General features: G+C 44.1%; 3 protein-coding genes, 2 long non-coding RNA genes and 1 pseudogene across 13 annotated transcripts in view; 3 read left to right on the forward strand and 3 right to left on the reverse strand.

The window, feature by feature from the left end:
* LOC103721515 overlaps window positions 1-222 on the forward strand; it is a 10,115-nt gene extending 9,893 nt beyond the window's left edge. For all 9 annotated transcript variants that reach the window (XR_005514543.1, XR_606323.3, XR_005514549.1 and 6 more), the window contains one exon: window positions 1-222. This exon is cut by the window's left edge and continues 207 nt beyond it. This is a non-coding gene — a long non-coding RNA (uncharacterized LOC103721515).
* Window positions 223-3,749: 3,527 nt separating this feature from the next.
* LOC103721514 lies at window positions 3,750-6,255 on the reverse strand (annotated as a pseudogene).
* Window positions 6,256-18,982: 12,727 nt separating this feature from the next.
* Window positions 18,983-22,939, reverse strand: LOC103721513. Its single transcript, XM_008811763.3, has 2 exons — window positions 22,632-22,939; window positions 18,983-19,672 (listed from the first exon to the last, which is right to left on the reverse strand). The coding sequence occupies exons 1-2, from the start codon at window positions 22,829-22,831 to the stop codon at window positions 19,552-19,554; spliced, it is 321 nt and encodes a 106-aa protein (XP_008809985.2). The 5' UTR covers window positions 22,832-22,939; the 3' UTR covers window positions 18,983-19,551.
* A 25,431-nt stretch (window positions 22,940-48,370) lies between these two features.
* Window positions 48,371-49,169, reverse strand: LOC113463688. Its single transcript, XR_003388413.2, has 2 exons — window positions 48,947-49,169; window positions 48,371-48,744 (listed from the first exon to the last, which is right to left on the reverse strand). It is a non-coding gene; the product is annotated as an uncharacterized LOC113463688 (long non-coding RNA).
* A 5,386-nt stretch (window positions 49,170-54,555) lies between these two features.
* On the forward strand, window positions 54,556-56,474 carry LOC120112946 (ras-related protein Rab-5C-like). The gene is made up of 2 exons (XM_039133162.1): window positions 54,556-54,697; window positions 56,305-56,474. The coding sequence occupies exons 1-2, from the start codon at window positions 54,556-54,558 to the stop codon at window positions 56,472-56,474; spliced, it is 312 nt and encodes a 103-aa protein (XP_038989090.1).
* Window positions 56,475-70,493: 14,019 nt separating this feature from the next.
* Window positions 70,494-71,530, forward strand: LOC103721512 (wound-induced protein 1-like). Its single transcript, XM_008811762.4, has one exon. The coding sequence runs from the start codon at window positions 70,868-70,870 to the stop codon at window positions 71,189-71,191; it is 324 nt and encodes a 107-aa protein (XP_008809984.2). The 5' UTR covers window positions 70,494-70,867; the 3' UTR covers window positions 71,192-71,530.
* Window positions 71,531-72,089: the final 559 nt, after the last annotated feature.

Below are 72,089 nucleotides of genomic sequence, written 5' to 3' on the forward strand. Positions count from 1 at the left end.
AATGTGCAGCGGGCTTATGGTGGTGAGAATATGGACTGCATCTTGATGAAATAATGATATTTGTGATGATGCATGTCTTTTGAAAACTAAAAGTTATGATTATATGCAATTTATTGTTTTGTTATACGGAACAAAGAAGAAATTACCTTGTCCTTGTACAGTAGAATTTCAAAGCCCATAATTTTTCTTGACGCTTCGTATGCATTTCTCCTGTAAATATAATTTTCGTTGTTTAATGACCAAGAACTTCCATGGAATGTGAACTATGTGCCAGGATAATCACAAGAGATAAATCATGTAGAACATTTATGATATAGGATAACTAGGTTTAGCTTAGATGTTTGGCACCCTTCTTCTTAGGAGAGAGGTCTTTGATTCATCGTCAACTAATAGGAAGTCCAAGGAGTCCTCAGTCCTCTTATATTTTTCATCTTCACCCCGAAAAAAATACGGCCTTTTTATTTTCATAAATATTTTTCTGATAAAAATTTATAATTATTCATATATTCTGTTGGTATTTAAGTTTTAAGGGAACGTTATACCACTTCATCACAACATATGCGGAACTACTACTGTTGCATAAAGCTGGTAATGCAATTGGAGACTTGAGAATAGATCTCCTAGATTTTTTTTCTAACTTATTTGGTAAGGATTTCGGTCGTAGCTCACCGAGAAGCCACTGGAGATGACCTGTGAGAGCGTTTCTATCATACTTTGATCTTGATATTCTCCGGAATCTAATCTCCCACCATTATTTCAGGGAAAAATCCATGTAGCTCATTATTCTTCTTTCCATTTTCCTTTTTTTTTTTGTTAGGAAGTCGTAGTTCATATTGTCAAGACCACATGATAATTCGTCACTAAAAAATTATCACTTGGTGATGTTTCACAAAAATGGTATGGTCTTAATAGTGATGGAAATGTCTTACATAAACATGTATTCTTGTTGAGAACAGTGAGTGTTATCTTTATCCATGCTATTTAACAATGCATGATGCTAGTGATGATGGCTGTCTCTATGTCCACGGAAAACCACCAACATCAGCGCCATGTACGTTCCCTCTTCTGCAATCCCATCCCCATCAAACATTATTGTAAATCCTATCTTTGCGTACCTAAAAGCTACATATTACATTCACCTCAGGACCCTCTCCACGTTTCTTGGCATCATGTACCACTTCGCTCTCAGGTTATAAGCAAGGTATCATTTCTTTAAACCCTTTCTCACCCTGAGAAAGAAGTGGCTTCTTCACGGGAACCAGCAGCTGAGAAATATGCATCCATTTGGACCAGTCCGTGGGGCACATTGCTAGGCTAACTCGATGGAATACCGAAGCCAAGCAAACCTTGGGCTTGATTCCTATATAATTGGTTTGGTTAAGAAAGAACTATGGTCCTTGATTATTAAAGTATACCGTAGCAGGAACGATGCAACTTATTTAAGGTAGCAGATCAATCAATGAACTGATTGTGTTGATGAAATTTAGTCCCCTACCTAGAATTGGATTTAAATTTATTAGAGGAAAGCTATGGAAGCACACTCTAAAAATCTATGTCTATATGTTTAAAAATCTATATATGGTTAGTTTGCATATTAAATTTTAACAATCCATTGGATACGTAATATTCCTACATTTTGAACCCTTTTGGCTAGGGGGCCATCATGTGAACTTGGCATGATCCAAAATTCATGGCAATAAGTAGAACCTACATGATCTTGAGCTGGTCAACCAGTGCTACTCCAGTTCAGGTTATATTGCGAGTCATTAATTAGTTTGGCCTCTCTTGGCCTTGCCTTTGGGATGAGTCCTAGCTTTGAACTGAACCTTTGGTTTGAACTTGTAGACGAATCTTCCAACTTGGGGACTAGACCATTTGCCATTGGTGGCATGGAAAGGCGCTCCACACGAAAAAGAAAAGAAAGTGAGCAAGACGCCAAGCAAAGACCTTGACGCCCGTGCCTGAGTGAAAAGTGCACCGGAAAAGAACGGGAACTGAGTCGATCTATTCCATGGCGAAGCATCCGAAGCATAACTGCACACTCACACGATCTTTGCCGAGAGATAGTGCATGCGAGGAGTCCCCAGGAAGGGTTTATGACTAAAAGGATGGGCATTCAAAAAGCAGAAGGAGAGCGTAGAAGTACTTCATTCCACCGGGAGGAAAAAGGTACGAAATCCGAAAGCAGTAGAGCTAGCATGGAGAAATGCACCCCAAAATAGTCAGGCGTGGGGAATATGATATCCACCCCGACTGTTTTAGGGAAGAGACGACTGTATTGATGATATCATCTCTTCTATCTCCCCTTCTTTAATGGCAGAGGGTCTCTACTACCAAAATAATAATAATAATAATTTAGTCTGTCTATAATACTCGTGTTTTCTCACGAACGGCCGATCATAATGCCAATATAAGTTGATGATACAATATATAAGCTCTTATTAGTTGTTTAAGTAACTCCTTTTGACGATTCTCTACACAAGCATCCATAATTTGACCTTTCATCTACCACGAGTCTTTGTCTACATTTTTAATTTCCCTTCTTCGTAAGTTGGGCAAGGAAAATTTATTCAAATCATGAGTTGCGGTGAATATGGGACTCCAACCCAAGTCACCGGTGTTGAATGAACTAGTCGACACCCTCAACGCTGTTGGATTTAATAAATAAAATATTTATTTATTTTTTCAAAATAGTGATCCAAAATTTAATTATGTTATATTTTTGAATGGACACATCTCTTGTTGTTCTCTTTTTAGAGGTGCTTTAAGAGACATTTCTTGAATAATAAAACAAAGAGACATCTCTTGGATGATAAATCAAAAGGATGCATTTGCTGGTGGATATATATACATCAGAAGATACATATCTTAATTTAAACTCAAAAGAAATATCTCTTGAACTGGTAGTTATGCTTAGAAGACATACATCCTTTTATTAAAGGAATGCAATATATCCAAGGGACAAATTTATTAAGCGAAGGGATGCAATCCTTCGAGAAACTTATTCACTCACAGCTTCTCATATCTACAAATGTGGCATGGGTCATTTGGTCCCATAATATCGAGATCTAAAAATGAGTGCGAGAGATTTAAGAGTATATTACCACCTTGGTGAGATTTAAGAAGCCTGTGTAAATTAAGAATGCATACTTATTGGACTTACTGTATGCAATTGGGCGTGCATAAAGAGAATTCTATGAAGTATTTTTTTCTCTATATATTTTCTTGAAGTTTTTTGGCATTGCATTCTATTTGGTATAACGTTTATAGGGTTTGTCAAGGATCCTATTTGAATGCACATTAGAAGACTGGTGAATCGTTGTATCTTGGAAGTAGACATCATTTGGCCATACCCTGAAGAAAGCGCTTTCCATAAAATGCTTCAAAGCTGCAGGTTCTATTAACCTTCTATTTCCTTTGTTTGTTGTGATTGCCATAGGAATTCTAGAATATTTTTGTCCAACACTCTACATCTACTTTGGATTGTTGATTGAGCAGTAGATTTTTTGCACCACCATATCACTCTATTTTGCAGAGCATCTCCCACAGTTTAATCACTGCCACTTTACATAATTGAATTGTTTCACAAGCCTTCAAAATTCTGCTTTCATGGGAATCAAGTTATAGAAGATTTGCCATTGTTGACGACTTGTACGACAAGCAGTAATGCTTGAGCCTTATTCATGCTTTACACGTTGTGCTGTATTCAGCTGTAGTGATGAAATATTCTAAAGAATTGAGAGATGTTCTAGATGAAAAAGCAAATTATACATTTTTAGTGATTCTACTGGAACAAGGTGTGTACTTATTAGTTCAGAGTCTTGTTATTTCAAATAGAATAACAAGGCATATTTCATACTCTTCGGAAACCTTCTAATTATAATTATACATAGAATAATCTACCTTCATTAAAGAGCTTCTGCAGCCCATAACAAAATGCTATAGGAAATTTAGGATCTAAAGATCAAAGCTTGCGCCGGGAGGTCTTCTATAATTACTCTGGCTCGCTGCTTTCAGAGCAACTCTTGATGGCTTGCAGCACTGCTTGTTTTACCACTTGCGCATCCAGACTTTTGATTTGATTCTGCAAATTAAATTAAAATAAAATCAAACCTTAGTGACTGAATTTAACTGAGCTATTTATATCAATATGAAATAAACAAAACAAACAAGAAGGGCCACCTCATCCCAAGCCACAATTTTAGGGACCGCTTTCCTTGTGCAAAGGCTGGGGACAGAGAAGGGTCCCAACAGTTCACTCTATGATTCACATGCTATACATTATCTGGGTTTCATGATTGTCTAAGTGCATGTGATGTACATGCCCTGTGAACCACTCATATATCTTTGATGTACCGTCATCAGTGTAATAATGGATACTCTTGGATATCGTACAACATGTCCCATGGAGCTGAGAAGATACTATGTCCTATGCTCGCATGCATTCTATGCATGAAGTACTAATTTTGCTGTCTTCTCATGTATCTAATACATATAACCATACTTGAATCAAAGGCAAGTTCATAATTAAAGCTAACCCCAAATGATTGGAATTCTGTATCTTGTTAAAAATAATTTACCACAAATTAATGTTCAAGTAACAAGTGTATGAGATATCTCCAAAAAAAAAAGAGAGCAAATATTTATGTAAAATACCAGTATGTGTGCATGCATTGAAATAGATAACTGATGCACTTATTTATCCACTTTATACCCTTGATCTTCAGGAAAAGACATTTTCTCATCAACTAGATGGCTTATTTGTCTACTGTGCTGAAACAGTTGCATTCTAATGGAATTATATATAACTGTGTCATTCTTTCTCATCTTACTTCTCCTCCAACTGCCTCTAGACGGAACATGTCAGTGCAAGAAGCCCTAGCTTCCATCACATCGAGGCCCAGCTCCTCAAAGGCTTCCAGAATAGAGACAAGCAATCCTGGGCATCTCTTCTCTGAGAACACATTGATAAGGAAACCCTTTTTAGGGTTTCAACTGTGACCTGTCAAGACATAGATGGAAGCAGTGAAGAGTATGTGAAGCAGCTAGCTACTACGTAGCTTTTAGGTCTGTAGAGAGCACTAGAACAGATTGCATTAGAAAACAGCACCCAGACTTACCATAGGCAAAGGGTTTTCTTCAACAACATTCCGCGCGCATGCAAGCTCTTGATTCAGTCTTTCAACTTTCTGCTTCAACTCCGCAATGTATTTCGATGCATCTATTATTATTGATGTTTTACTCAGCTGCCAGAAAGAGAAGCGAACATGAAATCATACTCCGCCCTTATAGGTACAAGCTGTGTGGGTTCTATTAGTAGTTTCTAATACTATTTTATAAATGAAGAAGTTTCATGCGGTAATTTACCAAAGAATTATTTTCTCTAAATATTCAGGTCTATAGCAAGATGGTTGTACGCAGGTCAATACATGGAAATAATTTCTGTGGGGTCGAATGCTTGTTAAAGAGTGCTGACTAGGACAAGAATGTCTTCGGAATTTTAGTGTAAACTTGCGGCGAGTATATTCTATCTTATTAAAGTCTGCTGCTTAGCTACATATCATCACCATTTTTGGCCCTTTAATGAGTTTAGGAAAGATACCACTAGCCATCATACAGTGTGGGGAAGTTTTAGCAACAATCGGAATAACGTTATAGGATGCAACAATAGAGAAAACAAATCAGTGTTGATTTAGTAAATGAAACTACCACATGAAATTATTTGGAAAGAGTGGGTGATAACAGTACGGTATGTGTTAGCTGATGAGATTTAGTATTTTCACGGGAGCATGAGGTTAGAAACTGAAAGTTTATTGTAAGAGGTGATAGAATATATAGATGGCGAGCAAGCAACCGAAGAACTAGATGATGATACAAATGCAAACCTTGAAAAAAGAAAAGAACATTGGAAGATTTCACAATGAGTTTCTAAATACATATATATGAACCAAATTGTAGGTGACACACATATCCCTACAGTGCTAACTAAAGGGACAAGAGGAGAATGAGCGCACAGCAATGGAAGCTAAAGAGCTTAGAAATTTAGGCAAATTACTGCACGAGAGTTTGTAATCGAGCGAAGGAGCTGCAGCTTGTCATGCAGAGAAGCTCTCTTCTGCTCCCTGGAGACCATGGCTCTCTCTCTCTCTCTCTCTCTGTGTGTGTGTGTGTGTGTGTGTGTAAAGCTGTTGGGGAACTGGAGGATCGCTTAAGGAGAGGAAGGAGCCCTCAAATCTATATGGTCTCCTGATTGCCACCCACATGAGCTGCCTCAGTTTCCTCAAATAAATAATAGATTATATGTGCCGAGGAAATACCCAGAATAGCCTTCAGCTTTCGAAAAATATACTCCTGCAGTGCCCCTAGTACTCCCTACCTTGCTAAGAAAAATAATATAGGCGACTTAATCTTTGGTTAGTTTGGGATTGGGTGTTGTTATTTAATCACGTCTTAAAAATGTTAATTATCATAGAATTAAATTAATATAACATTTTAAGAAAGAAACTAAATTCTGTTCTAGTTCACATAAAGAGAAAAAAAGTGGTCTAATGGAATTAAATCTTGATCACGTACCTCAAATTCTTTTGTCTCATTATGTCTTTTCACTTAAGAAGACATATTAATTGTGTTTGCCCTTCTTTATATTGCAACATTTTATTAACATGATAGTTCTTCTCCCCACCCTCATCACTTGAGTAGCCTTACATAGGATATTTGTATCAGCTTAGTGCTAGCTAGATCCAAAAGCATAAACCAACCCTTACATTTTAAAATGCCCCCAAACATTCTTTTGCTCTGACGAAACAACAAGGAGAGCATGAAACATAAGGCCCCCATTACATGGTACCTTGGGTAACTGGTAGCTTATTTAAACACTGCTACTCGGAGACTCTGGGTTGCATTTTTGGTAGGGACTTTTGCGATATGTGTGGTGGGTGACCCAACAGTGGATCGTACGAAGGTAAATTCTTCTTTCGTATGGATGATACGTCCAATTTTTGCTGCCCAATGGTCACTACTTGGATCACACCCTCAGACAAGCTTAAAATTTGTAGTTAGATCAGACTCCCTGCTGAGCTGATGGACTAATATACCCACAAACCAGTATGTATTTTTTTTTTTTGCTCGTTTTTATGCATGTTGATATGTGGTTGAATTGGTCTACCGCTGAACTAATGGATCTGATCCAACTAATAATTTTTTCAGACAAACAACCTTCCTCACAAGTCTACGTCACGAACCCCTCCACTGATTCCTTGATATATATAAAAACCTAGAGACCTTAATAGGTTAAATTACTACCACCACTGCAAATGACAACGGAGGCAATTATTGTGGCCATGATAACACCCCACCACATTACTTGGGGAAAAAAAGAGAGAAAAGACTGTGAGGCTTGTTATTATATATACGAGTGCAAGGGGAAGAAGAAGGGATATATTTACCAAAAAAAAAGAAAAAGAAGAAGGGATAGAGGGGGTGGGGTATAAAACGAGGGGAGAGAGAGAGAGAGGTGGCCTGGAATCTGCTCGTGATCGGGGCGCCATCGAAAGCCGCGAGCGATGGCGTCAAGGGATGGTTGTTTGCGCGTTGGGAATGTACGGGAGAGGGGAAGGGGTTGTGGGGTTTGCGAGTGTGTTTTTGTTGGGTGTGAGTTGTGAATGCCTCCAAATACCCCTCACGGGGGGGATTTCGCCATCACCTCCTTGTCCAATTCATCTCCACCTCCTCGGTCCACGCGTGTCCCTCGTTCCCACCCCATGCTGGTCGCTGCTCTCGGAGATGAGGATGGGAAGGGGTGATAAAGGAAATAATTATCAGCTTTGATATACACATTGGTTGAATTGGATGCGATTTTGAAGAACGCCACAAAAATTTTGCAAGGAACGATGTCATTATCTAGCATTTCTTTTATTTACAAGCTAACATGCAACAATGTGGCTTCAAGCAGTTGAGATTTGAATAATGACTTCCAATGAATTGTGGTTTAGGTCCATTCTATATATATCATGCTATTCGTCCACAATCATTTTAGATTTCATGTCTCATGCGCTTTGCGCATCCCATGTACAAATACATGACATACAACCACACTCATCTAAATATTGAAAGATGTATTTTTGCAGGAGAACCTAAATTCATCTAATGCTTGACGGTGCAAATTTTCGAAGAGTAGCAATCTCTTAAGGATTTAGCGCCCCTAAGGCGCACTTTCTTAATAAGGTTTACTGTACTATGTTTCGACATGATAGAAGGAGAACGCAAGCTAGTTAAGTTTCAAAAATTTTTAATTAAAAGCTAGGATAGAAAGGCTCCTTATCATAGTTATATAAGGTCAAATTAAGATATCATAATCTACCTCCCTAATTAGATTAACCATGCCTACTTTTTAAGGGGCTAATGGAGGTCAACAAGCAATAAGCTATGTTAGTAGGTTACTCGGCTGCTGCTGCTAAAGACTAGGGGTAGGAAGAGGAAGAGAGAGAGAGAGAGAGAGACCCCATCATCACCCTACTTGAATATCGCCAATTATAGCCAACATTTTCATGAAACAACCTAGGACCTACTTCATTCTTGAGCAACCCTCATGAACACCTGCAGAGGAATTGACGCAAGCAACATCATCCATGTTAGGTGCACCATCACAAACATGGGACTCCTGGCGTGGATATCGACAGAAAATTGATGGAAATCTTAGCATGAGCTCAAGAACAAGCATCTCTGGCTAATTTAATTTGACGGAGAATATATCATGACAAAAATATAGCATTCCACAAAAGAAAAGAAATCTATCTTTCTTGCCGATAAGAATGAGTTAATTAATCAGCAAGTTAAAATGATATGCACAGTAACATATCAGTGGGACCCTCCGAAAGTACGTAAACCGTATGCTAAGCACCACCTTATTGGACCCTAAAATATGGCTCTTGTCTTTAACGGTCACAAGACTGGAAGGAGGCCTCTGCAAAGGCTCTCGTGACCTTTTGGAAGCACCCTTCTATTACCGACCGCTCGTGAGGGGCTGCATTCCTTCTTGAAGTGGGTTTGTGCGTGGTTGGGTGCTTGATTTGGGCTTTTTCCGTGTCCCCGTCTGTCTGAAACCCACCACTTACCCTAATGCCTCCTCCGGCCTTGTCCGCATGCCACATGGACAAACCACGTACCAACCTAATCACATGTGTGCACCTCTTTCTCTCTCCTTCATCTCTAATCATCAAAACCCAACAATCTTACCATGCAAGCACCCTTGCCCTGGCTTTGTCTCTTGCCTTGCCCTTGCTGCGCTGGCCTTCGTTAGGGTTAGGGTTTCATCATCCGGACCTTACCTTTCATCAAAATGGAATGCCTCTATTTGTTCCTTTGCTTTTGGGTGTCATTTGTGTTTGATCGATCTAGCATGATAGGGTGAGTAATGATTTTATCCCATTGGATATTTTTGGAAAAATGTTCAGCAACTTGATGTCGCACCGGTGATCAATCGATTTTAAGAAACATGGTTAGAATCATTTATAAAATTCTTCAATTGCATTGCAAAACGAGTGGAGAGTGATTTCATAGCTAATTGGATGATACCTTTTTGACATGCATCTCCAAGTAGAAAATGGCATGCTACAATATTTTGGTTAAATGGTGGACCAAATCCAATTGGATTGACTTTTCTACAGGAATATCAAAATACACCCAAAACAGAGAATATTTTGAATTCAAACCAATGATAACTGTTTCTCGTATATTTGACCTAGTTCAATCGTTAACTTAAGTTTTTTATGAAAATTCTAAAAAAAAAATAAAAAATAGGCGGGATGGTTCTCCATTATTGTTGTAGTTAATTGCTGATTGCTGAGCTTTGTCATCCAAAAGGATTTTACGAGCCAGTCATCATACAATATGTGACTTGGATCGTTCGAAACCATTTTCAGTAGGACCACCATGAATGACAGAAACCAGCGTGAAATGATAATACATCAATTCATACCAATTTTTTTTGATATTCATCTTGTTTATGACACCATAATCTTGCGCAATGTGATTTGATTAAAGAAATATTGCATTATCCTTTTAATGTTGAGCATGACCTCGTCCTTATGAAAATGATAATTCTGTTTTATGCTATATCATATAATGGTGCGAGAAATTATTAATTAGGATTTTGTTATCACATAGCTATATGCACTTGCATATAAGATTCACCTTATTTTACTTTTGTTTCTTTAAATGTTAAGTTGTAATCCAATTCATTCAGTTTTCTATCACATGCAACCATACAAAAAGGACACAAAATAAGCGGATAGGCCAAAAGATGCCTCACGCGGAGAACATATCAGTACATCTACCAAAACTTGGCACTGTGTTTGGCTACATCCTCTCTCTTTTCTCTTGCAATGACTGGATCCAGTTGTGTCAATAGCTATCTTTTGAAATAATGCATATTTCCCTCAGCCCCATTCAGCAGAACTACAGTCAAGAGATGTGCTAGCTGTTGGAATTGGTGGAGGCAGTGCTTAAAGATTTCCTTCTCGTCCCAACACCCCCTCCCCCCTTCCAAATGGTCAGTTTTCGTCTTCCTATCAATCACCCAAACGAATGAACCAAAACAGTTTGAAAGAGAAATAACATAAGATAGAAGTGTCAAGGCACATAATTTCAAGAAGTTAGGAACATGGCCATGAAGCCAGCGAGTAGGTTTGAAATGATGAACAGCATCACTTAATTTGGGTCCAGTAACAGATTGCTAAACCTTCTTATCGAAAAAGAAAGAAAGAAATTAAGAAAGAAAACAAAAGAAACCACATGAATAAATTTGCAAAAGTTTAGAGTTTTCTAGTGTCATGCTGCTGGAAATAGTAAAGTCGAATTATATATGCTGTTGTCACTTTGGATCTATGCTCGATTAATTCAAGGGTGATTCAAAAGCCATTGGGTGATTTATATCTTTATTATTATATTATATTATAAATATAATATTATATTACATTATATCATAATATACTGATATGCTATGTTATATAATATTATATTACTATATTATAATAATATTATATTATATTACAATAATATTATATTATATCATATATTTATATATTAATATATATTATATTTTGTTATGCTCTGTTATATAATACTATTCAATGTCTTTTATGAACATTTTGTCATATCAAAAATACTTTCTCAGTTTATTTACCAAACACATATTAAAGGTTCACAATACTTTAGAAATGTAGTTACCAAACAGTAAATAGTTTTTTTATATAAACTCTACTTCAAAAAGCTCTACTTCTGAAAGCTTTACTTTCGAAAGCTCTACTGCCAACAATTTTGCCAAACATGGCATCTATCATTCTGTGGTGGTCCTAGACCAGTGTTTTGATGACTACACTCCAAAGGTTGTGATGTGCTAGTTGCAACGAGAGAGATTTAGTGCCTCTAGATATATATATTTAGTTATAGGGTAAATTAGATAATGGTTCTAAAAAAGTTAACTCTGAGATATCCAGATACCAATTTCAAAGATTTAGTCTGCTGTGTTAGCTCAAACATAATTACTAAATTGAAGCCTTTAGTGCGTCATTATTAGAATGTTAGGAGTTTTGGTATCAGATAATGCATTATATAACCCCAGTCCTCTCACACGCATGCATGTGTAGAAGCATGTAATTAGAAAAGATTTTGGTTAATGATCATGGTTGTTTGCTAGGAAATAGGAGTCTAATGTTATAGTATACTTAATTGGGAAAGAAAGGTGTGCAGGAGAACTCTTGTGGCATACTGGCATTGCAAATAGCGCCATTAATAAGAAATTATATTCTACACCGCATATACCACGTAGCAGTGCACCATGCCAATCATCTTATCTCCTTTCTCAGGGGCCTTGTTCATCCCACGCTCATCCTAATGATTGACCTACAGAAAGGAGATAAGCTGATTGGTATTGCATACAGCCATATCGACATAGTGTAGGGTATAATTTGTCCATCATCTATATATGGACCATTTTAGCGGCAGAAAATAATATCTTACTTTCTTCTTGATCGTCAGAATACGAAGGAATCATATCTTACATCCCATGCACCGGCCGATAAGCTGCCCCATCCCAATCTTCTCATCTTCTTTCTATAGGCTCCCATGTATCCATCTATGGTGATTGGCCTATGGGAAAGAGACGATAAGATGCATGGCATGGTGTACGGCAAACAGTGTAGTATATAATTTGCCTGCAACTGGGAGAATGTGTTACTGGGCTGCAGGCGTTCTGTCCTTCCTTGCTATATTTTTTCCCCTCGTATAATGGAGAACAGAGACAGAACAAAGAGGCGGGATAGCTTCGTCAAAAAAAAAACAAAGAGCCGTGATAGCGCCATCGACATGTTTGCCAGGCGATGCCCAGTTTGGCTGACGTGTATTTTGACAACCTCTCGTGACTCCTCCCTGTTCATAATTGTTCTTTTATTGGATGGCAAGAACAACTCCCCATACCCACGTAAAGACTGATCTTTTACATCAAAAATTAAAAAAAAAAATTGTAAAGAGTGACCTTTTGTCTTATTTTTGTTGCAAACGGTTGGTTGCAAAATTTACCTCGGGTTCTTTAAGCATCCCGAGGAGTTGATGAGGATCTCTTTCTCTTGGAATGAGGTGGCTTTTTTTAAAGAAAAATAGAATTTATCTTTTCTTGTAATACTCGCAAAAAAAAATCCACATTAATGTAAAATTAATGTTGTCTAATATTTATATTTATGTATAACCAAAGACTTCGGTTCCAATTCAGCTCTGTTTGTAAAACTCTCTGCGGTCTCCGAAGATCTTTTCCTTGCCACACCGCTAGATAACATCCTCTTAAATAAAGACAAGCAAAATGCATATCCAAAACACATGAAGGGAGAAAAGAAGGGGTTAAAACACTTGGAAAGAAGAGAGGGATGCACAATTACGAGACTGTCGGTTTGGACTTTGAATGGATTTTGCTGTATAGAAGTTCTGTCAATATTCCATGACGTGGAATCCTAGTTTTCAAGATTTTCATTTGAAATTTGAATTGTGCAATTCTCTATCTACTGTTATCTTGATAATATGTAGAAATAGCACTTAATTCTAACTCAACTTATATTATGAGAGAAACAAAAGAGATACACCTGCTATAATTGCTGGTGTCTCTTATCAGATTACATGGACAAGGGAAAAAGATGTTTCGTTTCATTTGGGGTTCAGCCATGCATGGGTGCCTGTCAAATGCATCATGGCAGGGATGCCAGAGAATGATCTCATGCTTTAACAGCTGCAGGGTTTTATAATGTTTCTTTAACTATTATTGGTGTTCCTGGTAACATCATGCCACAGGTGCAATGTTTCAGAAAGACTACATGTGACATCTAACGAAACATGTAAAAAGATACAAAAAATTCACTCCCTAGTGGTAGTAATTTATATAGCCTTTGTACTTAATTGATGTTAATTACTTCAAGCTGGTAGGATTCACAATCGATGCATCCCACTTTTCCTATAGAACACATGCATAAGAAATATGAGGCCAAATCTCATTCAGATTACCTAGGTGGTCGGTTTCATCTCCTCAACAATTGGCACTTACCTAGAATATACTAAATTCCTATAGTCAAGGATATCGAACAATTGGATGCTTTGATTTTTTTTGTTTTTTGTAATATAAATGAAGAATGACAAATGGAATTGCACAACAATACTGACAGGATTTATGATGAAGCATCATCTTGTTAATTAGAATGACAATTAGTAAAAAATTGTTTGAAGGTAACATCCTTAATTAAAGATACGACAATAGCTTGAGCTTGATATATATTGGTGACCCGTCACCTAACAACTTAAGCTTCTGAGTCTACTAATCAGTTAACACATTATTGGTACCTCTCTTTTAAGTGTTTACTCTCGAAGGAGATCCGGGGTTCAGATCCTAGTTATTTCTTAAAAACTTTAATAATATTAGAGTATAGGTTGTTAGAGATCATAAGTTTGAACCTACTCCGCCTCAGTTATTTATGTAATTTATTCAGCTGACTCAATTCTCTAACAATTTAAACTTTAATTTCCAAGTCAACAAGTTAATATAGATCTTCAATCCGGCTATTCTCTTTCGATAGTTAGAAACCATTACAGACCATTTAATTATTGAGCTTTTACTTAAAAGATATATCAAAAAAATTTGCACTACTTGACAATTATTTACGGCCATTACTACTATATATATGTCTATTATTAAGCCTGCCCAACAATTCCTCTCAAAAAATTTGAAGTTATATAATTATCTAGTAGTGTATTTTCCCTGTGGCAGATTCCATGCGACCCTGCCTGCTCTCGTGCAGTAACTAGTCTCATGGCATACTCACGCATCATATGCTGGTATGGTATGCAACATGAAGGGTAAGTCCTACGGTGAAGTTTTCTCTGATTATGCTCTACTGGGCAGTGATAATGTCATCACGGATTCAGAAGGGGTGAAGTCATCTCTTGAGGTTATGGAAGAGTGTGAAGTGACGGTATCAAAAAAAAAAGTCCATCCTTAATGTGAGTACTCTACAATTTGTTAAGAGATTTATGGTCTATAAGATTGCGCATGACTTTCGTCCTATGCCCCTTCAGATTCTCTATACTCTCTCTTCTGATAATAGTACATTGCCACAAGAAGCAGAACTCTGTATTTCTCAAAGCAACTAGGAGGAGATTCTTTAATCAGAAAAAAAGTTAGTTTAGATATAGAATACCTATTTAGAAGTTCTTGCAATTCAATTATGTATTGATGGAATCATTAAAAATTTGATCTCGGAAAAAAAAAAGGAAAAAATATACGAGGAGATGTATGGAGGCCACGCACTGCATGTGCTTTGGCACTCGGGCCCCATGGCCAGCCCCTACCATGCATGCAAGCCAATCGCATGCATGGAACAAAGGAGGCTACGTATCGGAGGAGCATGGATAAACTGCACCCCCTGTGGACCGCCCTCCAGGATTCTCGTGATCCACTACCAATGGTCACGTGAGTTGGGGACTTTGGAAAGTACATTCACATGCAATCGTGACAATAGAAACAAAAGCTAATGAAAGTATGAAGCGGTCGATAAGCTGCCAGGTCGTACGTAAGGAAGGGATGGGATGGAAAAATATCTTCCGGGGGTAAAATATGTAAAGGTGGGATGGAGGTGAAAAGGAGAACAGCAAGGACAAGGAATCTCAGTTGGGTACAAGCGTACACGGGTGCATGAAAGCACAGCAAGTTTTGTTTTGTTTTGTTTTGTTTTTATTCCGCTATAATAAATGAATCCTATAATTTTAATATAAATATAAAAAAATAATAAATTATAAATTATAAAATGCCTTAGATAGTTCTATTTCATCGATATAGAATTTTTTTTAAAATAGTTTGCTATAGATAAAGCTACCTAATATGTAGCTTCATTAGCAAAGTATTATAAATTTTTGCTTTGGTAAAACAGTATAGCGAGAAAAACAAAAATAATAATATTTTAATTTTAAAATTAAAATTAAAATTCAAATTCAACTGCCATAATTATAATCGAGATTCATACGGATAAAATTACCAAAAAAAGTCAAATTAGATGTTTCATTTTTTATGAAAAATATCAAAAATTCTGGAAACTAAGATTGTAAGGATGCTCACTCTTTGCGTGCGAACATCTTGCCGATCATTCTTATATCTTTTATCACATTTAATAGCTGGAGGAGATTTTTGTCATTTCAACTTTTAACTCGTCATAAAGAAAGCAAAATTAATAAAAATTATAATGAGTTGCATTCTAAATATATTCCCCCCAACTTGTCTCCTCGGCCCTCTTTATGCATCCACACTTTTTTTTTAAAAAAAAAAATAAATTTCCACTTTTCTTTTCTTTTCAAAAAAATAAATTTTTAATCTAAAATTGTAGTCTGCATTAGATTCAAGATTCTTTTATATATAGGGCTAAAAATGGGCTCAGACCGAGCTATGAGCTAGACTCAAAAAATTTCAGGTTCCGTTCGGATTTATTTACATAGCCTTTTTTTTTTTTTTTTGGAGCAAACTCAAGTATACTATTGGTTTGGCTTAGGCTAGGCCTGAGCCTGAGCCTGGATAAGGCCCGATTTAGAACCTGGCTTGGTTCAAAATGGATTGATCAGGTTGCCAGGCCTCCATCAAGTCCACCAGCCCCCTGGCCCGAAGTCTGAAAAAAACAAGCCAGCCTCGAGTGAGGGGTGTGGCCCAACCTAGCCCAATCCATTTCTGCACTACTTATATATAAAGTTTCAACATTTCAATTTCTATTTGTCACATTTTGTCTTGTGTGCGTGTTTTTGTGAATTAATGTTCTACCTCGTTTCATTAATTGTTTTTTGGCGGTAATAATTTTCTAAATTTTCTAAGCATTAGCTCTAGGCTGAGTTTTCCCACATTGAGAACCGGCGGTTTGACGGACATCTCAGTGATACTGTTGCGATGTTCCGCAAGAACATTGTAAGTCAGGATTTCCGCGGTCCCCGCAACGCAGAGGTCTGACCCTCTCGGGTTCCGAAACCGGAGAGGTCAGGTCTATTAATCATGGCGGTTCGTATGTTTTACGACGGCCGTGATTGACCGTATCTCACGAGGTAACAGGCACTCCTACCAGTTTAATCAGGCGGTTCAGAATAATTTGAACTTAGATATCCCTGACCATATCGTCCACCGCATCACCATTAGGTTCACCGAGCTAACGCTGTAGCTAGAAATCGGTGCGGTACAAAATTAGTTGATGGCGTCGGTAAAAGCCCGGACCATCCATCAATCGACCACCGAGTCCCACGTTAGACTGATGTTTTGAAATAAAAATGCTGATAAGGCCCTGGGATTGGTTGATGTCCATGTCAACCCACGCTAGGTCCCTTATCTACCAATTACTGACTGCCACATAGGACTGTGGACCCTTAGCAGGGAAATGGAGCGGGGCTCCGGAGCAGGACTCGGAGGAAAAATATTAACGGGCATAAGGCCAAGCTCTTTTACTCCTGGTGGCAGTGTAACATGAGTATAGAACCAGTTCCTTTTCTTGTTCTCTTTAGTTGGCTACTTGTTTTTAGGAACACCAAGGTGGAATGAATAGATAGGATACGCAATACATGTAGGAAAATTTAGATCTATGTGAAGTATGTAGAGGGTGAATAAAATTTGGAGTTAAGATTAATGTATTATAATTTTTGACTTTGCAATGGTATTGCTCCTGAAATTTGGTAGGTGGTGGGATAAAAAAATTGATGATTATGTAGATAAAATCATAAAAGGTTCTTACTTTTATCCCTAGCAATCAAATTACAATGAAATCCTCGTTGCTTGCTTGCATGCTCATGATTTTATGATGCAGGATATTCATAGATTAGTGTGTTAGTCATGTTTCTTTGCTATACTGTTAGTACGTTAGTTCCATGTTTCCACAGTTAAACATTGTTGATGGAAAGATGCAGCACTTGTTTGATGAGGATGGTAGCTAGGTATGGCCACTGCATGCTGTGGGCACTGCCATACATAAGTCATTGAAGCTATCATTGAACAGACAAAACGTCTTCAGCATTCCAGTGCTGTGTATCTAAATCGTACCATTTCTGATTTTGCTGAGGCATTAGCGTCCAAGCTACCCGGCGATCTCAAGGTATATATGTATCTTCTGAGGCTATATAGGTGTGCGGTTCATAATATTAAGTTTCCACCTACCATCATTTTTATCCGTTATGGTGTAAAGACTTGCGTCTTGCTTAGTATTATAATACCTTCTGCATGGCATTGATCTTTTTTATCGTAGGGTGTATTGGTATGGCCTCCATATTAAATAGGTGTTCATTTATTATATAGTTTTGGTGCTGCAATTTTAGCTTGGTAATGAGTAGGAAATGCATTCCTGAGTGACGGAGAGTGGGTGGAGTAGTTGACTAGCAGCAAGTTACTTGCCTGCCGTCTATAAAAGCATCAAGAAAGTTGGGGGACTCGAAGCTGATGAAGTCCAGTCAGTATTTGCACGCACTGATGAAGCCCATGATGTTGTGCACGACAAAGTCACGGCAAAGGTGAGCTCTTTTAGCATTTCAACGCCTTTGGTAACTTTCTTTTCTTCTGTGGCAGATGATTATTGCTGCACAGACAAAAACTCTTCGTCCATGATATCTCTATAATTTTGCTAGCCATAGAGGTCACGTAAATTGTTCCAAGCGAGCCATGTATTCCATGAGACAAACAGAGCAGCTGACTGAATCGCCTCATTTATTGCTCGACACATCGAAAAAGTCAGCTAGACATCTGTATCACAGATACCCTCACCTCTGTACTGTTCACTTTCTTCTGATTTGGCAGAATGTACCCACATTAAAATGATATGAAATACCGTCTTTACCAAAAAAAAAAAAAATAATAATAATGGAGTTGAACAAATACAAGCCAATGTTTGGACAACTTTCTTAGGATCTAATCCTGCATTTGATAATTGATATCTTGCTGCATGCCTAAAGTTTTCCTCCTTTGTTTAGATAGTGATAGAACAGCCTAGTTTGTACATTCAGAAGTTCATCCCGCAAGCTTCTTCATCTAGTAATGAGATGTTTTGTAGTTCTTACAGTGAAAGAAGCAGTCACATATGAGTGTTGGTGATCATAGCATCTTCTTCATCTTGCTAAAGGCGGGACAAAATTATAGGTTCTGAAAATGGGTGGTTGCGTATAGATTACTTCAGTTCAGTGCACTAGCTAGCTCCTGGAATGCTTCAATATCCTTGATACTCTTTAAATGGATTTGATTCATATATCCGGAAATATCTTCAAAGCCTACAATGTTTTCGACTGCAGGGTAAAACTTGAAATATCTTCTTTACAGCAGATTTGTTAGGTTGACCGGTATCTTGTGCAACATCATCAGGGTATCCCACCGATGATTGTTCCCTAAGGGAAACCTCTCATTAACGAACTAAAAATAAATAAAACAAAATAATTAAAACAACACTGTTTGAAAAGCCTCTTTAAATTGATCGATGTGCCTTACAAACAGAAGATTTTTCTGCAGCCTAAAATTCGCCATCTCAATACCACATCCATACCAGTGCCACACTAGCCCTATATCGGTATGGTACAACATAGATTTTCTTTTTTTACCGTATTGATAAACTCGGTACACCTCTCCTACCAAAGAATACCAGTACCAAATTAGTACAGTATGATACATCACATGCCGCTCGATTCGAGCTGGTACAACGAACCATACTGCAGCCTAAATCTCGTTGTCAGAGAATTATAAGTTGATGCAATTACAGCTTCACTTCTAAGCTATATAACCACTACACTGATCTGAAGTTAGGATGCATGGTCCGAAGTGCCTAATTACAGAATGGGAAAGAAAAACTTTTCTTGTAATGATAGGTATCAAGCAATCTCTGACTAGTGTTTCTAATTTCTCAGATATGGGTGTACGGGTCGGCCAAAGGTGGCTTTCATGGGAATGTGTTCAGTATAACGCCGCCTCTCTGCTTCACGAAGGAAGACTGGTATATGCTAAATTGCTTTGCTGCATTGCTGTTAAGTTTTTTCCTTCAGTGATAGATCCACTGACTTAAACTTACTTCCACAACATCTGATTGCTTCTTGCAGACTTCTTTGTTGATGTAATGGATATTGCACCGTCAAAGCTGTGAATCCTCTGCTCCCAGTACCACATAAAATTGATAAAATTTGTATCAGCTGTGCATAGTGCTAGCTATTGTAATATAAATTTCTTAACATTAATTGTCAAATGGGGTCTCATATATCATGAAGTATGCATAATGTGAGCTAATATCTCACGAGATGATTAAGACACATCATTTGATTCTGTCTTTGGCTTGTTTGCAAAATAAACAGTGCCTTCCAGTGTCACAATATGATAGAACTAACATCGTGTTAAGCTTGAAATACATTATTGACTCATCTCGTATTGACTTAAGCTTCTGAAATCCTATGGCTGTCTTAGTAGCAGAGGTTTACATAAGACTAAATGCTTTTGTAAAAAAGAGGTTGAAAGGTTACAGGAGATTTTTCTATGGCTTTTACTTTTTTCAACAATATCATCCACAAAAGACATGTTCAACACCCACCCTTTTTTCCCACTCATGAGCGCTGCTTGTGATCTATACCATAGGTACACTAACACGATTCAGTTTCCTCAGAGTGGTCATGTAGCCTTTGGTTTTTCAAGGGCTACATGGGAAATTTTCAAAAGAAAAGTATTCTCCATTTTGACGAAAAAAAATCAAAAAAAGGAAGGTTTATTCAGGAAAAGCTAATAGAGATATTTGATGAATTATTCAAAAATCATGCTATCATATATACATAATATGGAGAGAAGATCATCATAAACAAAATTCTATGCATAAGTTACTATATATATTACTTGTTGCTTTTAGGATTCGGGCATCTATTGCAAAATCTAAATATAATATAGCACTACCTAATCTGCTCGGTTCCAAATCGCTTTATGACCCCTAGAACCCTGCAAATCTTTTTCAATGAAGGGCTATATCATCTCTCAACATATGTTTTCAAAATCTTTATCTTTTCTGACTCTCGAGCAGGTTTCCTGTGTCCTCCGTTATCAAGAAAAGCTCGAGTCTTATCCTCATTTTTTATCTGATTCAACTGTTGCTACTTCTTTGTTCAACATTACCTGGTCAGCTTCCCACCTATCAATTCCCTACATCGCGCTTCATCTTACATGCTAAGTGTTAATATCTTTGTTCTTTGTGTTTTTCAAAATCCATGATAAGATCATTCGATGTCCAACTGCTCCAAACATTTCGATTTGAACAAAACCACAGATCTTGCTAACATGTGATTTTTTTACCTTGACAATCATAATCACATGTCATGAACTAAAAAAACCCCAAAGCACAAGTATAGAGACCTCAATAAACTGAAAGATAACGAAATAGAGGCATTCACAATGAATTTATCTAAAATGTGGTTGAACGATGATGAAATATAGGATATATGACAAGAATACGTACAACTTATTTCGAACAAAGGATAAACTTTTTAAATTCAAAATTAAAGAATAGAATTTAATAACGGACCACCCTATGAAGTTGTGTAAGGTCTGACCAATATAATTTTATTGAAGAGATACCTGAAGGTGGCCGTGTGTTTGTGCCAAAGAAGGTTGGCTATTGAGGTTGCTTTCTTGATCACATAGTTGATAAGAAATTTTAAGAAAAATAGAATCCTTCCTTGATATATTGACAAGCAGCTAATATATCACATGCCAAGATGAGTACCTCGTAAATGAGATGATGAAAAGGCCTGTTCTTGGATGGAATAATTAAAATAATTCTTGTTTAGATAATTATGTAGATAAATATTGATAATTGGTTACTTAATGATATGTTCATTGTAATTACAACCTAGCAATCATTGCTTATAGCCAACATTCTCACTGGGACATGCATCAAAAAAAGGTTAGATATAGCACTGATTTATCCACAAAAAGTCATATACAGTTTCTAATTTCTATTTTTTTCATCCTTCTATATTTGGGATGCAATATTTTGGTTTTGATTTTTTATGAGAGACACAAAATAGCTCTATAAGAACGGATCAATTTGCAAAGTGATTAATATTCACAGTACTTTTGCCAAACAATGTAATCACGAAAAACTGTTAGATATTCTTTACATATGACAATGATAATTTATAAAATTGGCTATTAATGTATTCCATACTTTCTTTTTCCCTGTCATAAAAATACAAGAATGTCATAATATTATAAAAATTTTACTTGTGCAACCTGATGAAACAACTCATGAATCTAATTGTGCGAAACCAACACTTCTAATTGTTCTAGAGAAATATCTAAGAACTTGAAAACGAAAAATGCAGCAAAACTCAATGATTTAAGAGCCAGGACAGCATTAATTAATTTAACTCACATTGATCACAGTAACTGGTTACAAGCTAATTCATTCCTCAAACTTGCAACAAATAATTAAATAAACAAATAACTGAAAAAATCACCTACTTAATGATTAAATCCTAGTATCAGCATACTTAACATAAATTTATCTTTCATTTCATAGCTTACAGTGCTTTGCTAGAATAATGTACCCAAGAAAACAATATCTGATCAAGAACAATGCCAAAATTCATATCATAACCAATTCCTAGTCCAAAAACTCCCTGATCACCAAAACATACTACACCCGGACGACCAAGATCCAAATCCCACCACCAGACTGATCGAGCATCCAACATCTGTCAAACACTGAAACGAAAACCCACCCAGATGCCATAACTATAAAAAATTGTTCTCATTTCCTTCAAATAACACCATGCAAATATTTTGTTCATGAAAAAAAAATAAACAAACGCATAGAAGAAACACCAGCCACCAAGACATACGTGCTAGTTTCACACGCAACCGAAAAAAATAAATAACACAAACGCATTGAGGAGAAGCCTAATTAGAGACACATCTGCCATCATTCTAAAATATCAAAACTCCACACCTTTTCACACAACTTGATATGTCCAAGACATGAACACAGTGCAACTCAGAGGGGACAAATGAGTTAAAGAGATAACAGTTCTGGCGTCAAGACTTTGACTAGATTTTGGCCTACCTATCATACCTGGTCGCCACTGATGACATGGGGGAATACGTGGTCGGAACCGGCACCGGCCGCCGGAAAAGCAGTCCTGAAAACCTGAGCGCCGTCGAGAGGACCGATATGAACTCCATGGCCATCTTTCCCATCTCTTGGAACCGGCAGATGCTCTTCCTCATGATCACACCCAACACTACAGAGATCACAGCCTCCCAGCTTCCCATCTCCTGTCCCTCTCTGCTTCTTTTCTCAGTTCTCTTTTGAGAAAGCGATCAAACTGAGAACGGAGCTGGATGTTACGGGTAACCGGTTAAAATACAAATTTATTGAGGATCTAGTGATCTAATCTCTTGTTTTAAAATAAAGTTGTGTTATTATAAGACGTTGACGTTACGGCTTGTGTGATAAGACCGAAATACCCACCATCCAGATCGGCTGCGTAGACCAAAATATCCGACCGAGTCGGCGGTTCACGTCCACGCGTCAAACCGACCGAAGTTAGCATTTTGGTTTGGCTAAAGTTCGATAACGGTGCAAACATAAAACTTGGGCCCAATTTGACCTAGATATATATTGTTTTTAATTCTGATAATAAAAGTTTTCTCCTTAGAGTTATCATATCACATGATGAGATGGGATTAATATGATTCACGAGAATATTACAATTGTAATATTAACTATTTATCTCTATAAATCATGTGACATGTCAATTATTGAAAGAAAATCTCTTTATATTCATGTTGAAAATATTGGCATATTTGGATGCCAGATAAAGACCAAATATGACTTATAGCAATTCAAAAATAAATTAGATATTATCCAAAATAGTAGAATTAATCGGACACGAGTAGATTTTGTCTGGTTAAATATATTGAATGGATTAGTTGAATGTGAACTCAAATCCTAATTAATAATTGTTATGGGGGAATTGAGCCGCCATGCCCCACGTGATCGGCACGCGTATCCAGGAAAGCTACAGCTGCCCTATGATCCAGCACTCCGACCCCGAGTCGGACCTCCTCGGCTCCGCAGCCCGACCCCGGGTCGGCTGCCCTATGATCCAGCACTCCGACCCCGAGTCGGACCTCCTCGGCTCCGCAGCCCGACCCCGGGTCGGCTGCCCTATGATCCAGCACTCCGACCCCGAGTCGGACCTCCTCGGCTCCGCAGCCCGACCCCGGGTCGGCTGCCCTATGATCCAGCATTCCGACCCCGAATCGGAGATCTTTTGATAACGACAGGCTATTCTCCAGAGGCACGCCGCGGCCTCCTGCTCCACTACTCCCTGCAACGGCTGTACCCGATGCTGCCCACGATCTCCTGTATCGACCGTACAAAGCGGAGCTCCACTACGCCCTGCCATGACCGTACCCGGCGCTGCTCCACGACGCCCCGTAACGGCCATGTCAGTGGCCATTCTATCGTGCCCCACGACGACAAACCCCCCTGAGAGACCTCCCAGCCAGGCATATATGCGGCTGGGGGGAGAAGGGGGGGGGTAAGCAATACCTCCCAGAGCACTCTCTCCCACTTGGGATTATCATCTCTCCTCCTCCAATCTCCTCTGACTTGACCGTCGGAGGGCCATCACCACCCTGGTGGTGGTGCAAGGCTTGTTTGCAGGTTCCTTGGCGGAAGGTGGAGCGCAACCAGCACCAACCAAGACAACTCAGGCGGAACCCCGTTCACACCGTCGTGTCAATCGTTCTCGGTTTGGACCACCAGCAACAGTTGGCGCTAGAAGGAGGGCACCGAATCTCAGAACGATCGTAATGGCACGGCGAGGTGGTCGCGGAGCTTCCAATGCTTCCGGTCGCGGAGCCTCTCGCGCCTCTGGCCGGGAGGCTGCTGCGTCCCCAACACACTCTCAGCAGCATTCCACCGCTTCTCCTCCCATTCAGACGGTCGAACCTGCTCAGTTCGACCAGCTAGCCCAGCAGGTTCGCACCCTCGCGGAGGCAGTGCAGAATCTGCAGGGTGTGATCTCTCGGGTGCCGCAGCGGGCTCAGGAGCCGCTGCTCCCCGAGCACTCGCCTCTTCCTCACAACCCGCGCTCCTTCCTCTCCCATGGAGAGGAGCGCCGGCGCGGGGAGGATTCTCGAGTGCGGTCCATTCTGCCAGGACCTTCTCATCGGAGCTGCGCGGGGTACGAGAGGCGGACCCGGGCGCGTTCTCAGACACCCCAGTCCTCGAGGGGCCCGCACTCCAGTCGGTCCCCCTCGCGCCGCTCCTTGTCTCCCACCCACCGGTCGCGCTCCCTGGACCGGCGGGTGGACGATCTCCACAGACAGCTCCAGGTCCTGAAGGGCCACTCCAAAGATCCCTTCGCCGACTTGGAAATCTCCTCCCAGCCGGCGCTTGCCTCAAGGATCCTGCGAACCCTAAACCCGCCGGGGTTCAAAATGCCGGCGATCGAACCCTACGACGGGGCGGCGGACCCACGGGACCACGTGGAGAGTTTCAGGACTCTTATGCTCCTCCATGGAGCATCGGATCCTCTCCTCTGCAAGGCCTTCCCGGCGACCCTCCGCGGCCCGGCAAGGGCGTGGTTCGCCGGCCTGGAGGCTAATTCCATCCAGTCCTTCCACCAGTTCACCCGTCTCTTCATCAGCCATTTCGCCGTCAGTAGCCGGCGAAGACTGGTCTCCGACTCCCTCTTCGATGTCCGGCAGAACGAGGGAGAGAGCCTGCGGGATTATCTCACCCGCTTCAACAAGGCAACACTGGAGGTCCGGAATTTGAGCCAGGAGGTGGCTCTCTCAGCCCTGAAGCGAGGCTTCCGGAAGGGCAGACTCACCTTCTCCCTGGACAAACGTCTGCCGCGGAGCTTCCCGGAGCTGTTGTCTCGGGCAAACCAGTATGCAGACGCCGAGGAGGCAGCCTCCCACCGGAACAAGGAGGCCGCCGAAGCCCCTCTAAAGCCCGGGAAGAAAAGGCGAAAAGAGGCACCCCAGAGGAGGAGCCCGACGCCTCAACGCCGGCGCAGAAGCCCGTCACCAGCAAGGAACCACGGCGCCACACGCCCTCGTTCTCCGCACCGACGCTTCAACCGGTACACCCCACTCCTGGCCCCCCGGGCCCAGATCCTCATGGAGGTCAAGGGGCGGGAGGACCTCCCGGTCCCGAGGCAGATGAAGAAGATCCCTGGGAGGAAGCCTTCTCGGGCGTACTGTGAGTACCACCGAGACCACGGCCACGATACCGAAGACTGCTTCCAGCTTCAGGACGAGATCGAGGCTCTCATTCGCCGAGGACGTCTCGGTCGATATGTAAACGACCGACGTCCCCCCGCAGACCCGCGTCCAGCCGACCCGGCCCCTCAGGAGCCTCGGGAGCAGAATCGACCCGTTGCGGGAGTGATCCACACCATCACTGGGGGCTGCTCTCGGCCCGTGAGGAACGCAGGGGGCTCGGCGGAAGTATCAGGAGTGGCCGTCGCAAAGAGGCAGCGGGTCGGAAATGTAATCACTTTTTGTGATGAAGATGTAAAGGGGGTTCAGACTCCCCACGATGACGCCATGGTGATCTCTCTCACTATGGCGGACTATGATGTAAGGCGCGTTCTTGTGGATAGTGGAAGCTCAGCTGATATTTTGTATTACGAGGCCTTCCAAAAGATGGGCTTTTCCCGACAATTGTTGCACAAAACATCCACCCCCCTCATAGGATTCACTGGAGACGCTATCTCGGCCGAAGGTGTCATCGAGCTGCCTGTGACTGCGGGCATTGCACCCGCAGAAGCCACGGTGCGGCTCGGGTTCTTGGTCGTCCGTGTCCCCTCGGCCTACAACGCTATCCTCGGACGACCCGGACTGAACGCCCTTCGCGCGGTGGTTTCTACCTACCATTTGCTCATGCGGTTCCCCACAGCGGCCGGGATTGGAGAGGTCCGAGGTGACCAGCCGACCGCACGGCAGTGTTTCCTAGCAACTCTCAAAGGGAAGAAGCCCATGGAGGCCCTAAGCGTCGAGTCACTTGACGCCAGAGACGAAGTGGCCTTGCGGCACGGGGAGCCGGCCGAGGGCGTAATCGAAGTTCCCCTCGAAGAAGGCCGCCCGGACCGCACGGTCCGGGTCGGTGCCAACCTCGACTTGGAAGCTCGGCTCCGGTTAGTGGAATTCCTCCGAGCCAATGCAGATGTGTTTGCCTGGTCGGCGGCCGATGTACCTGGGATCGACCCGGAGGTCGTTTCTCACGCCCTCAACGTCGACCCGACCCACCGACCGGTAAAGCAAAAGAAGAGACACTGTGCCCCGGATCGGATCAGGGTGGTCGACCAGGAGGTAGACAAACTCTTGGAGGCAGGTTTCATAAGAGAGGTGAGCTACCCCGAGTGGCTGGCAAACGTCGTACTTGTCCGGAAGGCGAGCGGGAAGTGGAGGATGTGCGTCGACTACACCGACCTGAACAAGGCGTGCCCCAAGGATAGCTTTCCGCTTCCACGGATAGACCAACTGGTCGACGCGACTTCCGGATATCAGCTACTGTCTTTTATGGACGCCTTCTCCGGCTACAACCAAATAATGATGGCTCCACAGGACGAGGAGAAAACTGCCTTCATAACAGACCGGGGGCTGTACTGTTACAAGGTAATGCCCTTCGGTCTGAAGAACGCTGGCGCCACTTACCAGCGCCTCGTCAATAAAATCTTCAAGGAGCAGATCGGCCGGAATATGGAGGTGTACGTGGACGATATGCTGGTAAAAAGCCGCCATGCAGACCAGCACATTGCAGATCTGGAGGAGACTTTCACCACCTTGCGAAAGTTTCGCATGAAGCTAAACCCAGCGAAGTGCGCTTTTGGTGCTTCGGCCGGGAGGTTCCTCGGTTTCATTGTCAACCAGCGCGGGATCGAGGCCAACCCGGACAAGATCAAAGCCATCCAAGATATGTCCCCTCCGACCAAAGTGAAGGAGGTTCAGGAGCTCGCTGGAAGGGTCGCCGCGCTCGGACGATTTGTGGCAAAGTCGGCCGAACGCTGCCAACCATTCTTCAAGGTGTTGAAGCGCCCAAAAGACTTCCTCTGGACGGCCGAATGCCATGCGGCGTTCGACCAGCTCAAGGAGTACATGGCGTCTCCTCCCCTGCTGTCCAAGCCGCAAGAAGGGGAGATGCTCTACCTTTACCTGGCGGTCTCCCCAACCGCAGTCAGCGCAGTACTGGTTCGGGAAGAGGCAAGACTTCAGAAGCCTGTATACTACATCAGCCGAGTCCTCCGGGATGCCGAGACGCGGTACACGAAGACTGAGAAGATCGCCTTCGCGCTGCTGACTGCGACCAGGAGGCTTCGCCCCTATTTCCAGGCTCATTCTGTCACTCTTTTGACCGATCAACCACTGCGGCAGATTCTCAGCAATCCAGAGAATGCGGGACGGCTGGTGAAGTGGGCAGTAGAACTTGGTGAGTTCGACATCCGCTACCAGCCCCGACCAGCCATCAAGGCCCAGGTACTCGCGGACTTTCTCGCTGAGTGCACTGTGCAGGAGGCGGAACCTAAGCCGCCGGAGACACCCAGCCTCGATCTCCCGATCTGGACGCTCCACATTGACGGATCGTCGAACCCTGAAGGTGGAGGGGCTGGGCTGGTCCTCACCAATCCCGATGGAGTGATAGCCGAGTATGCCTTGAGGTTCGGATTTCCAGTGACCAACAATGAGGCGGAGTACGAGGCCCTAGTCGCGGGACTCAAACTCGCCAAGGAGCTCGGCATCCGGCGTCTGAAAGTCTTCACCGACTCCCAGCTGGTGGTCGGGCAGGTTCGAGGGGAGTTCGAGGCGCGGAGCCCGACCATGCAGAGCTACGTCCGGAAGGTGCAAACACTCATTCCCGACCTCGGCAGTGTTGACATTCAGCAGGTCCCGAGGAGCGAAAATGCCAGGGCCGACAGGTTGTCCCGCCTAGTGGACGCAGACGCGCACAACTTGTCGAGGGCAATCTACCTGGAGACCCTGGATGCCCCGAGCATTGACGGGGCTGGAGCGGTGATGGCAATTGATCCGGAGCCGTCTTGGATGGACCCGCTCGTCGCCTACCTCGCCGAAGGAATCCTCCCTGAAGACGAAGATCAGGCCCGGCGGCTTGTAAAGAAGTCCGCCCACTACGTACTTTATGAAGGGAGGCTGTATCGGACCTCGTTTACCGCCCCCCTCTTAAGGTGCCTCCGCCCCGCGGAAGCGGCCTACGCCCTCGGCGAAGTCCACGAAGGCATCTGCGGATCGCACTTGGGGGCTAGGTCCTTGGCGCATAAGATCATGAGGCAAGGCTACTATTGGCCGACCTTGATGGAGGACTCGAAGGACCACGTGCGGAAATGCGACGCCTGCCAGCGCCACGCCAACGTCCAGAGAGTCCCCTCTGTCCCCTTGGCGCCAATCACCGCGCCCTGGCCCTTCGCACAATGGGGAATGGATATCCTCGGACCATTCCCCGTCGCTTCGGCCCAGCGGAAATTTTTGATTGTCGCCATCGACTACTTCACCAAGTGGGTGGAGGCAGAGCCACTGGCCACCATCACGGAGGCACAAGTCCGGAAGTTCGTGAAGAAGAACATCATTGTCCGATTTGGAGTACCTCGGGTCCTCATCTCGGATAACGGTCGACAGTTTGATAACAAGCACTTCCGGGACTTCTGCGAGGAATTCGGGATCGAGCATCGGTTCACATCCGTGTCGCATCCCCAAACCAACGGCGAGGCCGAGGTCACAAATCGGACAATCCTCCAAGGTATCAAAGCGCGGATCGGCCGGACGGGGCAAGCTTGGGTCGAGGAACTCGAGAATGTCCTTTGGGCGTATCGGACCACACAACGGACTCCTACTGGAGAGACGCCTTTCAGCCTAACCTATGGCACGGAAGCCGTTGCCCCCGTGGAGCTCGGACTCCCCTCGCCTCGGGTGGCCGCGCACCGACCCGAGGCCAATTCAGAGCAACTCCGAGGGAACTTGGATCTCTTGGAAGAGGCAAGGGAAATGGCTCAGGTACGGATGGCAATGTATCAGCAGAGGGTGGCCCGGTATTACAACTCCAAAGTCCGACCGAAGCTTTTCAGAATTGGAGATCTGGTGCTGAGGCGAGCTAAGGCATCTCAACCTACGGAAGGTGGGAAGCTAGCGCCAAATTGGGAAGGCCCGTATAAAGTTCGTTGGGTAAACCGACCTGGCTCCTACCAGTTGGAAGCCCTAGATGGCCGAGAAATTCCAAGGGGCTGGAATTCCGCTAACCTGCGGATGTATTACCAGTAGAACAACAAGGCCAGAAAGACAATTTAAAAAGGTGCAATACTTTTCATTTCAATAATTTCTGGTTACAGTGGCGTGCTCGTATGATTACAAGGAATTCCCAGAGGGGAATTAGGGAGTAAAGAAAGTAAAGAAGAGGTGGGGACCCAAACCCTCAACCCAGGGCGGCTGCAGTCCCACCAGAAGTGGGTGCTTCTAACCGGAGGCGCCATCCAGCACCTCACCAAAAAGAGGAGGAGCCGCCGCAGAAGAAGCTCCCGCTGCCCCCAGGGGAACGCCGCCTCCAAAGGATATTCCCATCTTCCCCAGTGGTAGGAAAGAGAAGGGATTCGAGGGGGAAGAGTATATGGAGGCGCGGTCCCGGATTGAGCGTCCGGCGCAGAGCTCAACCGGGAGGCTGAACTTCAAGGAGGGGAGATGTGATCCCGGATGAAACGCCTAGAGCGGAGTTCCGCCGGGGAGACCCTCCTTGTTGATCCCAGATGAAACGGCTAGTTGGCTGAAGTTGTAAGGGGAGCGCCTCCCCTTTCCTTCGACAGGAGTCTCTCAGTCATATGCCAAGGAGGAGGTCCGCGATCCATGGCAACCTGCAGCTCCGGCTTAGCAAATTCCATCGTACCTGCACCTGTATTTATAGCCAAGCTGCGGCCCCCTGGTAGTTCCGATACGGGTGGCTCCAATAAATGCAGGCGCACTGAATCCGGAGCCGTTCCGGCTCCCGAGGCGTATCTCCCCGCGATTTCCTAAGCGTCATTCTCCTTAAATCGCATTCTTTGTGCAGGACGATCCGGGTGACGTATACCCCTAGGTCCACGTGTCTCCGCTCGCGCCCAGGCCGCATCCTCCTCGAAGAACCCGCGTATCGCGGCCGCTCAACTAACACTCCTCACCAGCAGCAACTGGCGATCCGATTTCCCAGGTAACGCATTAATTAGCGTTTAATACCCTTCTCGTGTTCCCCCCAGGCAACGCTTGGAGGAGAGGAGAAACACGGTCGCGGCTGGGCACAGAGAAACCCCGATGGGCGGCGAGCGACAAGTGGCCGACCAACGAGTGGAATGTCCCGAGGCTCGGCCCTCGGATGCCTGGCTAACCCGATGATCATCCCGGGAGCAGACTAGCCGGAAGCCCCGACCGGTCGCCTCGGCTTGCGCCAGCCTAGGCCGACCAACGAGTGGAATCTCCCGAGGCTCGGCCCTCGGATGCCTGGCTAACCCGATGATCATCCCGGGAGCAGACTAGCCGGAAGCCCCGACCGGTCGCCTCGGCTTGCGCCAGCCTAGGCCGACCAACGAGTGGAATCTCCCGAGGCTCGGCCCTCGGATGCCTGGCTAACCCGATGATCATCCCGGGAGCAGACTAGCCGGAAGCCCCGACCGGTCGCCTCGGCTTGCGCCAGCCTAGGCCGACCAACGAGTGGAATCTCCCGAGGCTCGGCCCTCGGATGCCTGGCTAACCCGATGATCATCCCGGGAGCAGACTAGCCGGAAGCCCCGACCGGTCGCCTCGGCTTGCGCCAGCCTAGGCCGACTAACGAGTGGAATCTCCCGAGGCTCGGCCCTCGGATGCCTGGCTAACCCGATGATCATCCCGGGAGCAGACTAGCCGGAAGCCCCGACCGGTCGCCTCGGCTTGCGCCAGCCTAGGCCGACCAACGAGTGGAATTTCCCTGAGGCTTGACAACCCTCAGATGCCTGGCTAACCCGATGATCATCCCGGGAGCAGACTAGCCGGAAGCCCCGACCGGTCGCCTCGGCTTGCGCCAGCCTAGGCCGACCAACGAGTGGAATTTCCTGAGGCTTGATAACCCTCAGATGCCTGGCTAACCCGATGATCATCCCGGGAGCAGACTAGCCGGAAGCCCCGACCGGTCGCCTCGGCTTGCGCCAGCCTAGGCCGACCAACGAGTGGAATTTCCCTGAGGCTTGACAACCCTCAGATGCCTGGCTAACCCGATGATCATCCCGGGAGCAGACTAGCCGGAAGCCCCGACCGGTCGCCTCGGCTTGCGCCAGCCTTGGCCGACCAACGAGCGGAATTTCCCTGAGGCTTGACAACCCTCAGATGCCTGGCTAACCCGATGATCATCCCGGGAGCAGACTAGCCGGAAGCCCCGACCGGTCGCCTCGGCTTGCGCCAGCCTTGGCCGACCAACGAGCGGAATTTCCCTGAGGCTTGACAACCCTCAGATGCCTGGCTAACCCGATGATCATCCCGGGAGCAGACTAGCCGGAAGCCCCGACCGGTCGCCTCGGCTTGCGCCAGCCTTGGCCGACCAACGAGTGGAATCTCCCGAGGCTCGGGCCTCGGATGCCTGGCTAACCCGATGATCATCCCGGGAGCAGACTAGCCGGAAGCCCCGACCGGTCGCTTCGGCTTGCGCCAGCCTTGGTCGACCAGCGAGCGGAAGAATTTCCTGAGGCCTAACCCTCGGATGCCTGGCTTAGCGCCGGAAGAATTCCCTGAGGACTAACCCTCGGATGCCTGGCCTAGCGCCGGAAGAATTCCCTGAGGACTAACCCTCGGATGCCTGGCCTAGCGCCGGAAGAGTTGCCTGAGGCCTAACCCTCGGATGCCTGGCTCAGCGCCGGAAGAGTTTCCTGAGGCCTAACCCTCGGATGCCTGGCTTAGCGCCGGAAGAATTTCCTGAGGCCTAACCCTCGGATGCCTGGCTTAGCGCCGGAAGAGTTTCCTGAGGCCTAACCCTCGGATGCCTGGCCTAGCGCCGGAAGAGTTTCCTGAGGCCTAACCCTCGGATGCCTGGCTCAGCGCCGGAAGAGTTTCCTGAGGCCTAACCCTCGGATGCCTGGCTTAGCGCCGGAAGAATTTCCTGAGGCCTAACCCTCGGATGCCTGGCTTAGCGCCGGAAGAATTTCCTGAGGCCTAACCCTCGGATGCCTGGCTTAGCGCCGGAAGAATTTCCTGAGGCCTAACCCTTGGATGCCTGGCTTAGCGCCGGAAGAGTTTCCTGAGGTTTAACCCTCGGATGCCTGGCCTAGCGCCGGAAGAACTTCGGGAATCAAAAGTCAGCAAGAAGCAACCAAGAGCTAAAAAAAAAAAAAAGAGGACGAGGGCGAGATGAAGAAATATTCAACGTGCATTAATTTTCAGGGCCGAGGCCCATACAATTGGGCAAGTGACACCTCGATGACGCCAGAAGACGCCTGGCCGCCGAAGGGTCGCTCGCACCCCAAAGGCGAATCGACACCATTAAGGAAGGATGTCCGCCGAAATCCTCAGGTTGCCAGGTCAGCAGCAACCGCCATACGCCATAAAGAAGGCGGGAAGCTTGAAGCGCGCGCGCCTCTCCGAAGGATGGCGGCAATCTCGAAACATCACTCCCTTCACCTGTTCCCCTTCTGGTTCCAGGCTCGGAAGTGGGGGGCTACTGTTATGGGGGAATTGAGCCGCCATGCCCCACGTGATCGGCACGCGTATCCAGGAAAGCTACAGCTGCCCTATGATCCAGCACTCCGACCCCGAGTCGGACCTCCTCGGCTCCGCAGCCCGACCCCGGGTCGGCTGCCCTATGATCCAGCACTCCGACCCCGAGTCGGACCTCCTCGGCTCCGCAGCCCGACCCCGGGTCGGCTGCCCTATGATCCAGCACTCCGACCCCGAGTCGGACCTCCTCGGCTCCGCAGCCCGACCCCGGGTCGGCTGCCCTATGATCCAGCATTCCGACCCCGAATCGGAGATCTTTTGATAACGACAGGCTATTCTCCAGAGGCACGCCGCGGCCTCCTGCTCCACTACTCCCTGCAACGGCTGTACCCGATGCTGCCCACGATCTCCTGTATCGACCGTACAAAGCGGAGCTCCACTACGCCCTGCCATGACCGTACCCGGCGCTGCTCCACGACGCCCCGTAACGGCCATGTCAGTGGCCATTCTATCGTGCCCCACGACGACAAACCCCCCTGAGAGACCTCCCAGCCAGGCATATATGCGGCTGGGGGGAGAAGGGGGGGGTAAGCAATACCTCCCAGAGCACTCTCTCCCACTTGGGATTATCATCTCTCCTCCTCCAATCTCCTCTGACTTGACCGTCGGAGGGCCATCACCACCCTGGTGGTGGTGCAAGGCTTGTTTGCAGGTTCCTTGGCGGAAGGTGGAGCGCAACCAGCACCAACCAAGACAACTCAGGCGGAACTCCGTTCACACCGTCGTGTCAATCGTTCTCGATTTGGACCACCAGCAACAATAATCATTCTGGATTGGATGGTTTTCTTGGTAGACAAAAATTTGATCCAACGATCAATTATGACTTGATCCAAGCAAGACAAATTTTTGCTGGTTCCAATTTGATTTGAAGCTAAACCGGCTGTGAAACTCAAGGCATGATGACCGGGTCCAAGATTTTAGGGTCTGAAAACCTATTTAGAATCACTGCAAGGGCAATTTCGGCAACTTGGAAGGGTATTATAGTAAATTGGGACTAAATGCCCGAAGCTTGGAGATGGGGCCCGCAAATGAGAACACGATGTCCTCATTATTTCGGCTCGTGGCAGGAAGAACTGGGCTGCCTCCGTGCGGTGGCGCGAGATTTGGGAGGAGAGGCGAAGTTTCATGACGAAAGTGTCGACATCTTGGGTGGACGCCTGGGCTTCGTACCACCTCCAGTTGGGCGACACCAGGGCTGCATGCAGCGTCTTGATGGACGGCCGCGGTCCATTTTTGATGGGTCGAGGTGTGATATGACCGTTGGATCAGGAATCGGCAGTGGATGATGGGCATCAGGGGGGCAAGGAGTTTCTCACGGTGGTGATGGCGTTTTAATTACCTGCGCACCGTAGGATCGTACCGTCTGGATCCGATTGGGCGGTCCCCACGAGTTGCTGTATTTCCTGTATGCCAAGAGTTATTTATTTATTTATTTTATTTTAACATTAGGCGACTCATACACAAGTACAACCCATAAAATTAAAAAAAAAAGAAGGAATATGTAGGAAACAAAATTGAGATATTATTGTCCTAAATAAATCTCCAGAGGAATGAGCCACAAAAAATGCCACCGTGTCCGCCATGCTATTTGTCTCTCGAAAGACATGGGCCATCCGATGGGGACGCACTCCTCCAAGAGACTGTAGATGTCATGTATCAGCCACATCCGGACCTTCTTTGAGAGCATTATCAAGCATCGATCGATGTCGGCTGCTACCGGCCCCATGATGCACATGAATCAAAGTGTAACGGTGATTAATTGGATGGATAATCATATCCATACCATCTGTACACATCAGATTAAGATCGATTGACGTCCAACATCCTTGTCCCAAACTTGCATGATAAAAGAGATTGATGTTTCCACCACAAAAAAAAAAAAGAAAGTGTTATTAAGTTTGTTAATAATTTAATAAATTATATCAAATTATAAGATCGATCTCAATTTAATTTGTAAAATTCAGAGTTCCTAGTTTGACATTAGATGTGGTCCTGAATAAAAGCGCCTGACCAGTAAGGATAAATAAAACTAATTTCCAATAGTTTGGACAAGCTTAGATGGTTGTTGATGTGGTCATGTTTGTATGATGCATTTGCATGCACATGCATCTCACATATATGAAATTTATTCTTACATGTAAAACAACTGATATGATCTCCGTACTCTTTGCATGCCGAGTTCTAGAACTAGGTCAAGGTTTATGTACAATTTAGCAGTTCTAGCTTATATCCAATTTTTAAGTTGGCCAGGGTGTCACATTTAATTCTCATAACGCAAGGTTTGCGCTGGGTTCGAAGTTCAGACTATAATATTTAAGTTCCTATCTTGCACCCAATATATATATATATATATATATATATATATATATATATATATATATATATATATATATATAAGTTCTTATATATAAACCCCTAAACAGAGTCAATATTACTTCCCCCCTGTACCGACTTGGAACTTTTTCTCAGATTTGAAAATCTCTCCTTTCATATTTCAAGCAGAAAAAAAATATTTTGAAGCAATTTGCAATTTGCAATGAGTTTATTTTTCTATGCATTAACTTGGTGCACCATCACCTGCCACAAAATTTAAAATATTTTGCAGCAATTTTCAATTTGCTACGAATTTATTTTCCTATGCATTAACTTGGCGCACCGTTACCTGCCACAAAATTTCATAGATGTAAAAAATGTTTGTACATGCTCTTTTTTTCAACTAGTTTGACTCATCTTTAGGCATTGGTGTTGGGAAAAAAAAAAAAAAAAAGGAGACTTGTAGATGCAATCGTTTAACTAACCATATTTGTGATTGACTAGGTGCAGAATAATCCATTCGAAAAGAAAAAAAAAAATTTCTCAACCTATTCAGTCCGAATCTGCCAAAAAAAATCGAGAAAAAAATATAAAAGTATGATTTACATTTCCTTTTCTTTTGTTGATTGATAATAAACTAAGTTACATAGCCATATTATAAAGATAAGGTCCTTTCTGACACAATTCAAAGCAGATTCCTCTTCTAGTTCTAATCATACTCACTTTCTTAAAATAGACATAATTGTATTTTACTTGAAAGCTACACCCTATTATTTTCTAAAGGCTAACTTTGAGCTGCAAAAATAGACCAACAAAAAGATTGGGTTTGGGAGTGAGTGAGGAGAGAGAGAGAGCCGCATCAAAAGTGTGCGGTCAGTGGGGTATTCTCTCGAACGGGAGCTGGGAGTGTGTATGGACGACAAGAAGACGCAGGAGAGGGAGACAAGGAAGGCCGGTAGGGCCGAGGGGCTAAGGCATCTCCCTCCCGGGGCCGAGATGAAGGAGGCGACATGGGCGGCGGTGGCGAAGGGCACGGCAAAGCAGGGAAGCTGGTCTCGCCACCGGATAACTGACCGGGAGTTGGGGAATTTGCAGCAACGTTTCTCTGAGGTTCTGGAGGTCCCCGAGGAGCGGCTGGAGATGACTAGAAGGGAATGGCAGTCCACAACCGTCTTTATGCAGAGCGTAGGACGGAAGGTCCCGGTCGAATGGGTAGTGAGGGAGTTGAGACGGGTGGGGAATATGGACTATAATGCCGAGGTTTTTACCATGGCAGAGGATGTGCTGGCGGTCCGTTTCGCTTCCGAAGGAGATCGGGAGGCGATGATGATGAGGGGTCCGTTCCTGGTGGCTGGCCAGCTATTTACCATGGAACGTTGGCGGCCGAACTTCGTCCCGGGCTCCGGTGGTGCCGGTCGTGTTGTAGCATGGCTGCGTCTCCCACGGCTGCCTCTGGATTTTTGGGCTAGGGAGACTATCCTACAAATTGCTGCGACGGCCGGAAGACCGCTTGCCTTGGATGCAGCTACTGATCAGGGGACGAAACGGGGCTTTGCGAGGGTTAAGGTGGAGCTTGATATCAAAACTCCTTTGCGTCCCGGAATCTTCATGAAAGGGGTTGAGGAAGGAATTGAAAGAAAGTTTTGGCAAAGCTTTGTTTATGAGAACCTACCGGACTACTGTTACAGATGTGGTCGCATCGGACATGGGGAGGCAGCATGTAAATTCTCCCCTCCGGTGACGGCAGGAAAGGAGCTGGGTGCTGACAGCTCTGCAGGGCGGACGGAGACAGGGAAGGAGCCTCGGGATGTAGAAGAACAATTGATGTATGGCCCATGGCTGTCTACGAATTGGATAAATGGCCCCAAGGATCCTAAAAGGGGAAGCTGGAAGCAGAAGTCCGGTGGGGCGAGCTCGAGCTCTGCTCCGGCTCCGGCTCCGATGCCCAAGGTCTCATCACGGGGTCACGACGAAGGGGGACCGAGGATGCCTATTTCCCCGCCGGACCTGGAGGGCTGGCAAAAGCCAACCAAAGTTGCCCGGCGGAAATCACCGGAGCTGATGGAATCGGGAGACCCAGCTGATCGGGTGATCCAAGGGCTGAGTCAACCCGAAGGCCAGACCGAGTCAAACAGCGAACCGGTGAGGGGACTCGGCGGGGGGCATCAGCACTCTGGATCGGTTTTGAGCAGTGGGCCGGTTCCAAGCCCACTGAAGAGGGCCCGTAGTCCACCGAAGCCCCAGCGAACTTCGGCAGTCTTCGGCTCCGGGTCGCCGGGAAGCTGCCCGGCCACACCCATCCGGGCTCCCTCTCCTAGTGGAAGTGGGGTCGGAAAGGTCGGAAAAGGGCGCTGGAGGAGCAGAAGCTCGCCACCCCCCCTCTCGCCGGCGGTCTCATGCATGGCCGGGCAGATGGAGGAGAGGAGTGGTCGGCGATTCGGGAGGGGCAAATCGCCCCGGCGGGGGCTGGCACGGGCAGCCTCGGTGGCGGCGGACCTACTGGCGAGAGTGACCGGTGAGGAGGTATCCGCAAGTGCTGGGAGGAAGGTGACGACTGAAGACCATGTGGCTGTGGAGCTGGCTGGCTGCGGGCAACCAATCCGTGATGGAGGGAAGGAGATGGCTAGTGAGAGCTCTACAGGAGGTGGACTCGGGACTAACCAGGTAGAGGCCTCCTCTTTCCCCTCTGTTTTGTGTGGACAGCAGGAGACAGTATGTATGGAAGGTGAGGATCTCCATTGTGATGCCAGTGAGGGGGGGCTGAAGCATGCGTGCCAAATGGCACAGGTGAACAGTGACCCTCATTCTCAAACTTTGAACCGATTGAAAGCTTTGGTGAGGAGTGTGAGCCCCAGCGTTTCGAGCATTGCCAATGACGCAACAATTGGCGATGGTGGGAAATTGATGACTACATGTGGCAACGACCCTGGGGGTGTGGGCGGTGCCGGTGACCAGTGTGCATCATGAGAGCACTTCTTTGGAATTGCCGTGGCGCGGGGAAGCCCTCTTTTGCCCCGGCTTTCCGTAGGCTAGTGCATCTGCACAAACCGGAGATATGTGTTCTGTTCGAGACCCGGTTATCCGGGGTGAGTTTGCATAAGGTAAGGAAGATGCTTCCGAGATCATGGGGGTTCTATGCTGTGGAATCTCAGGGATTGTCAGGAGGTATTATTGTAACTTGGTTACAGGGTGGTTGTAAAATTAATGTCTTTAATGGTTGCAACCAAGAGGTGATCATAGTGATCTCAGAGAAAGATCGCAGTCCGTGGGTTCTTGCAGCTGTGTATGCTAGTACAAGGTTCATAGAACGGAGGACTTTATGGGAGGAGGCATCTCAGCTCATTAGTCAGGGCTATCCTATGTTGGTGGCAGGGGATTTTAATTGTATTGTTCATCCCCATGAAAAGATGGGGGGCGGGCTTTTACTTACAAAAGGGAGATCAGGAAATTTCAGGACTTCATTATGGAGAATGGCTTGATTGATTTGGGCTTTTCGGGGCCAAAGTTTACATGGTGTAATAACCAGCAGGGGCAGGCTCGGGTCTGGGAGAGATTGAACAGAGTCTATGCCACAGCCGGGTGGATCCAGTGCTTCCCTGAGCATCATGTTCGTCACTTGCCACGGATCGCATCTGATCACAGTCCTTTACTGGTTAGTACCGATACACTTGTCTCTAGTCATTCTCCTTTTAGATTTGAGAAGTTCTGGTTATGCTATCCACAGTCTTGGGAGATAGTGAGGGAGGCATGGAGTATGCCGGTCAGAGGGGATGCTATGTACCGGGTGTCACGCAGGTTGGAGTTAACAAAGAGAAGGCTAAGGAGATGGAACCGTGAGGAAGTGGGGAATATATTTAGGCGGATTGAGGAATCTGAAGTGGCCATTCTCAGTCTACAGTCCCAGGAGGTAGAGGGGGGGGGCTTGGAGGATGAGGAGATGGGGGAGCTTAGGTCACTTCTATCACTACATGATTCTCTTCTGAGGCAGCAGGAGATTTTTTGGAGACAGAAATCACGGATACAGTGGATTCGGGAGGGTGATCGGAACACCAGTTTTTTTCATCAGGCGGTGGTGATCAGGAGACACCGGAATAGGATCAGGGCTATCAGGGATGAGGCTGGGCAGATAGTGGAGGACCCCGACTTGATCCAGAGAGTGCTGGAGGGATTTTTCAGGGCCAAGTGGTCCGAGCAGTTAGGCAGTGGGAGTCCAGAGGGTTTTGTTCCGCCCTCGGCACGTGTGGCAGAGGAGGACACTGCGGCACTGATCAGGCCGGTATCGGAGAGGGAGATTCGGGAGGCTGTGTGGTCCCTCGAGGGGGACAAGGCGCCGGGGCCGGATGGTTTTCCACCGTTGTTCTTTCGGAGGTACTGGATGATAGTAGGACAGGATGTGACGACAGCCATACAGCAGTACTTTAGCACCACAGTTATGTCTACAGATTGGCAGAGGACCTTGATCACACTTATACCGAAGCGACAGGATGCTTCTGAGCCTAGTCACTTTCGCCCGATCAGCTTATGTACTACCATGTATAAGGCGACGGCGAAGTTACTAGCAGTCAGACTGAGGGACATTCTACCGAGGATTATCAGCCCGGAGCAGGGGGCTTTTGTGGGAGGTCGAAGCATTTCTGATAATGTTCTTATTGCTCAGGAGTTCATGTTTGATCTTCGTAGGGCATCGAGCAGGAGGAGTTTGATGGGGATTAAACTTGATATGGAGAGGGCCTATGACAGGATGAGATGGGACTTTGTACAGCAGTCGCTACAGGATTTCGGCTTTCATGAGATATGGATTAGATGGGTGATGGGGTGTGTCAGAGCTCCCTCTTTTGCCATTTTGGTGAATGGGACGCCCTCCCGGTTTTTCGAGTCTTCCGGGGGATTACGTCAGGGTTGTCCTCTATCTCCCTTACTCTTTATTATATGTGCAGATGCTCTCTCTAGGGCCCTTAGGCAGGCAGTGAGCAACCAGGAGCTGGTTGTTTACAGGCCCGTGCCGGACGCATCACCGATCTCCCATTTGCTTTTTGCCGATGATTGTCTACTTCTAGCCCGGGCTACGAGGCAGGATGCACGGGTCATTCAGAGGATTCTCCGGGATTATTGCTCGGTATCTGGTCAACGGGTCAACCTATCCAAATCAGCAATATGCTTTAGCCCGAAGATCAGAGTGGCGGTGAAGACTTCTATATTGGAGATTTTGGGAGTGGGAGAGCAGGAGGGCATGTTGAGGTACTTGGGTGTGCCACTTTCTGGTCAGCGCTTACGCAGCAGGGAGTGCTCCTCTCTTGAGCTCAGCATTAGACACAGATTGGAGGGGTGGCAGCTACACTCACTATCCATGATGGGCAGGGTTACCTTGGTACGGTCAGTTCTCTCCTCGATCCCTATTTACTTACTGTCCAACTCCCTTATCCCAGTAGCGACTGTGCGGAATCTTGAGTGGATCTTCAGGAATTTTATCTGGGGAAGGAATGGAGGTAGAGGGGGGATCCATTTGATGGCGTGGGAGGTGGTATGTCAGCCGACCAGGTGTGGAGGGTTAGGGATCCAGTCCCTAGTGATGAGACGGGAGGTTTTGCTGGCTCGACAGGCTGCTAGAGTAGTACTAGAGCCGGATGGTATGTGGGCTGCATTGATGAGGGCCAAGTACGGTGCTCTAGCGCCTGGGATCCGCGGCGGCCGCCGCCACTCATCGATATGGAGGGAGATTTGCACTAGAGCAGGGATGGTGCTACCGGCGATCAGGTGGGCCATTGGGGATGGGAGGTCCATAGATGTGCTGGAGGACAGCTGGTTGACAGAGCAGCCTATCAGTAGGTTGCCGGTGATGGTGGACACGGCGAGGATAGCTGGGCTCAGGGTCAGAGACCTGATCGAGCTGGAGGGCGGCCGATGGAGGGAGGAGCTGATTCAGGAGGTGTTTGGAGCGCAGCTGGCAGAGATGGTCCTGGCCCTACCAGTTCCTGCCAGGGAGAGGCCAGACAGACTAGTTTGGGCGCCGACAGGGAGGTCTCAGGTGCGTGCCAGGGATATTCATCAGCTGATGATTAGTGAGCCAGGCCGGCAGATAGAGGGGGGATGGATTTGGAGGATGCGGATTCATCCGCGGGTGGCGCTTTTTATCTGGAAGGTGGCATGGGGTTGCTTACCGACCAGAAGTTTACTAGCATGGCGTGGGATGAGGATCACTCAGGGGTGCGAGGTGTGCATAGATACGGAGGAGACTATCGATCATGTTTTACTGCAGTGTCCCAGAGCCAGGGAGGTTTGGAGGAGGTCACCGACCCTATTGCCCCACTCAGTTGAGTCGGTACAGGATTTGATTCATTGGTTGAGGGTTTCTATGCGGAGGCCCAGTACTGTTGATGCGGGGATTCGCTGGGCATACCTGGCTTATCATATATGGCTGGACAGAAATTCTGGTGTGTTTGAAGGTAGAAGATTACCGCCGAAGATGGTGGTGGACAGAGCGATTCGTCATGCGAGGGAGATCACCACAGCTACCGCGAGGTTCTCTTCTAGGATGGCCGGGGACATCTGGGGGTACTTCTTCCGCTGTCACAGCGCCCAGGTTCGTCCTTGTTTCTTGGGTACCTCCACCCCCTGGTTATCTCAAAGTGAATTTCGATGGTAGTATGTCGGCGGACGGAGTGGCCGGAGGCGTTGGTTTTGTGATCAGGGATCATTTTGGGAGGATGATAGCAGCTGGTGGTCGTCGTACGCCCGGACTTACTGCTGTTGGGACGGAGTTGCGGGCAGCTTGGGAAGGGATATCCTTTGCCAGGCAGATACTGGGTGCTGAGCGGCTATGCCTCGAGGGGGACTCCTCTGTGGTGATTGACTGGGCGCGTGGATTGGATAGATATAGTGATGGCCATCCTCTTATCCGTGATATCCGTAGGTTGGCTCAGGAGTTGAGCGATTTTCAGGCTCTACACGTTTTCCGGGAGGCAAACCATGCAGCTGATTGGGTGGCCTCCTATGTAGCACGACATTTCGGGGAGATCCTCAGGATATCGGTAGGAGGGATACCCCCCACTTTGTACTCTTTTTTTGCTTCCGATATGGCTGGATGTACTCAAGTTAGAGCTATATGAAATGCCGTTTTCACCAAAAAAAAAAAAAAAAAAAAAAGGCTAACTTTGATAGCGATGTCTAAGAGAGAGGTGCTTTGCACAAAGTGGAAGACAGAATTTATAATTAGAGGTGTTATCAGTTCTTTAGTGGTTGAATTGTGCTATTCAAGCATTGAGGGCGACCAATATTCGTTTCGAGAGAGATATTCTGACAACTATAAGATCACTTTCAGATCCACCTCCTAAAACCAGTCTCCATCTTATCCTTTAGGATTGTTGACACTTGTTACGCGCATTACTTTCTTTTGAAGTGATGGGGACATCAGCTAGGTCCCCATTTTATTTGCATATTTGCTTATTGTTATGTCTGGGTTTATTTGTGTTTAGGGATTTATTTGTGGTTTATTTGTTTATTTTATTCTGGGTTTATTTGCATTTTAGGGCTTAATTGTGGGGAATTATTTTATGTAAGGGGTTTATTTTAATTGTTCTTATGGGGCCCTATTTAAAGGGAACTTTTAAGTTGATTAGGGTTTTTAATGAAGAATTAGAAATTTTCTCCCCACCTAATCTCCTGCTCTCTTCTTCTCTTCTCCCTCTTCTCCCCCTCCTCCTCTTTCTCTTCTCCCTCTTCTTCTGTTCTGGTTTAAAATCCTGCTGAAGTTCTTCCTCCAGATTTGGTCCGGCATCATGAAGTTTCTCGTATATTCAGGAAAGCCAATAATACAACTAATTGGTTGGCGTTATGGCCAATCACATAGGCTCAATTTTATGGGATACTACGATAAATCTTCTTGGTCCGTTGTTAAGTATTTTTGTTTGCTAATTCTCATGGATGTATATTCTTCTTGGATTAGAAAATACACCTAGTCAATGTCTTTTTCAAAAAAAAAAAATAGTTTAATCGGCTCATCTTAGAGCCCAAACTATAGAATTTGGACTTGATCACTGAGGCACTGTCGAGCACCACATCATAGATCTTGATAAGTTATCCAATTTCAGAAAAATAAATCATCTCAATCGAGTGTTGTATGACCAACTTATGGTTTCTAAAAGTTTGGCATACGATTTAGCTTTTTGATATGGAGAATCTAGCTCTTGGACCCTATCTAGCCCTATCTATAGTCACCGGAGCGATCTATATCGAGTCTAGTAGTCCTTTTAAATCACTAAAAAAATATCACGACAACATAATAAACTGAATGTGTTTGGGTTGTTTATTATGGAAGTAAAGACTTGACTACTTGTATGCTGTCATTGCATTAGTTTCGCTAATAAAAAGCTACTGTGGTTTGAAAACAGAGTTTCCTCTAATTTGTGGCTTGTTAATCATTTTTTTTATTTCATTCCATTTACCAGAGCCGAGGATGGCTCTTGTCTGTTGGTGGAAAGGGTGTGAGGCCCAATAGTCCCACATTGGAAAGATTTGAACATATGAGGCGGGTGTCTCCTAATCCTGCAGGCGCATTTTGAGTGGAAAACAAAACCGAAGAGGAGTGAAGGACGCTTGCGTGAAACCCTGGAACCGGACAATATTTGGCAAGGGAGCCCCGTGTTCCTCCCTCATGTGGTCCCCACGCGGGCACTAGGTGTCTCACGTGCCCCACGCAGGCAGGGGCGTGACACCATTAGCCGTATTATTAAGTTATTTGAAAATGCTGTCCAATATTGCACCACTGATAGTACGGAAACGTATAAATCCATTAACATCAGAGCTCACAAGCTCAGGAAATTATCCGGCTGCGGAGATTATGGAATCCCAAACAACATTATCTGTGTGATTTGCAAGTTTGTTTCTTTAACTTTATACATATTAAACATCAGGGGAGTTCAAGCCAATAAAATGTTGATCGATTCATCATTCCATTTCATCTGAAACTAATTTGTAGTGCTTCTGGAATTGGCTTCAATCACTAAGAGGGAATAATGGATCTAATTCCCAGGCCCTGTTTTTTTTATAAAAAAAATGGAATATCAAATTGTGAGATCAACATTGCATTAATTCGCGATAGGATAAATCAATAACTAAATTCTCTTATTTTTGCAGACAAGCCTTTCGTACAAGCTCTGGAACATCATCTATTCACGGCCTCAAGTTTAGATTTACTGTTTATCCATGAAATGATCCTCTTCTGGTCATGGCCATGGTTGTAGCTTTTTCTAAGAGGTACTTGACGGAGAGAATGCGAGAAGTCTGGTGCAGTTATACAATAGACATTTCCCTGACTGCTGCCTATGTAATAACTGGTATCAGGTGAATAGTAATGTATTAATCCTTCTGATGAAACCAGAATTTATCATTCAGCTATGACATACTTTCAGGCACCTTATCTTGCAATTTTTACCTTCTTATTCTATGCAGAGCGAGATAGAAATTGACAGGAAGTTCATTGTTGTAAGTCAAACTGCGTCCAAGGCCAAAAACTAGATATGTTTCACTGGGGCCTTCACTAACTAGCGCTATTAAATCTGATCTTAAACATTTACAGATGTGTGGATTTATCACTTTATGACTGCATTCCTTCATAGATTAGTGATGGTCGAAAGCATCTCTATATAAAAGACTCGGTTCTTAGGGCATGGTTGCTATAACTATTAACGCATAAACTACAAGCTTTTTTTTTTTTTTGAGGTAACTACAAGCCATTGTTGAGAATATATTTTTGTAAAGCATACACCGAAGCAAACTACTAACCAAAAGGCATCCACCGCTATCTTTGAAGCAATTGAATTGATTGCACTACAGGACTTGATGGATCCCAGATCCCACTAAGTGCTCCACGCTAGCTAGACGATGTCATTTGAAAGAATCCTGGATCTCTTTCTTTCTACATCTCTCCAGAACTGCTCTGTAATTTTAGCAGGTTTCAGGTCTGAGTTCAGAAGTTAACAATACAAGCAATAGTGTCGTTGCTGTTCCAGGAGGTGGTGTTTTTGGCTTCTGCCCATGAACCTGCTTGATGTACCATGCATGTCCTTTGATTACAGCATTTAAGCACTATATCTAAGAGCTATCTAGTTCTTTGTGCTGAAGCCAGGTTGTGTACAGCCTTTCTTTTTTAAGAACAACTGCCATAAGACCAATAAACTACCACATAACCAGCCTATTTAGTGCAGATATTTAGCAATTGGTGAGATGGTCTTAGCTTTCCATCCTGGACTACCATGCAATAAAAGCAATTAATTGGTATCGTTACCTTAATGAATCCAATTGGGACCTCTCCAATATTGTTTCTTAAAAAGAAGTGGAAAGAAAAGAAAGCAGAATACAGTGCTGCTGTACCTAAGTTATGTTTGGTTATTCCTTGGAGGCTTGAGAACAATTCAATCCAAACAATTCTTGCAGAAAGTTACAGGGGGAATATACCGGAGCCTGCACTCTGGTGTCCAATTCTTTAAATACATAGATCTGGCTTTGGTCATATACAGTGTCACTTTTCTACTGCATTTTGACGTCAAGTGCATTATAAGGGTGTTATCAACTTGAGACTAGCGGCAAAAGGTGGATGCATGACATTATGTCTGTGTCAGCACAAAAATACATGGTGTGTAGATTTGGACGTATTATCGATATTCTGGGATTTATATTTTTGATGAAAAGTTAGCATTCCAGGCATATTTGTATAAACAAGAACCTATGGAGACAAAACAACCTAGTCTGAAGCCAAGCCAGTGTATTGCTACTTTTTTTCTTTTTAAGAACTTGGAGAAAATCACCCATAAAAACAGCAGTAAGTTGTTTTCAGAGTTCAAATCATGCCAATTTGTCCATCTAGCTTTAATGGTCACTCCATCTTCTCCATCCTTTAGTGGCTTAAGGATAGGTATGCGAAAGATGCACAAGCTTGAAGTTCTTAAATTCTTGATCTTTGACTCACTGTAATTAGACATTTGTTATGGTCCTCCTAAGGATGTATGATGCATACTGTCAGGTCAAAGGCTACAGAGAAGATTTCATGAATCTCTTATGTCCAATTTCTCTGATAGCGAAGTTATTTCTTCCATGCAGACTTATTTTGTAGAGAACCTTTTTGACATCAAGGAGCTCCTGAACTTGAGAAATTACTTTCACCATTATTTTCTTGCTTCAGGCCAGGATGCAGAGATGGGCATCGGGCCGGGCCCGGTATAGGCCAGGATGCAGAGATGGGCATCGGTACCGGGCCCGGCCCGGCCCAGGCCCCCCGGGCCACAGACCAAATGGGTCGTGCCTGGCCCGGCCTGTTACTAAACGGGTCGTGCCAGGCACGACCCGCGTAACCTAAAGGCTAAGCCCAGCACGGCCCTAGGCCCGTGGGGTGGCGGGCCATGCTGGGCCCGGCACGGGCCATGCCAGGCACGAGACGGGCCGTGCCTGGCATGGCCCGTCTATCCAAAAAAAAAATAGCCGTTATGGGTGGCCCATAACGGCTATTTTTTTGGCCCATAACGGCTATTTGTAGCTTTTTACCCATTTTGCCCCTTCCAACAACCATAAAACGGCTAATTTGAGGGGTATTTTGGGGCCGTTCCGGGCTGGCCCGCAGGGCGTGCCGTGCTTGGCCCATGAATCGTGCCAGCCCAGGCCCTTATGGACCGTGCCGGGCTCGGCCCGCGGGCCAGAAATCCTTAACCCAGCCCGGCCCCCTTTTATGAGCCGTGTCTAGCACGGTCCGTTACTGTAGCACCCGCTTCGTGCTGGGCCATGGGCGACCCGGCCCAATGCCCACCTCTACCATAATGCATCTATTGTCATGTCATATATAAATTCTTGGATAAAGGAATTTTATTTTACATCCTAAAAACTTTGTGAGTTAAATATGTTTCGTCCCATTTTTCTCATTGTTAACTGTTAGATTTGAAATACAAAAGATGGAGATAGCCATTTCCTCAAAAATAAAAAAATGAAGATTTCTATAGAACTGTTACTGGTAACTGATGAACTGCTTGAAGATTTAAAACTTAAGGGATTTGAATCAAAGAGCTAGATGCATCTTTCATTACCGACTACATTTTGATTTGCAAATTTGTTATAGAGACGGTAGGTGTAGGTATCGACCGACAATGCTGATATTTAAAAAATAATAGAAAGTTTATAATCTTAGCACTTGAATGGGACCATCATTGGAGAGACCAAAGACTAAAACATCAAGCCAAAAATATAGTTACAAGCCTTTCTTCTAAATTCCATTCGTGCATGGACAATCTGATAAGCATCCAAACAGCTTCTCAAGCATATTTTAAAGTAGGGATTTTTGAGCAATATGTTCGTTTTGGCTGAAATTAACTCAAAGCTGGTATATATGTCCACTGGCATTGCTGAGGCTCCTCAAGAAGCTAGCTGAACTGGGACAGTGCAATTAATACATGGATCGCAATATGATGGCTGTCCACTGGATGCCCACATTATTGAGAGATTGGTTTAGAAAGAGAGTAGCAAGTAAAAGATGCAATGTCATTTCATGCTTAGGGACCACAATCTGAAGGGCGTAATACATGGTATCTGTAATTTTACTTACTATTACTGTACTGGTAGTAGCTCCAACGTTACAAAGAAAATGGTACTAAACATAAGAGCACTAGAAAACTTCACTTTGAAAAATGTTGAACATAAGATGGTAATCTTTATGGTGGATGTGGTTAATCCTATAGAGGTTAAGAATTGAAGAAGTGTAAGATCTGAAGAGGAGAGAGAGAGGGAGAGAGAGAGAGAATCCCCTAATACTTTAAAGGAGTCCATTTTCAGAAAAGGGGCAAGGTACGAGAATAAATATTTCTAGTGCTAACACATATCTTAGTACAAAAACTTAAATCTTTAATTACTTTTCCTATACTTTGATGCACTTATTTCTGCAAACCTTACTGGCATCTTGTAGATAGACATATGATGTGATTGATCGAAATTGGTAGTGACATGTTGAACTTTATAATGAACCATGACAAGAAGATATAGCAATTGAAGAAGGAAAACTATCGAGATTGGATTCTGTCCTTGTTCTTCTTTCCTCCTGATCTCTTATATGGTTACGTTCGATCTTCACCTGGCATCCAACTTTTTATTGCAAGAATAAAAACTCCCTGGGAAAACACTTCGTCAGCTTTGTTCATTTTAATGCCAGAGACAATAAACGAATTAAAAGCACTTCATGCTCTCATGTGCATTCAGATGATAGATTGGAAAAATAAGGATAGGATTTTCTTTAATAAAAAAGGATTGACTTGAGCAGTTGTGCTCCATTTTGAGCCAAGTTTTTAGGGTTGAAGTCTGAAAATAACTCACCTGCATAGCCTGCGATCGAAAAGGAAGAACTCATGAGCCAGTCTGCTATTAACGCATGCATCGGAGAATACAACTTTGCCCATATTGCTGCATAAATTAGATGAGTTGGGCTTGGTGGAGAAGAGGGGCACATGAAGAACTAGCCGTCTCCTCTCTTCCATGAGAGTATGTGATAGATAGTAATGCACGTGCCCTGCTTCTCCACCTCGCACAGCCCATCTCCCCAACGTCTGAAGCATGGAAGAAGCTCCACCTGCCCCTAGCGATAACCATCCGTTCCTTCATATGTATAGGTGGATGAGACATTAATTCCATTCCATCTCTCTCCTTCCCTCTCTTATCAACTTTTTAGATTGTGGCTTTGATAAAGAAATTGCCATAGAGGGTGGGGAGAGGTGGCATGGAGGACACCAACCTCTTCAGAAATGTAGGGTCCATGACAGCAATGTAGTGCCAGGGACATTGGTGCCAACTGAGGGGCTATTTGACCATTAAATCAAAGACAACCGCTATCAATGACTACGTACAGCCATTAGGGGGGCTGGGGTTGGGGGACCCGGGAGGAGTCCGTTTGAAGACCGCAACCACAATAGTGTGGTAGGTCCAAGCCAGCAAAGATGAGATAACTTAGATAGGACAACTATGACCTTCTTATCTTATTGAAACATGAGAAGCTGCTAGACTCTTATCTTAAATTTGAAAATAATCTCACAGCATTGGCGCCGCATGTTGAGAGACGTTGATCTATCTTTTAGAAAAAAGCTGACTCACATCAGAATGCAGAGCTTATATAGTTACACATTAAAGATATAAAGATCCTTCAAAATACTTATGAGATTGTTAAACTTGTTGAATAATTTAATAAATTTACTTATAAACCATTATATTTTATAAAAGTTTTTTATTGCTCTTTTTCTTTTTTGGCAAATTCTTTCTTAATAGTTTCTGTAAACTTTAATTTTCTAATAAAGGCTAGGTGGCTTTGCCTCCATCTTCATCAAAAAAAAAAAAAAAAAAGAAAGAAACTAAAAAAGCAAGAGACAACTTTTTACCACTTCCCGAGTCGAACCATAAACCTATTCTCTGATAAGAGGAGTGCCAACTATCTGGGCTGAGCCGGGTTGGCTCCACTGTTGTAACACTTGAAGAACAGTTTGATAAAAGTCCTTGCAGCTAATTAATTTGCTGGGGCTGTCCCTTTTCCTGAAAATTTCTAATTTGAATATGCTTCCACATTGTCCTTCCCATTCTTTACAACTTACAGCTTTGTTTTTAAGATGTGAAGAGAAGCCAATATAGGGCTCCCTCGTGGCCATGTTTGGCATTGATCCATAGCCAGACAAAAGCTGCATCTTATTTGAAAGGGAGGTATATATGGAAAGGAGGAAAGCTCAGGCACTAACTGGCAATCGGAACCACGGGCATGCTGTCCTGTTCCCAGCTATGAGAGCAAGCTGACTTAGTGCTTGATTGTTTTCTCGCACAGCGACTAAAGCAAGCAATGCGTCCCACATTGGATGAATAGAGCACAAAGAAAATTTTGGACCACTGTTAATAATGACCTGCACTAACAGTGGTCCCAAGTATGAATTCGCCGGGATTTCGGATCTGCAAAGCGGAGACCTACCACGAGAGATGCGGCATGACTCGAGAAAATAGAAAGATGATTGTTGGCCGAACAGGATCCTTTGCAGTGCACTGTCTTGCGCCGCCGGAGTGCTGTGCAGCACTCGATAGCTACCATCAGGAGGTGATGGACGGACGTCAAATAAGTCGGGCGCATACTATGTATGACATGTGAAGCATGTCTTGTTTGATGGCTGTCCATCTCCTGGTGGCGGCTTTCGAGTCCTGCACAGCACTCCACCTAATGCCATAAGCCCGGACCACTCCTAAATTAGGTGGTCCTAAATTCCCTTCAATGGCTTTTAAGTTTCCATTTAGGTGTTCGCTTTTCAGTTAAGCATTGGATTCAGAATACTGAAATTGATGTCCTGCATTGCAGTTTCCTTATGCTTGTTGTTATTTGACAAAGGCACACCTGCGTGAAGAATGTGATTGAACTCTTATCCCTTTTTTGGACCCTGCAGCTGGAAAAAGGTTAGTTCTGCACCTTCGAAGCCGCCACCAGTCCTCCTTTGTGGCACCATGATATATTCTTTCTTCATCATCACTGTAAGGATTAAGTGGTTAGGTGCCATTGCATTGATGTAGAAACTTGGTAAGAAGCATAGCAATCTGTCTCTCTTTTTGAAAGAATTAGTGCTCCAAGAATTTACAACTAAGATAAGGCGTTTGGAGCCCCCTTTTCATCTCTCCTTCCGGCATCCAATAGCTAGTCCCAGTTCCCTGTTTACATCTTCCTATCAAACTTTACCCACAACGGAGCAGCAATTCCTTAAGTTTATTTGGTCTTCACCACCAAACAACTTGTTTAGTGTTCAGCGTACTGGTCAGATGGGTGAACTCCAATTGTTCAGAAGGTGACTTCCGGAAGCTGCTCTCCAACCAAAGAGGTGAGAAATCTTTTATTTGGGCCTGAGTAGATTTCCAAGTAGTAGATCCTCATCATCGCAAGAAGATTCTCATAATGAGGCATCTTTAGAAATCATTGGTGGACAAGTAGACTCCAAGCTTAAATAAATGCGAGACATGGCACAAAGCAGGGCATATGTGTGTGAATTTAACCATCTCACGAATGCTGGCTCGTAGGTGGTGGGGGCGGCCGTGATTGAGACAATGCAGGTGGTCTATTCGATTCAGCCTCAATTGTGACTTGCATCATGCTGTGGAGGCCTCGCATTGGATTCCAAACCCTGAGAAATAGATTGACTCCATTCTGGAACAGTGCTATGGACTTTATAGAATGATGGTTAAATAATTATTTTGTGGCGAGCAAAGTAGTTATTTCGGGGACATCCACTAGAGGGAAGTGATCATTAAACAAGAGAAAGGGAGGGAGGCAGGCAGGCAGCAAAAGATGGTGCTAACATCTTGTAGCTAATGGGTTGGTCACATATTCCAATATCAGTGAACCAGGGGCTAGAAGATTGGATTTCAAGTGAAAATAAGACGCCCTTGGTGAAGAATGTTGCATCCATCAACATCTTTCCCATCCGCACGTCTCCACCTTGTCTGTTTTCTCCCATCATTTGTCTCTTTTTTATCTAGCAAATCAAGTGCACTAGATTTTCTCGTACAAGTGTAGTTTATTGGAGAATCCAAGTGCACGCTTGTCGTAGGCTGCAACTTGATGATTTAAAGTATGTTTAGGATACTGTTTAATTTCCTGTAAGCAGAGAGAGAGGAGGTAAGAACAAAAAAATCCTATAATTACAGACTCGTAACTTTCTTTTCGAAAGATATCGTAGCTTAGCTTCTAATTCTGGAAGTCCTAAGCAATGATTCGTGTTCTTGTGAAACATACTAGTTCATCCAGAGTTCCAAAATGTACTTGCTATATCTAAGTAAGCCAGGTATCTTTTGCATATCAATAAGGCTTTAATGGTTGTTGCTCTCCTCGCTGCCTGCAACCGAAATCAACTGAGATAAATCCAACTAAGCTGTCCATTTGTTTGATCAAGAAATGTTTGAGATGTCATAGTAGAGATGTCATGCCCCGAACCGCCACTTGGGTTCGGGCATGTAACACTGCTACAGTCTCCCTAGAGTAGAGCTTTAAAAAATATGCTAGGCCCGAAAGGAGTCCCTCCACTGTTTCATCTCAGAAACAGAAAAGAGAGAAAGAGAAATTGCTGGTCTTCGGCCCCACGGTAGCTACGGCCAAGGACTGCGGACATCTATGGCCGAAGCCCGGCAGTGCCTATGGCCAAAGGCCGATGACCATAAATACGTCTCTCTCTGTTTTCTCTATTTCTTCTTTTCTTTTATTTTGCTCTATTATCCCGAGTAGATCGGGAGAAGGGAAGGTAGGGGAAAAGTTTCAGGAGTGTTACCTAGCTCTAGGGAGGAGCTGCGATCTCTCTCTTCGGTGATACCAGTAAAGGCTCAAAAAACCCTAACCGAGGAGGAAGAAGGGGGGAGAAACCTTAGAAGGGAGGAGATGGGATCTGGGATTTTTATAGGCCCCAGAGGTGAGCTTGGCCTGAACAAATGACCGCAACGGCCGGCTGGCAGTTATAACCGCCTAACAGCCGCACGACCATTCGACCAACTGGAGCATGGGGATCGCAAATTCGCAATCCAACTGGAGCATGGGGATCGCAATCCCTTGCTCCTGGAGGCCGAGCCGGCTGGGCCTGCCAACTTTGGTCCAGGTTAGGCCCACCTGGCCCATTTCTTACAACAACAGTGTTCTTCCGATTCTAACCCCAAGCCTTGGATGATATTTCCAATTAGACTTGGGCACTGGGCCAGGCCGCCCATGGCCCGGCACGGTCCGGCACGAAGCGGGTCGTGCCTGGCACGGCCCGCTTGCTACAGTACCGGGCCGTGCCTGGCACGGCCCATTCAAGGGGGTCGTGCTGGGTCACGGTTTTCTGGCCCGCGGGCCGAGCCCGGCACGGCCCATTAGGGCCTGGGCTGGCACGGCCCGCTTCTTGGCCCGCGGGCCAAGCACGGCACGGCCCGCGGGCCAGCCCGGCACAGCCCATAAGGGCCTGGGCCGGGCACGGCCCGCGAGCCAGGCCCGGTTCAGGCAAGGGCCTGAACCGGGCCCGGGCCGTGCAAGGCACGGCCCGTCTCCATTAACATACACAAAATACCCCTCAATTTAGCCCAAAATACCCCTCAATTTAGCTGTTTTTGGACTGTTGGGAGGGGCATTTTTGGAAAAATCCCAAAATAGCCGTTGGAAACGGCTATTTTCTCCCCCCTCTCCAGACGGGCGTGCCGGGCCCGGCCCGCCAATCGACGGGCCTGGGGCCGGGCCGGGCTTCGGTTTTCTGCTGAGCGGGCCGTGCCAGGCTTCGGTTTTCTGCTGAGCGGGCCGTGTCTGGCACGGCCCGCTAACGAAGCGGGCCGGGCCAGGCACGGCCCGTTTAGACCCCCGGCCCGGTGGGCCTGGGCTGGGCCGGCCCGGCACGGCCGATGCCCAAGTCTATTTCCAATGACTTCGATGGGCTTCCCCTACCCGATTCTTACTGAGGCTGTATCCTCCCTCTGTATTCCTCCCACCACAGCTTGGCATACACCTCCCCAAACCTTTCTCGGCTGAATCGAACCCGATGATTCTCTCGGGTCCCATCAGCCAACTCTCGGATGGTGATGTAAACTCCAGGCTCATCCTGCTCCACCCACTGTGTCAACTCTAGATCGCTGGCATTGCTGATGGAGACGGAGGCGGGAGGCCTCGTCCCTAGAGGATGTAGTCTTCCTCGATGCCTCGACCGAAGAGGCCTCTCCCTTGACACCCGAAGACCCCACAGCATCATCATCACCATCTCCCTCATCGTCATCCTCCACATCAGTGGAAGCTACTCCGACCGGCGCCACCCGGAACCCGTTTGATAGGTGGTGATGAGATCCCCGCCCAGATAGACGCCGCAGCAGCCAACGCCTTCGCCTCCTGCACGCTGTCGGAGAGCCTGGGGAAACGAAGGAGGGTGGACTACCGGTCGTGGGCGCCGGATCCGCAGGAGTGGGCAGCGATGCAGCGGGGATCGAGCCCTCTCCTCCTCCCGGACGCCTCCGGTCCCTCCTCCGCCGGCGCCGCCGCCTCACGGAGCCTCTGCACCCAAACGCCCCCGCTCGGGATGCAAGCTCTCACCACAACTCAGCACGATCGCGGAGGTTGGAGATTATTCTCCCACTCTCCCACTCTCCCACGATCGGTCGATCGTGGCTCGGTTACAGCCAAATGCTAATGGGCCTGTCCTCTTCAGGCCGGCCCATTAGACCAAAATAACAGGCTATTACTAGAGACGTCAGGACAGCTCGAGTCCGATTTTGCTAGACTGGCCCGTAGAAAATGACCTTGATGGGAAAAATGTGGAAGTATTTAAAGGGTTTGATGGAAAAAAAGAAATATATGTAACCTGTGAGCAGCAAGAGAAAAACCATTGAAAACTAGTTGGTAGTGGTTTCCCTATCTTCCTACTATATTTAAATCACAATAATTTTGTCACACCCCAAACCCACCACATAGGTTCGGAACACGATACGACTGCACACTTTCTAGGATATAGCCTTAGAAAATATGCTAAGCTAAAAAAAATTATCACAACCTTAATATTTGTGAACAATAATTATCTCAATTCATAACAAACAATAAAACTAATTCAATTTCAGCATCCAACCAGTATTAGTGATACTATATCTATTTACCTCTTCCACTTATGGTATCAACCATAGCCAAGAATTATGCAACCTACAACTCTAAAAAGGAGAAACAGGAAGGGGGTTATAAACTTTACAGTATAGTAAAAATTCCGAACTGCTACACCATAAGTAATAAGAATATAATCAATTAGCATAGTAAGAATTCCAACCTTTCCTCACTATTTCCTTCTTAGGGCTCGTTTGGTTCGCAGGAAAAAGAGGGGGGAAAGTGTGGTCAACGGAAAAGTAATGAAATGCCTCTTGTTTGGTTGGAGTTTTCAAAGGAGAGAGATGGGAAAGTTGTATTCCCATGGGAATATGATTCCCACATTTCATGGGAAAGTCTTTCCCATGAGAAACATGGGAAAGTTACTTTCCCATGAGGTGGGAATCACTCCTTTTTTATTTTTTCCCAAAAAGACCCTTCAGCATTAAAGAAGCATTAAAGAGGCATTAAAGACCTAATTTTTATTAAGGGCATAATAGGAATTATACATAACTTTCCTAGGAAAGTGGATGGTCAACCAAACATAAGCACTTTGGAAATTTGTCACTTTCCCATGATTAACCAAACATGCCAAAAGTGCTTTCCTAGGTATCCTCTTCCTAGGAATCTGATTCCCAGGAATCATATTCTTAATCTTCTTGCTTCTGATATTGTATCTGGTTTGGGCACTTAATTTCAAGGGATCTATTCTACGTACATGCCCTTTTTATATTTTTGGTATCATGAAAGTGAATGACATTTTGTATCACATTTTGGATCTTTGATTTGTCTTTAAATTATCGTGATTTTAGGATCTTAGCAATCTATCTTTAAACTTATACTAGCAGGTATGTATTGTCAGACTGCAACATTGGATCATTTCCTTCTTGGTAGGATCCCACTGGACAGGAACAATTTCATACTCTAGGTCCTCCATATACTATCAGGATGCAGATGGTCGGTATCCAACCTCACTTAGCCATCTTCTCTCTCATTGATGTATTTATTGCATGCGTAAGCAACCTCAAACTTATGTGTTGATTTTTGATGATCATGAGTGACTGAGACAATGTCCTTTAATTGGTGACTGCAGCAGCTCTTTTAGTATATGACATCGCAGACCGTGATACTTCTGTTCAAGTTAGGAAATGGGTTAAAGAACTTCAACAGATGGCTCCCAAAAATATAGTCATGGCAATAGCTGCAAATAAAAGTGAGTTGGTTAGATCAAAGAAGTTTGATTTCGAGAAGCTGAAAGGTTAATAAAACAAATGCAAATCCATATTGCTCTTTGGTAGTAAAACAAGACACAAGGCCATATAACTCTTTTACACATTTGGTAAAATGTATATCAAATGCATACATTTGGTATACAAGATGGACATCATTAAATTTAATATGTTAACATATTATGACGGCTTTTTGGTGCACATATCAAGTATATGCAAAATTCTTGGGCTTCAATGTTTCAAGCAGGCATTCATGCAGGTCAAGTTGTTTTCTGATATGGGGTGATGAAGTCATCATACAACGTTGTTGCTTCTCTTGTAAAATTCTAAGTGTATAATTTTAATTATGATCTCTCTCTCATGTGCTTCCTCCAGTCTTCCCTGCCTCTCCCCGTCTCTCTAAAACATGATTCTTCCGCTGGCTGTAATTGAAATCAGGTATGCAAAATCAGCCATGAGCAGATTTGATGAAGCTTCATGTTTACATTTGATCTTATTAGATTCATCTTAAAACGTATTCAGATGTCATATGGCAGTTCTCCTGAGGTTCCAATGGTGCTGATACTTCTCCACCAACAAAAAAAAGAAGTCATTTCATGTTATAATATATTTTGTCCATGATTTGCCATGTCCAATGCTGGACCGGAATCACCAGGAATAACTGCTATAGCAGCCATTACCAGCTTTTATAACAAGATAATGGACAATAACTGTCAAATAATGGCATCATTATGTGATTATGTCACTGTTCATAGAATGAAATATTATTTTCTGATTTGACGTGGAGAATTGAATCGGAATATATTATATGATTGAGCATGAAATGTGAAAATGTCAAATACTGATTGTTATTCTCATTATACGGCTTTTATAACGGGATAACAGCTGAACAACTGCAGATATTGAAATTCCTACTATGCATATATATAACATTAATGGGGTCTATGAAACTGTTGTGACTGCTATTATAACACACATTAGCTTGAACCATGTTATTTAATGTGTTGGATAAGTTGCTATAGATGCATATTGTTTCCTTTCTTGCATAAAGTTCCCGACATTTGTTTGCATGTGTATAAGGAGAGTCAGAATGACCATTTCAACTCTGGTTCTGGAAAATATGGTGTTTAACTGTGAACTTTAACATTACGACAGTGCCACCAAAATTTATGGAAATCTTAGAATATGGTGCTCTGCTCATACAGGAGTATGAAGTCTGTAGCATGCAATGCACTAACGTGTTGGTGAATATTGGACTACAAAACTTATTAGAAACATCGAATTATCTTCAATTAGGAAGACTGATCATCAACTCATTTGATCACCTCTAGATAGCTACATATGATTCCTTTATTTCTCAAATTTTCCAGTAAACTGGTTTCAGGTGGTAAAAATTAAAACCTTGCTGCAAATTAATCTTCAAGTTGATCTGTAGAAGAGACACTGCAGCCAATTTGAGAGGCTTTGCCTGGATGCTCATCAAATATTGAAGCACTAGATTCTTGCCAATGTCGGCTCTTTAAAGTGAAGGGTTCATAGTTAAACCCACAGACCATCATGATCAGGTTTAATATGCCGGTGCGAGATGTCTTCAGCATGGATTGATGCCCTTGGCCGAGTTACAAGCAGTGGGAGGGACTTAAAAGAGTTGCATGCAGTGGATTCTCAGCTCAACACATCTAAATTGGAAGTGACTAAATGACTGCAATACATTGCATGAATGTATTCATTTGCTTGGCCCATCTTATTGTAAGAAATAATAGGACAGTTGAATAACTAGTTTGGCTAACTCACCAAACCTTACACTGTTCATTCAAATATATAGAGTTTCAGAGAGAGAAAGCTTTAGTGTTTCAGAAAGAGAAACAGTTTAAAAACAAACTACTGTTACAACAGAATATTGTTATAACTGGAAGAAGCTGCTCGTGGGAATACTCCTCAGACAACTCATGGGAAGAATAATCCAGTGAGTAGCCACGTGAAGGGGAGAACCTCGAAGCTGCTGAGCCGTTGGGAGGTTGGGAGGAACTGCTCACTAGCCGTTGGAAGTCTGCTGAGAGGAGGAGTCATCCGACGAGAGTAATGGTTCTAACACCCCCCGGCAAACTGATGGGAGGGGACAAACCATCAGTTTGGATCGCAAGAGACCGAACCGAGAAGCTGAAAGACCTTTTGTAAAAATATCAGCCACCTGATCTTGAGTGGCAATGTAGTGAACATCAATGTCTTTGTTCACAACCTTTTCTCGGATGAAATGATAATCAACTTCTATATGTTTGGTCCTAGCATGGAAAACCGGATTGGATGCCAGAGCTAGTGCACCGATGTTGTCACACCATAAAGTAGGAGGGGATGGCAAGGAAATTCGAAACTCATGAAGCAACATCCTGATCCAGTAAAGCTCAGCCGTAGCAAGAGCCATGGACCTATACTCCGCCTCCGTGCTGGATCGAGACACCACAGATTGCTTCTTAGCGCTCCAGGAGACAAGATTCTGACCAAGAAAAATGCCATAGCCACTGGTGGAACGTCGATCATCAGGATTGCCAGCCCAGTCAGAGTCACTGTAAGCATGTAAAGTGACAGATGAAGGTGAATATAGTAAACCAAAGTCAATGGTGCCTTTGAGGTAACGAAGAACACGTTTGGTAGCAACCCAATGTGGTGTTCTTGGAGCATGCATAAACTGGCAGAGCTGGTTGACTGCAAAGGAGATGTCTGGACGGGTGATGGTGCAGTATTGTAATGCACCAACGATCTGACGATACTCAGTAGGATCAGATAACAAATCACCATCAAGAGCAGAAAGCTTCTGACCAGACGCGAGCGGAGAAGACAAAGGCTTAGCACCTTCCATCTTGGATCGGAGCAGCAGATCAAAGATATACTTGGATTGTTTCAGATGTAACATGGTGGAAGTTCGTGAAGCTTCAACACCCAAAAAGTAGCTTAAAGTCCCAAGATCCTTTAGAGGAAAGCAGGATTGTAAGTAAGTAAGTAAATTCATAATGGCACCAGAATCAGAACCGGTGACAAGGATGTCATCAACGTAAACTAACACAAAAAGAGAAAACCCCATAGAATGAAGAGTAAAGAGGGAGTAGTCCACAGAGGATTCAGTAAACCCAAATGCTAGTAGCTGTTGAGAAAGCTTTCTGAACCAGGCCCGGGGAGCTTGTTTAAGGCCATAAAGGGATTTGTGCAAACGACAGACAAAGTCTGGATGGGAGGAATCAACAAATCCCCTCGGTTGCTCCATGTATACCTCCTCATCCAAAACACCATGAAGAAAGGCATTGGAGACATCCAATTGGCGAATCGGCCAATTAAAAGAAACAGCAAGAGCCAAGATAAGCCGAATGGTGGATGGTTTGATGACCGGACTGAAAGTCTCATGATAATCAACTCCATCCTGCTGGTCAAAGCCCTTGGCAACCAACCGGGCTTTAAATCTCTCCACAGATCCATCAGGGCGTCGCTTTATTTTGTACACCCATTTGTTTCGAACAATGCGATGATCTGTAGGCCGTGGACATAAGGACCAAGTGCCATTTTGCAGTAAAGCATCAATCTCCATACCCATAGCAGCGCGCCATTGAGGATGAGAAACTGCCTTTGTAAAGCATGTGGGTTCAGAATCATGGACAGTAGAGAGAGCATGTAAGGGATAACGGGTGGAATGAAAGACTTTGTAATCTGGGAATTGTTTGGGTTTGGAGTTGCCGGTTTGAGAGCGGGTTACCATGGTGTGGCGAAGTGGGAGATCAGAAGAGGTATTGAGTGAAGTAGAGAGTAATGAGTCTGGTCTGGTGGTAGGTGGAGAATAAAAGTTGGTATCAGCCGGAGGAGTAGAAGCCCCTTGTAACAAACAATCTGGACCAGAGGTGGGTGAATGTGGAGGGAGGGAAATATCTACCAGTGAAAGAGTTGGGGAAGTAGAAGGAGAAGTAGGAGGATGTACCACGTGGTTGGGAATAAGAAGATTACTAGTAGGAAGCAAGCTCCGTGGGTTGGCTGAGTGCAGATCCACCACTGATGCTGGAAAAGAATGCTCATCAAAGATAACATGACGAGAGACAAACACGCGACCAGTAAGAAGATCAAGACAACGATAACCACGATGATTGCTAGAGTAACCTAAAAAGACACAGCGTTTGCTTCGAAATGCTAACTTGTGGGCGTTATAAGGTCGTAAGAGAGGATAGCAAGAACAGCCAAAGATTCGTAAATCAGAATACTTCGGAAGCTGCCGAAAAAGCAAAAAATAAGGAGTGGTATGGTGTAAGACTTTGGTAGGTAAACGATTGATTAAAAACACTGCGGTTTGAAAGGCATCTACCCAATATTGTGGTGAAAGATGTGATTGAGCTAACAGAGTAAGACCCATTTCTTGAATGTGGCGATGTTTGCGTTCAGCAATCCCATTTTGCTGGGATGTATATGGACAAGTTAAGCGATGGTAAATGCCATGATGAGCTAAGAACCCAGTAAACTGGGTAGACAAAAACTCGCCACCATTATCAGTTTGCAACTGTTTGATGCAACAAGAGAATAAGTTTTCGACAAGAGTTTTGAATTTCACAAAAGTAGGAAATACATCAGACTTATGACGAAGAGGATACAACCAGGAGAAACGAGAAAAATCATCAACAAATATGACATAAAATCGACAGCCACTCACTGATGGTACTGGGGAGGTCCAAACATCTGAGTGAATAAGAGCTAAAGGGACTGTGGACTGTCGTGTAGAATCGGTAAAGGGTAGATGCTTCCCTTTGCCAAGTTGACAGGAAGAACAAAACCCCAAATGCTTAGAAGATTTATTGACAGAAAGAAGTTTGAGACGCAGCAGATGTTCTAGAACACTGTTGGAGGGATGTCCTAACCGTGAATGCCAAGTATCAAGGGATGAACTGACACCTAAATTGGCAGTGAGGCATGTTAACTTGTTTTGAGAGCTCTTTTGATCAGCAACTGGGTAGAGTCCATTCTCAACCTGTCCATGGAGTAGTGTTCGGTTTGTTTGATTCTCCTTCACAGTAAAATCACACTCAGTGAGTACAAAATAACAATCATTGTCTAGGCAAAATTTGTTGATTGACAGTAGGTTTGTAGAAGCAGTAGGACAATGTAAAACGTTAGACAAATTAAATATGGAATGTCCAACGTGAAGGAAGGAGGAACCAATGCTTGTTATTGGCAAACCTGAGCCATTTCCCACAGTGACAGTATCACCTCCTTGAACCTGCTGTTGGTGTATGAGATTAGAAGCCTCAGGGGTAATATGTGCATTCGCCCCACTGTCTGCATACCAGACTTGATGTTCATAAGCAGAATTAGCCTCAGCGACCATTGCTGCAAGATCAGATGGTGGAAGGCGACCTTGATAGGAGTAATCAAACCTGTGGTAGCAATCAATTGCAGTGTGCCGTGGTTTGTTGCAAATCTGGCATACAGGAGTTGTAGTATTCATGTTTACATTGAGTCGAGATGCAAACTTTGGTGAGCGATTGGTGGGACCTCCAGTTGGAGTTTGTTGTTGTAGCCGAGTGATATTGTTCTGAGGTTTTGGCTTTCTTATGAAATTTGAAGGCTTTGATTTCATAGCTGCCATGGCAAACTGAGCATTATCAGAATGAAGAGAGACATTCTGAATATCAAGCATGGACTCATAACTCAACAGCTCAGCTTGAAAATCTTCCAATGAAAAGTCTTTGTCTCGGGAGGCAAAGTTGAAGGAAGTCACAAACGGATTAAATGTTGGATGCAGACCACCAAGAACATATGAGATCAGATCTTGATCATCTACTGGTTTTCCAGCAGCAGCAAGTTGATCTGCCAAAGACTTGGCGTATTCAAGGTACTCCATGCAACCTTTGTTGGTTTGAGAAAGAGTTTGAAGTTGACGCCGGATATGGGCAAGGCGAGATCTAGATTGAGAAGAAAAACGGGTTGCGAGAGCACCCCATACCTGCCTGGAAGTATCCAAGCCATAAACGGTAGAGATAAGTTTTTCTGAAAGTGAAGACAGGAACCAACTCAGTAAGCATTGGTCCTTCTTATTCCATACTATAAACGCCGGATTTGATGAGCCATCAGGAAGAATGCTGGGAGGACATGCTTCAGAGCCATCCACAATACCCAACAAATCATGGCTTCTAAGCACCGGTAGGAACTGAGATCTCCAAACAAGATAATTGGAGCCATCCAGTTTTACAGAGATAAGCTGTGCAATATTGGGCATGAGAAATGGTAGAGAGGAATCTCGTGGGGTGAAGGAAGAAGTGGTTTCTGAGGCAGCCATTTGTGAGAAGTATGGAAGCTTATACCAGGATCAAGCGTGAGCTTTTTAGCTCTGATACCATGTAAGAAATAATAGGACAGTTGAATAACTAGTTTGGCTAACTCACCAAACCTTACACTGTTCATTCAAATATATAGAGTTTCAGAGAGAGAAAGCTTTAGTGTTTCAGAAAGAGAAACAGTTTAAAAACAAACTACTGTTACAACAGAATATTGTTATAACTGGAAGAAGCTGCTCGTGGGAATACTCCTCAGACAACTCATGGGAAGAATAATCCAGTGAGTAGCCACGTGAAGGGGAGAACCTCGAAGCTGCTGAGCCGTTGGGAGGTTGGGAGGAACTGCTCACTAGCCGTTGGAAGTCTGCTGAGAGGAGGAGTCATCCGACGAGAGTAATGGTTCTAACACTTATAGCCTTCTTCTTTTTGATATTTGGCACATTATTGGTTCCCACAGAGTTTCCATGTGATTTATATTTAAAATGCATAAATCAGCCAGTGGATTGGCTGGCTGGAAGGGGCGCTTTGATGGATGTTGGCATGTAGCTTTCAGTGGTGGTGCAGTCCTAGAGATTGATTTGGCTACTCTTACTGCTACTGACTTTTGTAGGTGTGATTCTTTTGTAGATTTTGAGGCTTTGCCTCCAGTGGTATTAAAAAAAATAATAAAGAAAAAAGAAAGAGGAGGTTTTTGATTTTTGTTGAGCTCCTTCCAACTTATGCATTTGTATTCGTACTATAGTGCATCTGATTCTCCTGTTGTTTAGAGCCTAAATATTCAAATCCATTTGCTGTTCCTCATCGATTGATATTTTAGATTCTAATAGTCCATATTTATCTGTTTAATTCTTCATTAATTTGGTTGTCCCTGATCTGCATCAAGGTTTTGTATTGTCAAATTTTGTCATGAATTTTTGTTAGTTTGATATTTTTGTTTTCCTCTGAGGTAAACAATGTCAATATAGTTCATCTAAATACCATTAATAAAGTTGCTTTTGCATAATTCCGCGTGCTGTGGCCATATGCTTTTTAAGTTTAGAGTATGAAGACTTCATTCTTTCTTTGAAATGCCTTATTTGACTAGTTTATATATGCCCTTTTTGCAGCTATGCAGCAACAATTGGAGCAAGACTTTTCCTCGCATCTGCAAAATCTGGGACTGGAATAGATGAAGTCTTCCTTGATATTGCAATTTGTGAGCTTCAGTTGTGGCAAGAAATGGATGTTTCTAATATAAGCAAAATTTTGGTAAAATGTTGCTTACAAATTTTCCTGGCTGATGAGAAAATTTAGAAAAAAGATGTCACTTATATTGATGTTCTTAAGTTTATTTCACCATGTCACATTGAAGATCCCTTCTTGACATATCAAGCTACTTTGACCATTATTTAATTTTTAGGTAATCTGTCTTTCCTATTGCTTAAATTTTGCTATCTATGTACAGATCCACTTGAGAATAGAAAAAAGTTTTTTAAGTTACAGATTTAAGGTTATCTGCCAATCTTTCTCATTTTCATGGCATTTGTCTTTAGGACAATGTTCAAGTGAATGTTAGTTTTAATGTTAGTTTTACTGTACATTAGGCAGCCTGGGATCTGAAGTGCTTCATTCAAAAATTGGTGGCTGAATCTCACTTCTTTCCAGCCATTTTTTTGCCTCCTTGTGCTTTTCGGCTGATTTCATATTCATCCAATTTTGGAAAATAGAGAGCGCTCGCCGCTAGGTCATCTAGTACTGATATTTAATGATTTATAGTTTATTATTTTTTTAGTCAGAAAAAAATAGTATATTATCCAAAAAGGCTAATCAAAAGGTATCATTCGGTTTCAAATCTAGTCACAAGCACCACGATCTGCCCGTGGTCAGTTCCAATAAATTCGTGTTGCAGTGTTCTCTAGTCCACATAAGTTATGGGTTAGGTCTGCTCTGATACCATTTGTAACAATTTAGAACCTTATTCAAAAGAGCTAGTCGGAAAGTATTATTCGGGTTCTTTAATTCTGTATAAGTATCCAAGATTTATCTAGCGAATAATCAATATGAAATTAAACACACACCCGCACGGGTGCTCACAGAGTTAAACGTAAAGAAACCTTGGCTGCAAACAAACCTCATCTCATATGAAACTATCAATAGTGGGGCAAGCATCTACTCTGCCGGATGATTTTACTATGAACACAGATCCGCCAGTTCTTGTAGTTTCCAGTAAAAATAAATTTTTAAAACAGGCATAGGATTTCTAGTAAGAGAGCAATCAAAGAAATTCAACTTGCGAGATTTTGGGCGTGATCTTTTATTCATGGAGAGGTGTTTGGGAAATATATGATCAGGCTGCTGTGTTCAAAGTCCAATGTTCAAAAAGAAGTCCCATTATTTCTCCTGAGATTTCATCTGTGGCATTTTCTTGGAAAAAATCACTGAATGGATTCTGTATGCTGTGTACTCATCTGTCAGTCTTGCAGGAGTATTGCAACAGAAGATAAATAGTGCTGAGGCTTGTCACCTGCTGGACCTAGAGGAGGGATTCTTACTGTAGATGATGAGCCTGAGAAAGAACCCCCACCGAAGTGCTGTTCATAGCATTAGTATGTAATAATTCATAAGATCAATTACAGGTATGTCCCCGGATGCTAAGTTCTTCTGTTTTTTGTTCATCGGAGCAGCAAAACTATTACTTCACTGCAGAACATGCTTGCAGTTCTGTTAATGCTCCTATTTCTTGCAGGTTGATGGTGGTGTCTCGTATAGTATTGAAGTATTTAAAAAGCAACCAACCCCACATCCCACAAAGAAGGATCAATTTGAAGAACAAAAGTTGGACCAAGTGTAGAGTGTAGCAGTTCTCAAATCCTTGCTAGAGTTGGCCAGGGTCTTTTTTAGGTTTACGATCTTTACGTTTATCATAATCACAGGGGTTTAAATTGAAATTTATCCATTTGTATAATGTGCAGAGACATATAGTGAAAAAATGAATTCAATGATTGATACAATCCATCACTGGGAGATGCTGTAATTTTTAGCTCAGCATTTACCTTGTCCTTGCAATATCTAAAAAACCATAGTCAATTTAAGATGTGGGCTGCCCCATGTAGGTGATGGGAATGAACACCTAGCTTTTCTTAAGCCAGGAACCACCTAAGGGGATAAAATATTAGGATCGGATCTAGGTTAATGAAGGTGAAGGATCCGAAGGTGCGCAAAAATTTGTGCATATTTCCAATCCAGGAACCATTTATTGATCTAATGTTTATTTGAAGCCCGCATTTAGTTGATACATCTTGCTCTCACATGCGAGATACGTAAATTGTGCATCAAGTCTGTTATATGCACGAAATTTATAATCAATTTTCTTGTAAAAAATTTCACTCTTTAATTCATTTACCATATCCCAATTTTCATCAAAATTAATGATACCATATCCCAATTCTCAATCAATTGTTTTAGTAGGAAGCAACACATAGCGTAGTTTCACAAATTGACAGCATGTTAACGTAGGAGGATGCATCTAAAGTACACGTATCCGAGATCTACCCGTGGAGGCGTTTCACCTGACACAAAGGTTAATTTTGGCAGGGTGAAACAAAAAGTTAACGTCACAACCGGTCATCTGTCGGTGCTTGGGAGCATCAACTTTCTTAAGCACAACTTTTTCTTAGAAAACTTTTCTAATCACAACATGTTGGAATTAATTTTCCCACTAGGAATATTTTTATAAAAAGATAAACTCAGTAGGGGGGGGGGGGGGGGGGGGGGGGGATTTGTCTTCATATTATCCAATTAAGAATATTTTGTCTTCTTCAAGCGTGGATACACTTGGAATATATAAAGAGCATAGATTCCTCCGGCAACGAGAATCTCCGGTAGATGCCTATCCCATTTCAAGGGTCACGTCATTGTCCCCCACACCTGCTTCCTAAAGTCTCATGGCCATGGCGGAAAGCGGGATTGGCGTCATTCAAACAACTTTTTTAAGAAAAAAATGGTCTTAGGTAGCTAATTCGATATGTAAGCGTCATCGAGAAAACTTTTCCAATTTTGCGATCTTTCATGATCATCACCATTTATTCCTCCAAATGCAAACCAAGCATAAAAGATCAATCTATTAAGGTCCCCTGCGATGTCTTGTCTTTTCTTATAGAATATAATAATTGGCATAAAAATGCACAATAAATAACAAACCAACCACATAACTAGTTATTTTGAGAGGATGATGGGTGAATCTTGTGCACCCTTGACATATAATTAACCCCTACATAAATCTCCAAGAAAAGAAGCAGTCACAAAATCTTTTGCTTTGTGCAACTTCGTCTTGATTGCTTCTACAATTCTACTTATGAAGCCAATTGCAACCCCACCAGCCAGGACTCTGCGCATAATGTTGATATATTCCCTCTGCTATGCGCTCCTACTTGTTGCATATCTATTGACATTAGATGCATTATATGTCAGCTTACAGCATTCTTAAAACAAGAGTAATAATAATAAAAATTGTCCAAAAATATTGATTAGCTTATATTGCTAATCTTTTATGCCGATTGTCTATAAGTTGGAGAACTTTCTCTCTAGAGTAGTTCTGTAAGGGTCCGTGCGGGCGTATGGTTAGTCTCACATCGGTTATTCGCTGGGTAGAATTTGGATACTTTTATAAAATCAAGAAATCCAAATAGTATCTTCCAGCTAGCTTTTTGGTATGAGGATCTAAATTGTGACAAGTTTAGACGCATACACCTCTCGAACAGGATTAAGCATCACCTCAAATGGACTTGAAATGGGTCGATTCATGCATGTCTTAAACTTAACATCTTTTAATAGATTAATTTTCTTTTAAAGAGATAGTCAAAAAGGCCTAAATATACTAGAATTATTCAGGTCCAATAGTTGGGGATAAACGATCGGACATGCACCTTCTCAAATTGAAACCTAGGATATCTAGTTGCTTCTAGGCAGAGAGGTATGACCACTAGAAGCAGCTAGAAGCCTATAACTTAAATGAAAAATAGCATATAAAAGCAGCTTGAACTAACACAAATCCTGGAAGTCTAGGAGCCAGAATGATGAGTAAATGAACCATCTAGACCTGACTGAAATAAGACCGAATACTGGGAGACCACAATACAAGGTTTGGATGAATCCCTGGACCCCCTACTTCACATATCCATATTGTTATTGGAGCTTGTTCCCATCACATTACCAGAGATAAAAGGATCTGTTATCCTCCAAATAGTGAATAGTGGATAGTGGAGAGCTACGTGTTGTCTCGTCTAGCATCAGGCACAATACCTTTCCAAAGGAAAATCCAATCGTTGGATAATAAAAGTAAGATGATATGCCCTCCAAAATTTAATCAAGGAAGAAACAATAGATATTGGCCTCGTAACATCGTAATTGGTTGTGAAGGAAAGAAGTCGTTCTCACAAGCCAATGCAGGACGACAACCGAAGGGCCCCCAGAGCCGTTGCTTTCGCTCCTTTCTTAGTTGGCACGATGGGGAGATGACCATGAAAAACAAGATATCAAAATCGGACCTCCATGACTCGTTTTAGCTCTTGCACAGCTTTTAAACGTGGAGGGTGGTAATGACGTAATGTAGAAAGAAAGGAAACAAGAAAAAGGTAGCGGTGACAAAGTGATGTGGGCCGGCCTTTGATACTTCACAAGCTTTCTCTCGCTGTAAGGTTCTCAAAAAAGATAAAAATACACCAAAAAATATTCATGTGGATGTATTTCTATATTCAAATTTATTCGAATACGGATAAAAATTTGAGCATTTGACTAATATCCATATTTATATTTATATTCGTTAAAAAATAGTTATAAATGTGAGTAGAAAACTACCAGATTCATATCAGAATATTCAATTAGATTTGTAATCCTATTTAATTCTATAAAATACTCATAAATTTTTAAATAGATAACTACTCCGATGGCATTTGTAATTCTATTTAATTCTATAAAATACTTGTAAGCTTTTATGAAAAATAAATAATCATGTAAATATATTATTAACTTGATTAAATATCTATTCAGTAATATTTTTGATTTCATGGTCATAAAGTTTAATTGTCCAATTTATATCTGTATTTATACTCATATTTATGATATCCAATTTATATTCATATCCATTTAAAAAAATAAATATGTATTTTTACATTCGACTTGAATCCATATCCGCACATGTATGTATTCATCAAACAAAATAACTATAGATATCGAAATACTGATATCTAATTCGTATTCAATCTAATCTTAATCCTAATTTTCAAAAATAGATAGGACCTGTTTCATGAAACAGAGGTCCCCTGATTGCCTAACTGGAGTAGAGTGATGAGGTGTGACATCAGATTCAAGCCTAAGGATGTGCTTGTGGGATAAATTGGATTAAAAAAAAGGCTATAAGAACTAAATGGAAAGATATGGAAAAGACGTGCTATCTCTTAAACATTGTCCAACGTCATGCTACTTGGATTTTCTTCACCGTATATGTCACATATTTCCATTCGCATGGTGAGACCAATGTAACTCTGCACAACATCAACGGGCCCACATGAATGGCAATATCGGCTAGCCGAACATCATGATCGGGTGTTGTTATCCATGACCATATAAAATATGGCACCCTCCTATCTTAAATTTGATCTTATCTTAAATTTGACCTTGCATTCCATATTTCACTCCATAAAACTTGTAAATCTGGCAACCCTCCCATCTCCAACCAAAGCAAACTTCTGCAACTTTTCTAAATTACTTCTTTTAATCATTTTATTCCGTATTTTGCTCCATAGTTATGTCAACATCCTCAGCCTCGTATAATACGGCTCTTCTCATTGCACCATATTATGATAAGAAATATTTAACTATCTTGTGGTTGTGCTGCATTGTCATTTTGTTTTCCCTATAATGCATCATGCAATAAAAATTTGTGGAAATCAACCATCCTTCATTGCTAAAATTGGATGAAAAACATTTCAAAAAAAAAAATGAATGGCAACAGTTGTCTCCCACATCAGGAACATGTAAGAAAATCATAGGAAAATGCCAGCAATTTTTGTGCAATGAGTGACTAAATATCTTATATAAATCTCTTATCCTATATAAGAACCGCACACTAATTTGCCTTCCCCGATGCCATGACCTCGGAGACGCGCAAAGGCTGATCTATGAGGACAAAATCGGTTGCTTGCCATTTCACGCGTATTAAGTCACCCGTACACTTTTAGTGTGAATACATCCAAAAGAAAGTCAAAAAATAATAAGTCATAGAACGCTCTAGGCAACTTTCCCTCACCAATCATAGGGCCTCTTAGAGTCGTCAGCCATATATAAGACCACCCAATCCGCAGCTCCATTGACCTTTTTATAAATATGTTTGGCTTGAAAAGCAACAACACCACCAGTCATAGTCCGAATATCTCGAAGCAAGATGTGCCATTCAACCACAGTGCCGGTGCTCTTTAGATCTAGTCAATCGCTATTGCCGCGTCTCCTACGAACATGACTATGTTGATCCGTAAAAACCATTAGGGCTTGACTGGGTGCGATCATATTAGAACTAATGCACCGGCGCCTATCAGGTTCTTTTTAACACCACACGAGTTCGTCAAAATAAGTGGCTTGACTTTTGACTGTTTCTTACAGGCCGGTAGGAACCGACCACATACACGTCACAACCTTGCACTGTCCCCTGTGTTCCACGCCCCACACCCCATCCGAGTCTCCACCCCAACCCGCTTTCCTCCATAAAAGCCCAACCCCACCACCCTCCTCCTCCCCTGCCCGATCCTTGATCCCTAATCAAGCTGCTCCTCTCTCAAAGCCCAAACTCTCAACCTTTTTAGTATTTCCTAACTTCTTCTTCTTCTTCTCTCTCCCCTCCCCCCTTCTTCTTCTTCTTCTTCTTTTTCTTCTTTGTTGTTGTTGTTGTTGTTAGGGAAGCTAGAGCCGAGGGGCTCGTTCGGAGCTGGCTAACCAAGACGAGATAGAAGCTGTGGAGACACAGGAAGAGAGGCACAAGTGGGTGGTGCGAGCGCTGTATGAGGCGTTAAACGCGCGGGACGTGGAGAAGGTGCACGAGCTGCTGGCCCCGGACATCGAGTGGTGGTTCCATGGCCCCCCTTCCCACCAGCACATGATGCGCCTGCTCACCGGCGCCTCTCCAGAGGAGTCCTTCGAGTTCGCCCCCCTCTCCATCGAGGCATTCGGCTCCACCGTGCTCGTCGAGGGCACCGACCGCCCCCGCTCCGTCTACTGGGTCCACGCCTGGACCGTCACCCCGGATGGGATAATCACCCAGGTCAGGGAGTACTTCAACACCTCCCTCACCGTCACCCGCGTCGGCGCCCGCGACTCCTCGTCTTCCAACGTGCCCATGCCTCACTGCCTGCCCGTCTGGCAGAGCAAGCTCCCCGACCGGGACCGGAAGTCCCTCCCCGGCCTCGTCCTCGCCATCTAATTATTATCTCCAAATACAATAGTATTATTAGTAAGTAAATAAGATCTGGCTGAAGCCTTCATCCGGCGGTCGCTGGATGGGCTGAAGCCTTGGTGGCCCCCACTGTGTGGCTCTGGATCAGGGGTTAGCCCCCACTGGGTGTGCTTGGGAGATAAAAGTACTGGGACCGAGTGTTTCGTGTGTGTGGTCGGTTAATTTGTCTGTGTGTGTCTAGAGATGAGGAAGAGAGGTTGTTTCTTTTCTTCTTCTTCTTCTGATGTCACTTGTTTTGATTTACTCTTCAATAAAAGATGCCTGTGTCGTCATTTCAATAAACGAACTAAAGTTGGCTTTGTATCATTAGATGATGACATGTTTAATTGTCTAAATATTAATAACTTCGAGCGGCATGGCCGGCGGTGAAGTTCCCAGGTGATCGGAATACCACCTTCCCCCGCAAGCGGTTTCTTTCGATACAGGCAGCGGAGGTGGATGCGATGCGTGAAGGAGTCGGAAATCTCGAGAGAAAGGAAAGAAGCGGGGACGGATTCAGTGTAAGAGATGCTGGATAAAAAGAATTATGCGTGTTTATTTTTCTATCCCCATGATTCCCATGACGCTGTCTTGGAGAAATGTTGAGATAAGGACGGAGAAAAGCACAGCCGCGCTTGCCACCCGCGTTGGCTGGCTGCGGACAGATCTGTGACACGCGTACGGTGCGATGGATATTGTGGAGCTACGCCAGCTGTCGAGTTCTTTTGCGAAGAAAAGAGCCCCTAAAATCACCCACCAAGCCACCCACTAGCTAACACGTGGGGCCCGAGAAGAAAAGGAAAGCAAATAAGGCTTGAATGTTTCTTTGGAAGCTACGTGGCCGGGACCCACGGGAAAAAGAAGACATGGATATTTCGTTAAGCTA

Source organism: Phoenix dactylifera, chromosome 13 (assembly GCF_009389715.1).
Source record: "Phoenix dactylifera cultivar Barhee BC4 chromosome 13, palm_55x_up_171113_PBpolish2nd_filt_p, whole genome shotgun sequence".
NCBI lineage: Eukaryota > Viridiplantae > Streptophyta > Magnoliopsida > Arecales > Arecaceae > Phoenix > Phoenix dactylifera.

Excerpts from the sequence above, each read along its gene's own strand:
- LOC103721513 (XM_008811763.3), bottom strand. The coding sequence starts at position 22,831 with ATGGGAAGCTGGGAGGCTGTGATCTCTGTAGTGTTGGGTGTGATCATG. Across the intron at positions 19,673-22,631 it reads ATGTCATCAGTGGCGACCAG|AGGATTCACAGCTTTGACGG; the intron begins GTATGATAGGTA and ends TACTGGGAGCAG.
- LOC120112946 (XM_039133162.1), top strand. The coding sequence starts at position 54,556 with ATGCAGCGGGGATCGAGCCCTCTCCTCCTCCCGGACGCCTCCGGTCCC. Across the intron at positions 54,698-56,304 it reads AACTCAGCACGATCGCGGAG|CAGCTCTTTTAGTATATGAC; the intron begins GTTGGAGATTAT and ends TGGTGACTGCAG.
- LOC103721512 (XM_008811762.4), top strand. The coding sequence starts at position 70,868 with ATGATGCGCCTGCTCACCGGCGCCTCTCCAGAGGAGTCCTTCGAGTTC.